General features: G+C 36.1%; 1 long non-coding RNA gene across 1 annotated transcript; it reads left to right on the forward strand.

Moving 5' to 3' along the window:
• The first annotated feature begins 3,069 nt into the window (after positions 1–3,069).
• On the forward strand, positions 3,070–59,054 carry LOC117723250 (uncharacterized). The gene is made up of 5 exons (XR_004608645.2): positions 3,070–3,189; positions 5,645–5,706; positions 57,561–57,709; positions 58,156–58,258; positions 58,893–59,054. It is a non-coding gene; the product is annotated as an uncharacterized LOC117723250 (long non-coding RNA).
• Positions 59,055–72,089: the final 13,035 nt, after the last annotated feature.

A 72,089-nucleotide genomic window follows, 5' to 3' on the forward strand; every position in this document is an offset into this window, starting at 1 on the left:
TTGGGGAATCAGGCCATTACAAATCTGGCAAATGGATGTTACTCACATCCCATCCTTTGGTAAATTACAATATTTGCATGTCTCTATTGATACCTGTTCTGGAGTTATATTCGCCTCTCCATTGAAAAGGCGGCCCATGTTATTCAACATTGCCTTGAGGTTTGGAGTGCCTGGGGAAAGCCTAAAATCCTTAAAACTGACAATGGGCCAGAGTACACTTCTCAAAAATTTCAACAATTTTGTCGCCATATGGAGGTGACACACCTGACGGGTCTTCCTTATAACCCTCAGGGACAGGGCATCATTGAGCGTGCTCATTGTACCCTTAAAACTTATTTGATAAAACAAAAAGGAGAAGTTGAGGAAGCTCTGCCCACGGTGCCACGAGCTACTGTTTCTCTAGCACTTTTTACCCTCAACTTTCTGAATTTGGACAGTCAGGGCAATACAGCGGCTGATCGCCATTGCCTGGAACCAACTAGGCCAAAAGAAATGATAAAATGGAAAGGTGTTTTGACTGGTCAATGGAAAGGCCCGGATCCTATTTTAATAAGATCCCAGGGAGCGGTTTGTGTGTTTCCACAGGAAGAAGACAATCCATTTTGGCTACCAGAGCGACTGACGTGGCGACTCGCGGTTCCTGAAAAAGACCCCCCCGAAGGATTCATCTGCAGACGCTCTCAGTTCCCATTTGGACTCTCCTAAATCGGGTTCCTAGTATATATAGTAAATTTAGATGGCCATCCTATCTGCTTCTCTAAATCCTATGCCCTTGCCTTCTTAAAAGGCGTTGCTTCTGCTAACTTGTACCAATGTAACTCGCTTTATGTCCCAGTGCTGGTCTGCTTTTTCTATAAACAGGCCTAATAGCCAGTTTACCACTCTGATCCCTATCCCCGTTCAGATGTCTGAGACCTTGATTTTATTCTGACAGAAAAGAGATTTTGATATAACTGCAGCCCTTATCGCTGCTATTACCATCCCTACAATTGCAGCTGTGACAGCTGACTCAGACATGGTTAATCAAGTTACAGCAGCTACTGTTGTTAATCAAATTTCAGAAAAAACCTCTGAGGCTTTGACCCTCCCACAGAAAGTGGATGCATTGCAGGCATCCTGTTGGTCAATCAGAGAGTTGATTCAAATGAGCTGTGTGTCAGCGACCCCACATCCAGGTATTTCACCTCTGAGATTTGTGAATGATGCATTTATTTAAAGCCATAATCTTTCTGCTTATTTAAAGGAAAGTGGAATGGGAAGTTGGACCAGGTGCAACACCAATTGCAGATCCGGATTTCGAGTCTTGTTGGAACACGAGTGGAACCTGTTTCCCATGGAGATTTTACTTCTTGAATTTCTTCTGCTTTTTCTTTCTTTCTTTCTAAAAGGGAAGGTAGGCCTGTTTTGATACAGCCCTATGATGTGGATTCATGTTCATAGAAGGTTGGTCTGTAAGCTCAGAGCCCAGAAAAAACGTGACAAGGCCGCTTAGCCCAAGCACTCGCAGCCTTGGAGCAAGCGTCTCTCCCTGAAATTTGACTATCTAGGCTGAAAAAGTAGCCAATGACTGAAACCCTCAGTCTATGCACCCCAAGGGTTCAGCCCATTGCACTGGGTAGATGAGAGGTCTAAGTCCAATCAGCCCTTGCCTGAATAACCGGTACCTGAACAGTTAGAGGTGTTTGCGAGTGGGTACTCGACAGGGAATATTCCATGAGTGTGGATAGATTTCTCGAAAGTATGCCTGATTGCATAAAGGTTTGATGCCAAAAACCTCCCCTGGTGGTGCCCCAGGGTAGAGGCTCCCTTTCCCCGGCAAAAGGCATTGAGATTGGGTATGGGAATTAAACCCATTACAATATCTCATTTTGCACAGGGGATCAGGCCTCTGCTTTCCCTCACTGAGTTGGTGCTGCGCTTAATGGGCGAAAGGCTGTTTCATATCAATAACTTAAACAGGGAGAGATGTAGGAAGCCGCTGTTAGCAGTGGCTATACGTTTGCATTTCCAAGATGGCACTGGCCTTGTGTTTTCCCAGCAGTAAACAATTATCTGCGCAGTTGCTAGGCAGAAAGACCGCCAAGTCACTGGCCTATCCCGAGGCGTAATATTGGGTGGTGAGCGAACAGCCAATCAGAAGTGAATATGTCACTCGAGGATGTATTTAAGCTAGGCCGCTTCCGGTTTCTTCCGTCTTTCTGCTTTACCGTGTCGAGAAGTAAAGTCCTCGTTTGCAGTATACCCGATTATTGCCTCCTGTCTTTATTCGCGGGCGAAAAGGGATTTGGGGGCACGCATTACAGTTTCTGAATTATATATGAATAAATGCTTATGCCATAAGCCCAGATCTGTTCCCTGACTTAGCTCTTAACAACCATTTGTTGAGATATAAAACCTTTTTGTTCTATTCCGAGTGTCATATGGCTTGTTACTTTTCAGAGTTCATGTGCCTGTCTTCCTCAGAGTTCCTAGGCAAATCTCCCATGCCTCCCACTTCTATCTTAGAAATATTCTCTCTAGGCAGAAATTCACCATACATTTTTTTGCCTAAACTCATAGGCCTTTTATTGACAGGCAAAGCTTCCACACATTGCACAAAAGATTCTTTCTATATGCTCACCAGACTTGCCAAATTGATGATAGAAGTTGAAGGCTCTGCTTACTGTGGCAGTTCCACCTTTGGGCAGGTGCTCCTGGATTATGTAGAAAACCAGGAGGGGAAGCATAGATAGCAATTTAACAAGTAGCATGCCTCTGCTGTTTATGCTTCAGTTTTCCAGGTTCCTAACTTAAACTCCTGCCCTGACTTCCCTCTGGTTTCTCTTGCCAAATGGAAGTTGTAAGATGAAAGGATCTGCTTCCTTGCTTCCCTGGTTGGTTTTGAACAGTAATTTTTCACAGCAACACTCAAGCAAACTAGTCTAGAGGGGTAATCAAACATGTGTGATATAAAAGTGGAAAGGAGATTGGGGTTAGTAAGGCAGGAAAGGTCAAAGCAGGATTGTTGGGGATTAGTTCTAATGCTTTGTCTTAATTCCATTCCTGGAATCACATTGGAACCTATGTGTCGAGATGCTGAGGGTCGGTGTCCCCAGTCGTCTTTTTATTGATGAATAACGAGCCAGTGGCTGATGGCTGGACAGAGAGAAAGAGGTGGGAATTTTAGGATTCCTGGGCAAGAAACACAAGGTAGGAGAAGAAGGATGCTGCCACGAGAGGGGTGTAGGAAGGACCACACATTGGGAAGAAGAAGGAAGATCAGATTTAAGAGCCTGCCTACATGTAAACACCAGGGAAAGTGGCGCCAGTGGCCACTCCCCTCATTAGGTCTGTGGTAGCAGAGATAAAATATAATTTAGCAAGTATTAATTCAAGAATACTGGAGGGGAGTGTGTGCTAGCCTTGGAGAGATTTGGAAATGCACTGCCATTGAGCTAGTCCAGGCATATCAAAATACAAAGTTTGTGTGTGAGTGTGTGTGTGTGTGTGTGTGTGGTGTGTGTGTATGTGTCTTTTCATTCATGAATACAGAGAACTCAGACAGGTGGTAAAAATAATCCTATTACATTTTCTAATTTGACTAGTGCAGTCCTCCCACACACACACACTTTTTTTTTTTTTTTTTTTTTTTTTTTTGCAGCGATTGACTTCATACTAAGGACTACAATGGCTGTGTGACTGAAGACTGAAAATACACTGTACTGTGTTTTCTACTCAAATAGATTTATGCTAAAGCATCTTACTCATTCCTCAAAGGCTCAGGATGAGTGCTTCACTTTGTCTTGATATCTTCCTATTATTTTCCTCTAATCTCTGATGCATGCTCAACTTTAAACAAACTACAGAATCTCTCATTTTCCCTGTCATGGACAGGTCTGGTTCCTGGTATAAGAAGCTCCTGTAAAAACAGATCACTCATGGAGGACCTTACTAGAGATTATACTATACCTCTGGGCTTTGTGTCTGTGTTCTGCTTTACTATACTTGTGTTATTTTGTGCTAGCCCTCCCACAGATGCCCTGCCTTAATGCCCAAACCTCTGAAAAGAAGGGAGTTTCTTTCATGATGCCTACAAAATTTTACTCATGGGATTTTGCCAAGCACTTGTCACACAACCCTGCAGCTGTCAGTGCTGTTCATCTTTCTGACTCATGGGACACTGGGTTCCTCATCAAAACTCAAGCATGCCTACCTTATCTTCAGCTTTCTGTTTCTCCCTGTGTAGAGCAGAGTGCATATGTCACCTCTCTTGTCTCCTTCTGCTTCCTCTCCTAGCCCATATTTTCCCCTTGAACGTCTTCCAGGGAAGAGTTTAATCTAATCCCTGATCATGGAAGACAATCCCCAACCTGCTATAGTTGGAGAAAGCCTGAAAAGAGCTGCATTGATTGGTAATTTCCAACTTTCTGGGTCTTATCCACAAGGCAGGTGCTTGATATTCTCCTTTGATTGTGCTGCTGAATGGACACTCTAACAAGTAGAAAGGTCTTGTTACAGGAAGGAGTAAAAAGAATACAAGAAGGCTCATTTATTATTATTTTTTTAAATCAGTTCTGTTAGGAAATCCCATCTTGTTCTAGACCTCTCATTGTAGCATCTCAATAGGAAAAAGGAAAGAGTTTAAATGGCCTTATAATACCCTTTCTTCCTAGATTTTTATGACATAGGACACACACGTTACTTATAAAATGCATACATTTTTCAAAGCTAGAGGTATAAATAGTATTAAACCTTTTCCTTTTTGTTAAATATACTTTTTTTCCCTTTAGAAACTTCCAATGGCAGCTACACATTCTATACAACATCACAAACTCACTTACCCTAGATACAGGAGATTTGATTCATGTATACTTGTATTCATTCATCAGCTACTCTTTGAATGCCTAGAACCTCCTCATTATAGTAAAAGATATAAAACTGTAAAAGCCACAGGAAAGTTAATCCTTCTTTGTAAATGCTCAAATAAAATAGTTTGACACACTTATAACTTATGAACCTCCAAGTGGCTTATTGGTTTTTCTTTAAGTAAGTCAACAAATTCAACTATGTGTACCTAGTGGTTTCATGTTCCTTCAATTTTTAGATCTTCTTTGGGAGTCAAGATTGAAAACCAATATAGATATTTTAAAAGATGGTACTTGGCCAGAAACATATATTCTTGTATTAAAATTGGGCCTGGAAATAGAATCCACTTGGGAAACTGCCTCTACTCCCCAGTTGCCAAAGGAGTCTCATAGCAGGAATGTAACCCCCCGTGAGAGATATATTGAGTACGTGTGAATGAACTCAATGGGGGTTAACATGAAACAGCTGTGTGATTTGGGAGCCAAACTTTGATGTAAAAAATAAAATTAATGGAACAGTAAACATAATGGTAAAAAATTGAAACTGAAACATGTTAGCAGGCTGGTTTTCTATCAGTGTTGAATATTGAGCATATTTCAATGTATGAACAAGAAAACGACTCTCTATGTCAGCAGCAACTTGGGGTCTGGCTTTGTCCCACTCCAGGAAGAAGAATGTGTCAAAACTTTTCTTGTTCTTTCATTCTCTCCTCTACTTATTTCACTTTAGCCTCTTTTTTCCCCTCTTATCACATTGTCATCTCATTTGTCATATATATATATATTCTTCTACCACACAGGTTATATTGTCATCTGGACTGAGCTTGTGTTGGCTTTGCAGATACTAACTATTAGGATCACGGTGAGTTTATTTTGAGAATTCCCTCTTGTGTCTAGGAAACACTTTTTCCTTGTAACCAACTCTCTTTTGATGAACTCTAACTGTTATGGGGAGGGCTGTGATATAGATACTCTACCTAGGATGGAGTGTTCCTTATTCTCTTACTGTGAATATTAACCATTTGTGGATCTCTGTGTTCGTTGCTATCTACAGCAAGATGAAGCATCTCCGATGAAGTTTGAGAAATGTACTACTGTATGAGAGTAGCAATAAGTCAGTAGTTTTCTTTATGTCCAATTAAAAGAATATTATGCAGTATGTTATCCCTAGGGCCTATGACCTATTTTGCTGTAGTTTCTTGGCCCCAATAATGATGCCTATAGGTTTCATTTTGTAGAGTAGGCCTTAAATGCAATCATAGTGGGCCCTACTTTTCAGGGTACCATTTCATTAGTGAGCAAGACAGTTGCCAAGACAGTTGTTATTGTAGTGCACACACTACAGTTGAGTGAGATAAATGTATCCTTCCAACACTATGAATTCTCTTCAGTAGGAGTGAAGCTTCCAGGTAATTTCCAGTGTGATTTCTGGTGTTTTCTTGCTGAGGTATGTGACACATTCAGCAATTGGGGCTTTACTGTCAATTTCTGAGGAATAACCAAAAGTCATGACAACAGCCTGAGCTGTGCAGGGATTTATGGGAACTCACTGGCCAATAACTGCAAAAGATTTGCTGATTTCTGCTAGTGGGGAATTGTATTGCTAACATTAGAGTTTACCAAGAGTATTGCTCCTCCATTGTAGGGTAACTCTATTACAACTCTTTTACATGTGTATATTTTTCTAGATGGGTATTGATAACATATCTGGGTCTAAAGTTTGGTATTTAAAGTAATTGAGCAATGTAAAATGAGAGGAAGACACTGATCTTGCCATTGCTGAGACCTGATGGGGCAGCCGTACATGTTTGCCTTGGTAGAAAGATGATCCTTCCTGATCCAGTCTTGCAACTATGCCTAGTTGACCAAGTATTTCCTTGTGACAAATCATTTTTCCAAAGAAGGGTTTCTATTTTCTTTTGTCTGAGAAAGTACAATGTACTGTTTTTGTTTGTTTGTTTGTTTTGTTTTATTAGGGTTTTTTTTTATCTTCTTGCATAGTTTCCCTTTATTTATCCCTCACCAGCTTCCGTTAGTCACTATTCCTACTGCACAGAGTGCAGGAGAGAATGCCATCTAGAATAGCTTATTATACATTTTATTAATAACTAGCAGAAAGGACCCTGAATGCTCCAATCACTATGCACTTAGACAATGGCAACATTAATCATTTGAATGGATTGCTTCTTTCTATGCATATACTGAGTTTCACAACTGAGCCTCAGAAATATATATAGCTGTCATGTTAACCAACTTTTAAAACAGAAGTTAAAAAGATGGAAATGCTTAAAACCTATAAATGGAAGACATAAAGTTTAGAAGGAGGTATAGAGATGTGGAGAGAGTTTTAGGAAGGGGAGGAGTTAATATGATCAAGGAATAGTGTATACATGCATATATACACATAATTTTTGAGGAATAATTAAGATTAAAAATTGAAATACTAGCAACTCTGATTTTCTATATACAGCACATATCTACTAAACTATTACATTACACCTCATGAATATAGACAGTTATACTGGTAACACTTTACAGCATTAATACAAATCTGAAAGGGAGAATAATATAAATTTATATCACATTTAATTTAGAATGTTTTAGTTGTGTTAAAATTTTATTAAGTCTTACTAAATGGTATTATAATTTTAATTTTAAAGCTATTAAAATTTAGAATAAGAAAAATAGAAATTAAAAAATAATTTAGAAGTGTATATTACAGTGATGGGTATGAGCAAGTATGAATTCCTGTACTTTAGGACCTGCGTATGTCTGTATCCATGTGTTATATCCCTAGATGTATCTCTTTGGCCTTCTGTGATGGAAAATAATTGAAAAGGAAAGAAAATTAAAGAAAACTGGGATACTTTGAGCAGAAGGAATGAAGCCTAATGCAAATTATGCGCTCAATTTAAAAGCAAATATCAAATAAACATCGGAATCACTACAGAGGTTTACCAATCCCTGTTATGTCAGGATTTTCCAAGCCATGGTCTCAATTTTTATTCATCTTTGGAGTTTTCATTAATCAGAAAACTATATGACAGATTTGCTTCTCTCTGTCCCTCCTGACAAATTAAGACAGCTCTCAACGAGACAGTAATGGCAGTTCCTCACAATTATTCTAAAAATAGGCAGGGAAGAATCCTCTCCAGAAACTGCCTTGTCATCCTAATGCAATTATGTAACTGTCTAATCAGTCTGTCAGTTCAGTGGCTGGTAGGCAGGAGAAAATTAATGTTGCCAACCTGAAAGACTAACATCTTGAGACAACTGATCAACCCCTGATTCTGCAATAAAACAGTTTATTCACCATTCACTTCTGGGCCAATAATAACTTAAAAGACAGGAGTTAGTCAACAATTTCATATTTACCAAGTTCATTTTAATGTCCACAAGTTTTTGCAGCCAAATCATGGCTGAATACTTGAATGGTCTGTCTAGGAAATGAGGGATGGATGAAATGTCCTGTTACCGAAAGTGAGATGATTTTCCTGGATTAATGTTGTTCCTCTTCATCACCCTTTGCACTGTTTATGAATATCTGCATATCTACACAGATACTTTCAATTTTTCATTAAGTGGAAGAAATAAAATATATCACTATAAATTTAAAACTGATAGGATTTGAATGCTGTAAGTGCCTGAAAAAGTGATACTATTTTCACTTAAATTTTATCAGCATGAATGAGTTATATACAGAAAATAATATTGGAAGGATATGCATCCAGAATACTCTACACTGTGCAGTAGAATTAATTTTAATTATAATTTTCAGCATATAGCCCTTCCTAATTAAAATCTGTTTATTATTTCAATGACACAGACTTGGCATCAGTCAGGTCTAAACATGAGTTATAGTCTGCCGTTAAGTTCTGAGTGACCTTAGGAGGCAATTTAACTTCTTTATTGCTTAATATTATATATGGTTTGTATATAAAATTGGCTGTATATTAGCCTCAGTTCTAAAAATGTGCTATGAGCAACTTTGGGAGAAAACAGTGGGATAGAATTGTGCATTTATGTAAGTTACCTGTTTTCTTACTACTCTCAACAAATGTTATGAGCTCTCATGTGCATGCGCGCGCGCACACACACACACACATACTTACACTATTCTTAATCCTAATAGTTTTCCTTTACGGGTATTATAAGTATCTAATTGTATTGAATGATAATATTTTACCAAGTTTGCCTTTTATTTTAGTCTACTTTCTGGTCTTTGGGATCTAGTTTCAAATTCCTGGATGGCACATTCAAGCAGGGGCTTGAATGTTGTCTTTAACACAATTCAAAGAGACATGGCTAATTAAGTCAAATTTAGGAATGGCAGCCTGCTGAAAGTGGTATGTTCCTTAGTAACATCATGCAAACTGACAAAGTTGTTTGAAAATATATTTCTGTGCATGTACTTATGCATGCATGTAGCAGGAATTAATGTCAAGATGGGTGTGGATTTTATAAAGAATATGAAAGAGTATATGGGAGGCTTGGAGGTAAGAAAGGGAAAGGAAAGAGATGTAATTATAAAATATTCAAATATAAAAAATAAAAAATAAAAGAAATAGAACTGCAGCTTTATGTTTAGCATGGGTAAAGCCTTGGGTAACATTTTGCATTTCCCCCCCACAAATGTAGGCCACAGAACTCAGTGCACAAGTCCTCTAAGTTTTTTTGTGAATTTAAAAACTAAAATATACTCCATGCAAATAATGCAAACAAAATTTCAAATGTGAAAAAAAAGATGTTCTTGCACAAATTTTAACACTAGGATGTTCATAATAAATATCAATGGTCATCTCTGGGTATGCCTGTTAATGTCAGAGAGAAGTGGTTGGAGGGTATACAGAGGAGGTATTGGAAGGGCTGGGGGGAAAGGAGGAAACAGTGATTGGATATAATAATAATAATAATAATAATAATAATAATAATAATAATAATAAAGCAGGTTACTCTAAAGACTGTATAAACCTTGTAGTACTTTGGGCATCAAGTTGGACATAAGGATACCTGCTCTCTAGTCCTACATCCTTCTCTGATGTTAAGTGTCGATTAATTGTGAGCCGATTTGTTATTGTTATAAAGTTCTATGGTCAGTTATAATCTTGTTTTGTGCCCTAAAAACATATTTCTCCTGCAACATAGAAAGGATAAAACCAGTAGTGAAGGACTATATTCTATTAGATCCTAAAACAGAAAAGAATTTGTTTTTAAACCACCTGTAATTCTAAACTGTTACTCACTTGCAGCACCAAGCTATTTTTTAATTAATCATTCCATTCATTTGCATGTCAAATGATATACCATTTTCCAATTAGCCCCTCCAGCAAACTCCCCCCCCCCACGTAGCCCATGATATCCCGCTTCCCGGTTACCCTTCTACCAACCCCCTATCCCACATCTGCCCTGGCCCCTCCTTTGCCTGTTTGAGGGTGCACCCCTACCAGCTCACACTCTCCCACCCCATCGATCCAGCATCCTCTTACTTTGGCGCATCAAACCACCAAACCTCCCCTGGACCACGGCCCTCCTCTTCCATAGTTGTTGGGTAAAGCCATCCTCTGCTACATATGTATCTGGAGCAATAAATCCCTCCAGGTACACTCCTTTGTTGGTGGTCTAGACTTTGGAAGAACTGGGTAGTCAGGCCAGCCTATGTTGTTCTTCCAATGGGGTTGCAATCCCCCTCAGCTCCTCCAGTCCTGCCAGTTCCCCCACCAGATTTCCTGAGTTCAGTCTGATGGTTAGCTCCAATCATCCACCTCTGCATTGGTCAGTTGCTGACCAGACCCTTCAAGGCCACACTTGGTTCCTGTCAGAAACAAACTTTTGACCAGGGCAACAGTGTTGGGGTTGGTGTCTGGAGACATGATTTATTCTCCGGTGGGATCACTCCTGGTTGGCCCTTCCTCCAGTCTCTGTTCCATTTTATTGTTCCTGTTCTTCCTTTGGACAGGACCATTTCTGAGTTAAAAAAATTAGAGATGAGTGGGTGGCCCCATCCCTTGACCAGGGGCCATGCCTATCCATTAGTCTCCAAAGGTTCTATCTCCCCCTTCTCTGTGCATTAAGGCTAAAAAGGCAATCCCATTGGGTCCTGAGAACATCAAGTTCCTCTGGTGTCTGGGGTCTCCAGTGGCTATCCCCAGTTCCTCATCACCCTACCTACCTATTTCTATTTGATTTCCTGACCCTCTGTACCTCTCTCACATCTCCTCTAGTTTCTGATACAGGCACTATTATTTCCTACCCCTCCTTTCCCCCTCGCTTGTCCCCCTCTTCTTTCACTTCCCAAATCGTCCTGTTCGTTCCTCAGTGCAGGACGGAAGCATGCCAAGCTATTCTTTATGCATCCTTTTCAATGCTATGTTATGAATTTAAATTTATAGCAGATACTTTTTTCTTGATGGGTAATTCAGGGATAACAAAGAAAGAAAAGTTTCAGCATAATATTTATATTTTACTATATTGTCTGGTACTCTATATCTGTGTATAACCTACGGGGCCATAAGTTAGAAGGGAAGTTTTACACTTTTGTTTCAATTATTTCTGATTCTGTGATCAAAACAGAAGGCATGGAAGAATGTGGCTTATTCTTTTGCTTCAATTTGTGCTTAATTTTTTAAAGCATTCCACGAGCACCTGACAATGGAATAGCTTTTGTTTGTCGGTTTGTTCATTTCTTTTGTGTTTGTTTGTTTTCTGCATTAGCTGAATTAGCCTCAATTCCACGGCCAGATTACTGAGACTGTAGTATATATGTATGTGTGTGTATGTATGTATACATGTGTGTGTGCATACGTACACATGTGTGTTATGCTAACCACAGGCTGGGCCCTCTTCCCTTATTTAACGCTTGAGATAATTCCCCACATGCATGCCCACAAGCTGTGGAATCGCTCAATTTAGGTTTCCTCTCAGATAACTCTAGGTTATCCGACATTGACAATAAACGTGTCAGTAAAGTTGAATACAAGGTGTAGGCATGCAAAGCTATTATTAAAATAGAAACAATATAAACATTAAACAGTGTGTTCTTAGCTCTCAGTCTACACATGTAGGTAAAAGAACTTGCTGATATTTAATTTCAATGTTAAGATTTAATTCACAGACCTTTGACAAAAAGTTTTGACAAAATTAAGAAATATGTAGAAGAGATTATTAATTTCATAACATGATTTAGGACATAGAAGGCGATTCCCAATGCATGCATTCTTTAATTCTTGTCAGAGTACTTGCATAAATGTGGTTATTCAATCTGTCTAGTTGGGGTAGCCCCTGATGAGAGAGGACGAAGAAGAGATAGTTGGGGCCCTGTGTACCCACTGAAGCCAACATCATTGAAGGCCCAAGTCTGATGAAAAACAAGTCCTTGTTTGACATTGAATATTAAAAGACAATGACTCTTCCTGTTCACATCCCAAGCATTCTTTCCATGCTCAGTTTTCTCCCTAACTTTCATTTTTGTTTTTTTGTTTTAAACTGGTATCTCATGAATATATTATTTAAAAGCCCTGGGATTTTTAGCAGCCTCCTGATAATCTATCACCTGGGGATAAAGCACCAAAAAAATGCATGAGTTTATGCTGGGGAAACTCCAAGGGCAGATAAAAGATTTACCTTTTATTTCCTTTTGTCCACAAATAAAATTGCTGCATCCTAAATGTATTTCCTGTTGAAAATCTTTTGGGAAAGTGTATGTGATGTGAAATTCTTATGAATAATAAAATATATATCAAAGCCTCCATTAATTATTCCATTTCCCCTATGAAGTATAAAATTAATGGATTAAGATTAATGCTGATATATATATATATATATATATATATATATATATATATATGTATGTATATTCAAGATCTAACCATTAGTGCGTTGATCTCCTGATTAAATTTGAGTTTACCTTCGGTAGAAATGTATCAAAACACTCCTTCATGTACTAAAGAATCTATTTGAATGCAATGTACAACTGACTTTTCCTCCAGTTCTATTTAAGCATATTTTTTTATCATTGAAAATTTATTGAACCCCATTTGTCAGTGAGAATTACTCTCTGAAGTGTCCTTTATTAAGATGCTTACCTGTACATGCACGGGTACCTGAGTTTGATCTCCAGTGTCTGTTTGAAAATGTCAAATGTTATGATGTGGGTTTATATTATGAACATTGGGACATTGGAGACAGGGACTAGTCTTGTCTAAATGTGGAGCTTAATGGGGAGATCTTGTCTCAAGGAAGTAGACAATGACTCTCATATGCGAGGCTGTCCTCCAGCCTCCACATGCATATACATATAAATGCACATTTAGTGGTGCATACATGTGAACATGCACACATATGCACAATATGCACACACTGAAATTTAAAATAAACACTTATTTTCTTAGTTCCAAAGACCCACTCATCCATATTAAATTGTATTAAGTTTATGCCTCGATCAACTTGTTCTGCTTTCTTTCTCTCTGATCTGCTTTTTCCAGAGATATTGAGACAATGCTCAATGTTCTCTGTCTCTCTCTCTCTCTCTCTCTCTCTCTCTCTCTCTCTCTCTCTCTCTCTCTCTCTCCAGCTGGAGACAGTTCTCCAAAGGGTTCTCTCTTGCTATTCTAAAACAATTCACTGGGTAGCTCATCTCTTGTAGATATTAAACGGAGTTTTTTTTTTTTAATTTTACATATCAATCTAGTCATCTACGTCATGTTTCCTTTTAATTATCCTATGAATCAGCATTCCCAGTTCCCAGCCCCTTAAGTCTTAGGAGACAGCAAGCATACATTTTCTTTTAACTTTGTGAAATAATTTAGAGATCTGCCTGCCTCTGTTAATCATAGATAAATTAGCTGGATGGGACCCAGTCTTGAAATTACCATTTATACCTGGGCCTAGACTCACTATGTCCCAGGGTAACCTTGAACTTAGGAATTTGCCTGCCATTGTATCTGCAGATCTTCATATCTTTCTGACAAGCTGCCTTATTGATGCAGCTGATTTTGTTTTTTTCGATCCATGGAGCACCTCATGTAATCATATTGTATCCTTATTTTTTGCATAGTTGAGAAATTATGAATTTTTTTGAACTCAGGTTTTTAGAGTTCTTTTTCACAGCTTTGAAGGACATCCTGAAGTCCCAATGTTTACCATTTTTCAAAAGTATTAGCCAAACCTTTGCCTCCTGGACATGTGCTGTCTCTGATTATCATAGAGTTGTTAATGTTAGCAGGGAGGAAGGACATTTTGTTAGCATTCCTTCTAGGGTCTGCCTGACAGTTACATGGCAACAACCAGGTATGCATGATTTACTATAAAAGGGGCTTGTTTGTCCTCTTCTTGCTTCATCTCTACCTCTTCTCTCCGTGACAACTTTCTTCCTCTCTCCCCTCTCCCCATCTCCTCCCCACCCCCAATGTTCCAGGCTGGTCTCTTTTGTTATCTCTCTGTTTCTCTCTCTCTCTCTCTCTCGCTCTCTCTCTCTCTATCTCTCTCTCTCTCACCACCCTCTCTCTCTCCTCCCTTCCCAACTCCCCTTCCATGCTCTAAATAAACTCTATTCTATATTAAACCTGTCTTATGGATGCTACCTCAAAGAGAAGGGGTACCTCAGCATGGGCTCGCAGAGGCACCCCTTCCACTATACCATACCTCACTTACCTCACTTTACCAAAACATACCCTGGCTTCTTTCTTTGTTGATAAAGCATAACACATTCCTCAAAGGATGAACATTAAATGTGTACATTATTTTACACACCTATGCTTGCAGCAGCCACTGACATGTGTGGAGGCCTATGTTGCTAGCCCTGTCCAGAAAGTTGGCAAGAACTTTTGGTTTTCTATTTGGAGAGTGAGGAGAGGCCTCACTGACCAAAAACAAGAAAAGAAGTATCCCACAGTAGGCATCAGCAATTTTGTTTAATAACCCATGATTATGTCCAAACTTGCAACATTCTCTCTACGACTCGAAGAACGTTGTTGAAGATGGAATATAAAGAATATAAGATCTAGAAAATAAGAAGGTTATGGGACACCACATTTTGACCCATATACATCCATTATAATTATGAATATAGTACAATGACACTTCCCTATATTCAGCTTGCACAGAAAAATGGGAGCTCTCAATAGGCAACTGCAGCCTTGTAAAAGACTCAAGAGGCCTTGCTTCTTTATATCTCCAACCAACTAGTGGTCATTGGCAGATTCTGGGTGTTACTGTTATTAATTGTCTAAGCACTCCAGTCTCCAATGTAGACTTCTAACCAATTGTTGTACAGAGAGTCCTAATTAAACTTATTGGTTCTCAAAGGAGAAACAGACAAACATGAATATGTAAAGGGGTCACATGGGCTGGAAAGGGGCCGATGAGGGGTAGAAGTCAGACAAGGGAGAGTAAGTGGTGACTGAAATCAAATGCATAGTAGACTTTCAGACAGGTATGAAAATGTCAAAGAACAAATTTAATAACAAATGTAAAGAAATGGCAAATATCTACTTGCTTCATTCTGAAGTAAGTGTTGAGGTTTAATAGAAAAGAAGTCTCTGTCTACTCAACAAACAGACACACAGACACAAAGACACACATGTACAGAGATTCAGTCATATACACAATACATTCATATTCAGACTTATATAGATATACACACACATAAACACACACAACCATACACAGACTTATACACACTCTCATACAAATAGATGCACATACATATGCATACACACACAAAGATACATACACGGACACAAATGTATACAAAAAGAGACATAAAATAGTAATAACACTTTCCTTTGAAATATAGAACATTCTTTCTCATGCTCTGTGATTCTCTCATTTTATTCAAAATGGATGTGTCTTGTGTCTTCTGTGACGTCTCCAGAGGAAGAAAGATGTACTTAGAATGAAAGCTAGAGATTGAATGTTCCTAACATGCAATGCATAACTGTTTGTACATTCTTTAGATATTATGCCTTCATCTTCCTTTCCCTGGGTTCCCTAACAACTCCTCTCCTCATCTCTTCCTTGTGTAGATGATGGTTCTAATGCCTACCTTATAAAAGATCTCATGATTTAGTATTATTTAATAACACATGCTATTTTATATATGCTATCTATCTAAATATTTACATTATATTTTATATTATAATAGTAATAGAGACAACTGGGAGAGAAAGTTTAGAGTAATTGAGTGTAATTCCATTAGAAGACAGAAATCCACTAAAAGATTGAAACCTCTCTGTTAATGTGGTTATTTTTAAATGTGGGAGATCAAATAACTCAAATTTGAGGCATTCTCCTTCATGTAGTTTTCAAGTCCCATGCAATAATGGCCAAAAGAAATCATATCCTTGTTTTCAAATAATACATTCCAGACAAATTAAAATATTCAAAGGTTACAAAAAGTCATAAATTCAAATGTAATGTCATAAGTATTCATATAAGTTGTTAGAATGAAACATGCCAAGGACAATCATTTTGAGGCATTTCTAAGAGTTATTCTTTAAGGAAAAAAATGGGTTCATTGTGTAAATCTAGTAATAAAATTTCTACACCTAGAAACAAGGTAGGCTAAAGGGTATAACAAACCAACAATTTTAAAACTTTGTTCCTGAGATACATTCTTTGCTATGTGTCTAAGTTATTTATCTATCTGCTCTAACTAAATTAAATTACTCTGTGGTCACATATCAGAAAACTAACACTAGTGGAGGTGGGTATACTTTTCTGGCATTGAGAAGATAATGCAGTTTGGTAATGACCTTTTCCCCTCTGTTTAAAAAAAAAAAAAACTGTCAACCATTATCAAAATGATTTCCTTAAGAGCCATTTAACAAGATTCATTAATTTAAAGAGATTAAAAATGGTCTTATTAAAAAGGACATTTTGACAGGAAAAAGGAGTTATAATAGAAGCTGCAGAGCAGCAGTCTCCCCTCTTATCAAAGATGCAGCAGAGTTCTGAGCAAAGTCTTCATTCAAAGTGAAGTTCATGATCTGATTCCATTAATAGAAGTCTTCAAATGTAACAGAAAATAAAGTTTGTGGTAGTTCAGAATGCTAACAGCGCTACTCACTGGAGCACAAAGCATTCTGTGTTCTCCTAGTGAATGTTTCTAAAAGAAATGTCAAGGACAAAGATGGAAAGACAAGCTCACACATAGGAGACAACATAAGAGACATAAATACTCCAAACAAGGACAACTATTTTTCTTGACATTGAAATTGAACTCAGGCCCCTGCTTATGCCTGACAAGGCCTCTACAACAGAGCTTCAACTCCAGACTTAGAACTAACTTTTAATTAACTGCATAATATGTTTTTATTGCTGGCTACTTTGGGCACAGCAGCTGCTCAGATAGAGGATTTTATTTCTAAGTTATATATAACAAGGGTGCTGTACTGAAATGCATTTATTTTTAAAACAATACTTATTCTATTATATAGGACTCATGATAAGGATATGTGGTATATTGAAACAACTGTGTAAGAAATGCAGAGCACGGTTTTGATATAGATACAAATGTAAATAAATATATGAAACAATAAAACATTCACACATTTATATTTACCTAAAATGCAGAAATTAAGATGTGCAGAATTGTGCACATTCGTGCACACCTCTAGTTGGAGAGTTTAAGATGTATGGACTTGCAATACTTTCCCTAAATAGCTCACCACTGGTTAGAATACAATAGAAGCTCTGTGTTTAATGGATCTTCTGGAAAACAGATGTTGATATTAGTGGAGAAAAATATAAATTGGCAGGGGTTGTTTTTGTACATAATGTTTTCAGCAGATTACAAATATGCCACATCTATGTTTTAACTTGAGTAAAGAAAGAAAAATGGATAAGAGACTAGATAGAGAGATTTTCAGCCTACAGTACAGGCTTGGAAATTTCTTGGGTAGCCAAGGCATCAGGGACACAGCAGTGACTGCCCGTGAAATGAGTTCCAGGCCAGAATCCACTGTTTACCTTGGACTCTTGTGTTTTGGTGGAACAAGTTCTTGACAAGAAAAGGATCTAAAGACACTGTCAGTGGTAGACAGTGGTAGACTGCTGATCAGCAAACATGCCATGTGCCTCTTCTTAAAGGGAGAGATTTATAACCTGAACACAAATTTTTAATAGAGCAGATACTTATAGCAAACCTTTTCCCCCCCTAAAAACCAGAAATGAGCATAATATGGCAGCACACACCTTTAGTCCCAGCACTTGGGAAGCAGAAGCAGAAATAATGAGAGTTCATACCTACCCTGGATCAAAGTGAGTTCCAGAACAGGCAGGGCTACAAAGAGAAACCTTACTTTGAAAAACACAATAAAGCAAACAAACAAACAAAGCTAAAATGTCATGACCAGGCCTTTATGGACAATATTGTCCTATTGAGAGCTAGAGATGCTAGGTGTCTTTACTGCAAAAGGTCTTTGCATCTTCCCTGGCAAAAATCAGGGATTCCAGAAGGAAGTTCCAGTTTCTCTGATCTAGCCTCGAGTAAATGAGCATCCCTGCTTGGAAAGCATACCTGTGGGTGTACCTTCTTGAAGAATACCTGAATATGTCATGGTTGGGCCAAGAGAGATGAATACTTCATACCCCTCCCAGTGTGTCATTATAGTTTCTGACATAAGTTTCATAGGAATCTCCTAGAGAGGTATGTACACAGCTCCACCCCTAACCAAGAAGCTGTTTGTAATTGATTTCTTATGAGAAAAGAAAAGAAATAGCTTTCTCCAATGGAATAGCACTGGCTATACAATCCACACTCCAAGACAGGCCCTAAGTCTATGGGTAGGTGGCCAATGCAAAATGGGCTTCATGATTTTTGCCTGTATCTACTTTTTCTTTTGTTTAGTTTTATTTTGATATTTTAAATTCTATTTTGTTGTTGTCATCGTCACTTTGTTTTTATTAAACATTTGTTTTTTTTTTTTTTAAGAAAGAGAAAAAGAACATAAAGTTCAGGGGGTATGGATGTGGAGAAGATCTGGGAGGATTTGAGGGAGAAAAAAGGAATATTATAAAAATACATTATATGAAAATAATTTTAAATTAAGTAATTAAATGAAAAAGGTCTTAGAAGGTAAGTACCATGCTTTCACATTTTTGTGCCCATCTTCTGCTGTGAGGGAGTTCTGCCTTCTTTCTCGTAAATTCCAATCTGTGAATTATAATAAAGCTCTTCTGAAATCATCTTCCCATTTGATAGATGGTCAGGGTTTGAGTTCCTGATTGTGGACATATTAGCTAATAGCCTAGGATCTACCTATTCAACTTTTCCTTGTTATTTAAGTACCAAATCCTGTTCTCAGACTTCCTAAAGCCCATTTTGCTTACCTTATATTTGTTACTATTCTGGTGTCATCTATGTACTATAGACTGACATTGCTTTTACAATTCCTGTGAGGTAGGACTATGTATTGCTTCTTTACAATTAGGTTCCGATGTTGTACATACAACTGCAAACACTGCATACTGAGATACTTGTGATAAAATGAATGGGATTTTTGTTCTCTACTACTTCCTGTGGTGAATGCTTCTTTAAGGTCTCTAACTTGCATGACATAACAGTCTTTAATTTTTTTGAAATGATATTATAATTATATTTCTTCCTTCCATTTCTTCCCTTCAAATAATCTTCCCACTCTTCTTCAAACTAATGACCTCATTTTTATTACTTGTTATTTTACACACACACACACACACACACACACACACACACTCCTGAATACAACCTCAGTCTATAAAATGTTACTTTTATGTATATTTTCAAGATAGACCATTTGGCAGGAAAAAAATCAGTTAATATATTCTTTCCTGAGAATGATCATTTTTTCTGTTCCCAGATTTCCTCTGTGGCCTATAGGTCTTTGTTTAGGGTTGAAGCCTCGGGGATTTTTTTTTCTGTTCAATTTGGTATACCCATCTGGTGTCATACTGTCTTTGCTCAGGTTTGGACAGTCATGTTGATGGGATTTAATGGATGTAGCTTCCGACAATACAAGGAGATTCCTTGAGCATCTGACTTTTACAATCATTCTGCCCCCCTTTTCTGCAGTGTTCACTGAACCTTAGGTATGCAGGTATTTTATAAATATATCTATTAGAACTAGGCTCCATAACTTTACAATTTGATTGGTTGTGGTATCCATTATTTGTTTCAAATATCACTGCAAATTTATTTGTGTATAACTTCTTAATACAGGAAAAATGTATATGTAGTGACTGTGTATCATGTCTCATTCATATCAAAACATGTAGTATCCCTGTTCAAGTAAAAAGCCTGAGACTCAGTGGGAATAAGTAACTCATTGAAGGTCATGCAACTTGTAAATAATGGCAATATTGGATCCAATAACCTTCCACTAAAATGCATATTTCTTTGCTTTAGCTTATGCTGTGCTTCTCAGTACTTCTTAGAAATTTACTTCTAGGAAAACCACCTCTGTAAAATTATCTTTGCTTTTTATTTAGTACAGTCTCCAGCAAATTATAGTTTGATAAAGAAGGCTCAGGTTGCTGATAGCTTGCCTGGATTGCATTTACTAAAGTCATTAAGCAGAGGCTGGGTTGCTACCCTGCTACTTTACAATATTAAAGGGTCAGGAGCATTTGGGCACACATAAAGATGTATAAATTGTTACTTAATATTTCTAGGTAGAAATAATTCAAAGAGGAAAAAGATAGCTGACCCATGAAGGTAACTTAGCTTGCATCAGAGTTAGATCACAATTTTGAAGTGTCAGCTCCTGTTCTTTTATCCGGCATCTCTCCCTTTCCTCTTTCTCTCTTCTTTTAATCCCTTTCCTCGTCTTTCAAATATATGACAAAATATCCTTCATATTTACCTTGAAATCAAATCTGGGAGAAATAATATATTTTACAATGCCAAATCTAAAATTGTTCCATTTCTCCTGAAATTGTAAATTGGAATTTGAGGATATCCCATCAACATCAACAATACAGCCAGCTCGAAGCCAGCTTTGGCTATACAATATCCTATTTAAATCAAACAGAAAAAAGTATTGTTTTTCAACATTTTGAAAGTCCTGGGAGTAGCTACATTAGCTGAGAAAAATATATTTAATGATAATTAAAATATATCAGCAATTTGTGATGTGATCTTTGTCATTAGGGGAAAACTGAAATGGAATTATTCAAAATATTCAATAGAGAATTCAATATTCAATACTCACCATGAGATAAATTTGCCTCTAAGTCTTGAATGTAAATTAACATATTGAATACTAACATTTTGCCATAGTGCTAATCACACCCAGTAATTATAACACATGACATACCAAGCAAACATAAAGACAATAATAACAATGTGTAAGATACAGTTTTATTTAGAGTCGTCTTCAGCAAATTATAAGACTATACATACATATTCAAAATTGAAAAATCATTAATAATGTAACCAATAAAATTTTACAATGCCCACTTATTAATGCTGTTGGACATTAGCATTAGAATTTTGGTTAGATATCAGAAGTTTTACTATTTAAAGAATCTGGTTTGCATTCAGACTCTATCAGTTTTGGGCAATACAACGATGCATAAAACTGAATCAGTGTGGTTATAATCTAGGCAAGAGATATGAACTGTTAGTCAAGTGTGATGAAGCAATCTCCGGATCCTAGCACTTGTGAGCATGAATCAAGAAGAATGCCATGAGTATAAGGGCAACTTGGTCTGTACAGTTATCTATAGAAAATACATTGTTACAAAATGAGATCCTATCTCAGAATGAGAAGAGGAAGAAGAAAGGCAACTCACAATATCCAAGGTCCAAGTTTTATATCCTATATATATATATCTAAATACATATGTACCTACAGAAATAAATGGAGTGTGTTAGGGTGTTTGCGTACAAAGGCCTGGGTAGATTAGCAATAGCCAACTGTGCAGGAGAGAGAGAGGAAGTTCAATGACTCAATAATCTCAATCCAGCTCTAAAATCCTGGGAACTCTTTGGAGAGTCTTGGTGTTGAATTTACATTGGAAGGCTGAAAAACGTGGGCATCTGATGTCATCAGAAGATTCCAACCCAGTGACTGCTACATTTTGACTCATGCAGGAAAGAGGGTAAGCTTCATGGATGTACTTCTGCTTTTTTCTTCCTTTCACTTGATTGTCCTTTAGAAGGTGCCACTCCTAATAATGACAAGTCATTCCTATATATCAGTCCTCCAGGGAGGCATAGACACAGGCACACAGTCACACACACACACACACACACACACACACACACACACACACACACACATTTTGTGTTTCATCAATCCTACATGTCTCTTAATTCCATTAAGTAGACAACAAAGCCAACTAGAACAGGTATGGGATACTAAAACCACTATAATGACACTGCAATTTTGAACAAAAATTAAATAACAGATATTGTTGGAAACCCAAGAGTGAACTCTGATTATCTTTAAGTTGTGCCCTGATCCTTAACTGTTATGGGTTCTTAGAGACACAAAGGATAGAATTTGAGAAACCAAAAACACAGATCTGCAGTGTGAGCGTTAGAGAACTCTAGATTCCACTTAGAGTACCTGATTGAATCTGGAGTGGAGTACAAATCTTTTTTACAACAGTCTTATGAAGTCGTAATGACAGACTTTATCAAGAAGCCACACTGTAAGAAAATACAATAAATGTCATGGCCTAAGTGCAGGCAAATGATTCTCAGGAATATTTTATTATACATGTACTCACCTCTAGCCAGCCACACTAAATGAAGAAGATCAATACTTTAACTACAGTATTACTATATTACTTACCCTGGATGTTTACAGACATGAAATATTATGACACTTTACTGCATGTACATATTCTTTAGCACAAAATGGAATGCATTTTGTTTATCTATGCTTTTAAAAACACCCTTAAGGCTTAACACACATCATCAGTTACCTATAAATATTTGATGACAGAAAGTAATATTTTACATCTCTTTGATGAATTTTCAAAAAACCTGAGGTATTAGATAACTCTAGGACCCTGAATCAATCAGCATGACTCAGAAGAAGTCCATTGTCTGTTGGCTGTGCTAGAGAATAGTGACATATACTCAGATGATATGGTAAGACATAAAATAAGTCTAAAATGAGGTTATATAGAGCTATGAAACTGAGTAGCAAAAGACATCTTAATTTTTGCATTTGCTTTGTCGTGGCTGAAAGTTATTCTTCATCAGATTGTAACTATGCAATGCCCCTATAAACAATAGGCCTAAGTGTGACCTAAGGGAAGGAAGATATCAAAATTGCAAATTTGCAATAATTGAATGAATGTTGAGGAGGAAAGTCAATCATTATAAACAGGAAAGTGAAAACACTTTAATGATTGAAAGAATGTTGTGTTATTTGGTTTTCTAGTCCTTTTTCAAGAGATTTTAAATAATTATCATAAAGCAAAATAATTTTACAGAATTCAATACATGACAAAGACAAATTTTTTCAAATTAAGTTTCATGTTAATTAAGAGATCTCAGCTTATCTTATAGATAGGAAATGCAACTCCATTGAGAATGCAAAGGGACACATACTCTCTGTTGAGGACATGCACATCGTGACTTAAATACCACCTATGAAGACCTACCTACCAACAGAAATCTCATAAATTCATTCACAATGCTCTCAATGGGACTGAATCTGGAAAAACAGACATCTGAGGCTATGTCTAAATTTCAAATTATAGCTGAGAAGATACAAGTAGAAAACACCTTTCTGTGGATTCAGTTTGGGTTGATAGTCATTGAAGCCATAAAATGTGCTATACTACAGTTTGAAGTAAAAGGCTATAAAGATTTATTTTGTGTATTCTTTAGAAGTAAACAAAATCTGTGCCCAAGCTGAAATAGTTTTGAGGTGTTTTGAGAAAATGCTAGTTTTAAGGTGAGTTGACTCAAAACCCAGTACTGTATCTCAACACACCTCATTCCCAATTTGCTTCAATGACCCTCAGACTTTAAGCCCCTTTTATCCTTCAGTTTGATATTGTGTATTAAATGCATCTCTTTCAGATCTGAAATATTTTCCTCTCAAAAGTATGTATAAGTAGAAGGGATGAATCACAGTATCTGGTTTAAGTAAAATAATAGGATATTTTTAAAACCTGCCAATGTAGTAGGTTGTAAGCACTCATGATCTCTAATAATTTTTCAAATTGACTGTGTAGACTCACACACACAGAGACACTCACACATATTCATATACAAATGAATATCCCAGAGGGCATGTACATATGCATATATGTATATGTACATATATATTTGAATGGGGTATGCTTTGGTTTTATTTCATTTTGCAGGTTATAATAATGATAACATCATTTCTCTCGCCTCTTTCCCTACTCCAAGATCTCTTACGTACAAAATAAATCTACGTAGCCTTTTACTCCTGCTCTCTTGCAAATTCATGTCCTTTTTTTGTTATTTATTGTTATTGCATATATCTATATATTTTTTATAAGCACACATATTCCTAATATTATACAGACTGAACAAGTTTGTGTATACACACATTCATAAACAGACACACACACACACACAGACACACACACAAAACTTGTTCAGTCTGTATAATGTTACATCTATGTATTTTTTCAGAGCTGACCATTTGGTATTGGAAATCCAATGTTTTTTCCCACAAAACTAACTTTTGGAAAGAGTTGTTAAATAACTGAAACATTTATTTTTATGGTTTATATTTAAAATTAACCAGAAGGTAGAAAATACTGGAAAATACATGGTTGCCATGTCTGCTTCATATTCAGGCATGCAGACAAAGGAGAAAACCATTGTTGAAGAGTCACCATGGCTACTTTTGATGCTCCTGGACATATAATTAGCTAATTTAGCCCCTCTGACTACAGTTTTGAATAAAAAGACCAAGATTATCTGTTCTTAAATGCTGCCCACTCAGGAGTTTTTCTGAGAGTCACATACATGACAGATGTGCCACACTATTCACGCTGTGAGGACTTCTTAGAGCTGTGCATTTATAAGCCACTTGGTGCAATCATCGTTGTTGCAGAACATTGTTATAGGACAGGTGCTTGCTTTTGTAGACACTAGGAGGCTGTCATCAGACAGAGCTGAAAAAAAAAAAAGAATCTAGAAAGAAAAGTAGAAGCTTGTTGTTGCTATTAGTGGTGGTTGTGTGTGTGTGTGTGTGTGTGTGTGTGTGTGTGTGTGTGTGTGTGTATGGGTGTTCCCACATGGAAAAGAGTTGCCTGATTTTATTTGTTATCCTGAACTGTTCAGCCACATAAGATCCCAGGGGCTTAGCTTCATCATGTTTAAGTCAGTAAAGAGTAATGAGCATTCATGTGAGATTCTGAGGTGGTTTTATTATTTAAATCTTAGATTCCCCATTTAAGTATTGTTCAGTTGAGCAAAGTCTTAACATTTGTGTGCTAATGAAGTAGCTTATGCTTGCATGCAGATACCTGGGCCATGCTTTAGGGTTGCACCATCTCTAACAGAGTGGCTTAGAGGTTGTAATGATAGTGCCACACTGGCTTCCTCTAGGGCTAGGTTGGCTTATCCATGAATACTTTCTTGCTTTTTTTTTTTTCTTCTCAGAAATGGGCAAATTTTGCAAACTCTGTTTCACCACTCTCTTCTCTAAAGTGATAATGCTGGTATTATATCAGTCTCAAAACATGTCAATTATCTCAAAATAGTGATGGACAGTATTTGGACTTAGTATTTTTTCCTATAGAAACAATATTCACCTACATTCTTACTAAAGTACAGCAAACAAACAAACAAACAAATAACAGAATAAAACAAACAAAAACACAAAACCACCAACATTGGCAACAGCAAATCAAAATCATGGTATCAAATTCTGAAGAAGTAAGATCAGACCCTAAGGCCAATATATATGGCCAGTATTTCTTTTTCTACCTTCATAAATGTGTGCTTTATGGATTTTGTTTTTTCCTTTATTTTATTTCAATGAAGGGACATTAACCTTTCTCAAGAGCCTGGCAGGGAATCTGATTATTTTTCCTCCGGGGTAATTTCTAGTGTTATCATGATCCATTCAGCAAACAGCGTTTGGCCACTTCAGAAGCATTTTCCCACTTCCATGTAAATGGTATGATTAGAAGTGAAAGGTAATCTTGAGTGCTGCCATGTTATGACATTAAAATAAAATAGTAATTCAATCGTTAGCAACCCCTCACAAATAACTATTCAAACCACTTGTGTCTAATACCTCAGCGTCCTTGCATGCCTTTCCCTTTCGAAACACAAAGCAGTATTGATTTCTCTTGATAACCAACTAAAAGTATACAGAGCACTTTTATCATTTCATTATCCAGCAGCAAATAAAGAAAGTAACATGCAAAAAAAAAAAAAAAAAAAACCTAAAATAAGTCAGGGGTTATTTTTATCCTTTTTCATGTGAAGTTCAGATATAAAGCAGAAGGACTTTTTCATAGATTTGAATGCCTTTATATCTGAAGATGTCTGGATCATCATCATGAAAGGCAGTGTGTCATTGGGAAAAGCTATATGTCTAAGTAGAGAGTCCCCCACACCTTTGTCTGGTAGGGCTGCTGTATTAATACACTTCAGACTGGACAGCTTAAGCAGAATAAATTCATGTACTGACATTTCTGGAGGCTAAGAATCAAAACCAAATGTATCTTCAAAACGGGATCCAGGTTGGAAATTGATGCCTGCTCTCCATGACCTCAAACATGCTTCCAACTAGATGTGTGGTTTCTTGTATCTCTTCTTCAAATGAGGATGCCAATTTGTTGGAATAGATTTCCTACCTTTAAGCATGCTATACCTTTATTAATTCGCAAAAATCCAATCAGCCCAGAAAACCCCTGGAGTCCAGGGTTAAACACATGGATTTTAAGATACCAGATATGAAGAAGATATGATTCAATGTCTAATATCCACTTTTAAAGCCATTTTTGAGTGGCCATGGAAGCTTCAAAAAACATGGGCATTGTTCTCTGGGAAACTACTTTCTCAAACATAAAGGGAAAAGACAGACTACAACTATGGCTTTATACATTTTCTGGAAGGAAAACACAAGAACTTATGAATGCATTTATTTGTCAGATAAAGCAGAGGCACATATCCCACTGAATGATTCTGAAACTTGTCTCGTGATTTCATCTTCTCCCCCAAACAGAGAAGGAAACCCTCTAAGAAGGAGGAATGAAAGAGTCAGCTAATTACTTGCATGTAATTAAAATAGTATAAAAGCAAAAAGGAGGAGGGAGTTGGGATAAGGGGTTTCTAGGGAGGGGAAATGGGGAAAGGGGATGACATATGAAATGTAAATAAATAAAATATCCAATAAAAAAAAAGGAAAAAAAAAGCCAGCCAAATGTAGTGGATTCCAGTTGTTTGTTTTTCTGCAGATAAAAATGGATACTACTCTAACCAATACACCATCACAGAATGCTCTTGTAGGCATCTGTGATAGTTTGTATATGCTTGGCCCAGGGAGTGGCATGATTTGGAGTAGGTGTGTCACTGTGCATTTGGGCTGTAAGACTCTCAATCTAGCTGCCTGGAAGTCAGTATTCCACGAGCAGCCTTCAGATGAAGGTGTAGAACTCTCAGCTCCTCCTGCACCATGCCTGCCTAGATGCTCCCATGCTCCTGCCTTGATCATAATTGACCGAACGTCTGAATCTGTAAGCCAGACCCAATAAAATGTTCTTTTTAAGAGTTGCTCTGGTCATGGTGCCTGTTCACAACAGTAAAACCCCAACTAAGAAAGCATCCATAAAACTGATTACAAAGTCTTTGGGACTGTTCTACAAATTATCTGTCTCTGTTCTCGAGGAAGTGGTGAGGACTTTATTTGTCCATTATAACATGCATGAAAAAGAAAATTATATTTTGGCTGCTTTGCAGCAACTGGAGTTCATCTCAAGCTGTGTCATCAGACCAAAATGCTGATGTGTGCTTGAATGTCAAAGACTCTTATTTTCTGATGCTCATGAGTGTTTGCGACAGTACACTTTCCAGGTACTTCTACTAAGAATCCTTCTGACCCTCTTGGTGTCACTGATATAACACTTTCCCTTCCCAGCTTTGATATAAAGAATCTGAAAATATATTCTTATCCACAGTGTCTGAAGCTAGTGGGACAGTGAAGTGATTCATATGATGCCAATGACTGGAGGTTAGAGTCACATGGTGATATGTCTATATTAGAAGATCTGCCTATCTAGAAATCTTTTCCCTCTTCTAGTAAAACAATTGTGTAGGGATAAATTTTTGAGTGTTCTCAATAAAAATCTGCCAATAAGACAACATCCTGGATTGTTACTTTAAAAGCACAGAAATTTATTTTTTTTTAAAATATTTTCTTGGTTCTTCAGAGTTTTATACAATGTTTAATGGTACTTCTCCTTCCTAAATCTATTTTGTCATGTTGCCTCTGTGAATTACAGACCTCACAAACAACTAGTGAACTTGGCAGTTTCATGTGGACTGGTAGAAGATACAGAGAACTGAATCAGAAATGAACACCAGGATTACTCACAACATAACCTGATAACCTGAACTGTACATTTACCCCAGTCTACCTCATTATTCAAGCCCCGTGAAGCTAGGTAGATAGTGCAAAATATCCAAGCTAAACAAACCTCTATTCTTGTATAAATTTCAGCACTTGCTTTGTTAGGAATTTAAGAAGAAGGCATTATTTCAATCGTTCTACTAAGAAAAAAGGAATTTGGGTTCTCACTTGTATTCCTCCTAGGCTTGGGTGTATAAATTTCCCAGAAACATTTATCCCACATAAAAAATATTATAAGACGTGGTAATATATGATCTCATGGAAACATCACATAAAATTATAATCTGATGGAAGTACCAAATCAAATCATCCATCATCATCCTCCAGTATCCTCTCAAGGAATTCTCCAAGATGTGTTTCTTGCTTATTCCTTCAGACACAGATTACAGAACCATTCCTGTAGCACCAGTGTCTGTTTGTAGCCAAAGAACAACCAACTGGAATGCATTACATGATCCCATTCCATTTCTTCTTGTTCTAGGAAACTATTCTCAGGTGGGTTCCTCACACCACTCTGATCTGAGTTCCTGACACATTGCCCCTGAGTTGTCCAAAGAACTAATTTTTCTAATATAAAGATGTATAAAGATGTAACTGAAACTATTGTGAAGGCAAATTTAAGAAATAACTGAGATTGAGCAAACTGGATTAGATACTAATTTACAGTCATGTATATTCACTGCAGTCAAGGGAGGGGCATCCAGTAGTAAAGTAGCAGGCAGAAGAAATGGAAAAATTAAAGAAACACATTTTACTTTTTGTATATAAAAGCTCTGGAAGATTCATTATCCATGCAACTTCTGCATGATACAATTTAGTTGCTGATTTATATTTTTTCTTATCTTTTTTTTAATATTGGGGATTTGACTCAGGGCATCAGGCATATCAGGCAATGAATCTACCACTGTGCAATATTGTCATACCCAGTGCCATACTATTGTGGATATGAAAATGAACATACTTAACCCCAAAACTCTCCTTAAATGTAAATTTCTGAAAAACAACATACTTGTTTGTTCTAGCATAAATACTAAATTATATCATTATCCAATATCTGCATCTATATATTAGGATATTTGCATTCTTTATTCCTCTAAATTACTTTAAAATATAAAAAGAAGTTCATTTGGTAATTTCAAATATCCAAATTTGATTGCCAGTAGTGATCAGGCAGAAAATCTAAACACATGTGTGCCAGGAACAACGGGGAATACTAGAAGCTTGACAGTCTGTCACCTTGAGAGAGGCAAAAATCTATTCATCTGAAACTGAACTTTGCTGTGTAAGAATGTTGACCCAGTGCCTACAGATATTCTGGCCAAATAAATGGATACTAGATTTTTTAATGAAATGCAAATTTGAATTTGTTTGCTAATTCAATTTCTAAACACACTGGATGCATCAAAGAACATGTCTATCCTGGTAACTATGCATAACAAAGCAATCGCAAATTGACTACTTTCCAACACTACACTTTCATTTTGTTTGTTCATTAGTTTGTTTGCTTATGAGATAGTAACTGAGATAGTCTCAAGTGAAGTCAGTTTCTTTCCGTTATACTCAAGTCTCAAATAAAATGACCAAGACCATGGGAGATAAAACTGCTTGAGAATATGACTACTCTTTGCTACTGAGAAAGCTATAGATAATCATACCATGGAATGCTTGAAGCATCTGTTGATTTATGGATTTTAGATAATTTAAGAGTCAAGGTCGGGATTAAATAGTCGAATCAGTCATTAAAGTACTTGCCATACAACTGACGCCATTTATGAAGTCATAGAGACAGGCAAATCCTTGGAGTTCACTGCCTAAAACCCTCTTGTCAAATCAGTAAGCCCAGCTTCAGCAGGACACTTTGTCTTATGGTAGAGCATCACATAGTAGGTAAAGGGAGCTAGCTATGCAAGCCTAAGTACATCAGTTCGATTCTGTGCCCTACATAAAAGCAGGCATAAGAGAACAGACCTTGCAAAATACGCCTCTGATCTCACAGATGGCTTTATGCACATGTCCACTTAGATATATATTTGCATGCATGTACACACTCATACATGCGCATGCACACACACACACACACACACACACACACTCATAACAGATGAAATTCTCAAGGAATTTTGTATCAAAAAATAATGTAGTGAAGAGAGTAAACAAAATTGATCTATGGCCTCTCTTCTCTGAGTCTCTGTCCCTCTGTCTCTTTCTCTGTCTGTGTCTCTGTTTCTCTCTCTCTCTCTCTCTCTCTCTCTCTCTCTCTCTCTCTCTCTCCCTCTCTCTAATTAAAACTAAAACAAATAAATACCAATAAGACAAAAATCACAAAATGGAACAAAACAAAATGTTCACAAAAAAAAGACATGGAATCTTATTTGTGTTTGCCAGCTATTTCTGGGCATCAACATGTCCTGCAGTATGGTTGATATACGCAGTGACACTTCACTGGAAAAAAACTGATTGTCACTCTCCTTGAAAGTACCACTTGCAAATAACTTCCTGCAAATAGGGTAGGACTTCGTGTGTACTTCTACTTTTTGCTGCTCAGATTTTGTCTGGTTTGAACTTGTGCATGTCTGGACATCTGTGCATGCTCTCACAGTCACTGTGAGTTCAGATATATATTTTGGTCCTGTTGTGTCTGGAAGACACTGTTGAACTTGGCATCGTGTAGACTCAAATGGTTGGCAGAGTGAGGGACGTAGTTGAATATTTTTACTGGGGTTAGCAGTGAGGTGTCCAACTCTGTATCTTATTGTAACCAGTTGCATGCTGTGAACAAATGGAATTACAGCTATTCATACTCAGGAAAGCATACAGGATTCAGATGAATTTTTGTGTGTGTGTCCTTTTTCAGGCTCCTGTAATACAAAAGCTGCAAATCAGAATCAAATGTTAATGGAATTCACATACCAAGCTTATAAAAGAACTGCAAGGGGTTCCTGATAGTATGATTCCACAGAAATGTCATTCCTACTCTTGATATCTGTACTTATCATAGGAAACACACAGGATTTTTTCATCATAACTATTAGTTATTGAAGGTAATGTAAATAATTACTCTATTTTTTTTTAAATAAAAGAATCAGAGAAGGAAAGAAATGATATCACATAAGAATCTTTGGAAGAAAATTTTTGTTGAATGCTCATGAACATTGACTTATTTTGTAGAATAATTACATGACATTATGCCATGACTTGGAAGAGAATCTCATAATATATTATTTTATGAGGAGAAAATTTGAAAGATCATCAAAGAAACATAGAGGGAGACATACAGAGAGGGAAAGATAGAAAGAGAGAATGATACAGAAATAAATGGATACCAAAAATAATTCATTTTAAAGTTTTTCATATGAAAATAAAAACAAGCATTCATTTTCATTGTCTTGTATACAGGAATTGTCTTTTAGTACAGACGTATCACATTTTTCTTTACCTCATTTTAGCATCATGAGGAAGATGGGGTGATGGATGATTCATCCCACACTCAAAAATATTTAGTTCTGTGTTGTTAATATAAAAGAAGTACTGCATTATAGTATTTTGATGTTAGTATCTTAAATCAAGATATAAAATGAGACACAAGAACAAAAATCTAAATTGTCTCTAAATTACCTAGTTATAGTTAATGTTGATTAGCAACCTAATAAGATATAGAATCACCTAAGAGATAAATATTTTGGCATGCCAGTGGGAAAGATTCTATATTGTATTGATTTATAAAGACCCAGCTAAAATGTTAGCAATAGTTTGGGTTAGAGTTCTGCATTAGGTAAAAACAAAGAAATTGTTCTAAGTGTTAGTAACTATCCATTTCAAGTTCCTGGTTACAGATCCAGTGTGATCACTTGACTTCCTACCATGATGGACTATACCTTTGAATTGTGAGCTAAAACCAAATTATTTCTTATTTATGTTCCTTTTGAGAGGTAATATTTTTTAAGTGGCACTTAACTGGCCAAGCACAGGAGTGGCCATAGCCCTTCCCTTGATGACCTTCAACCACCATGTTTCACCTACAGAAAACACTAGCTGCTCTAATACTGAAACCAGATCCTAACCTATAGAATAAAAAGCCTAAACCCTGGACTTGAAATCCTACCAATCTCCACCTGGAAATCTCCAGCCTGGAAAAAGCACGCCCACTGCCCCCAAGAAATTTTCTGTAAACTATGTGTCTGCCCAGTTCTCTGCTGCTTCTCATTGGCCAGAGGTAACCATTCTTCTGGGATTTTTGTCTCCCAGTAAATCTCTTGTGTGAGTTTTACTGTGTGCTATGAATCTATTGTAAGCATTGGTTCCCAAGTGCCAGGAAACCTTTCCATCTGAGCTGTAACAGTTACAATAAGCACATAAAAATAACTAAAATAGAAAAATTATACTAAAAAGTGGGACCATTGCTGTGAAAAGTAATGCTCTTCTTAAGCATTTAGACCTGGTATGTGGTAAGAAGGTGAAAGAGTTTAAAACTTTGGGCTAGAGCATTCACAGAATGTTGCAAATAGATTTTAATAGGTTATTCTTGTGGGAATTTGGAAGACCAGAATGCCAAGGTACACATTGAGAGTAGAGATTTGGCTCATGCGGTTTCAGAGGGCAAAACAGACTCCCCAAGGAAGCTGGCAAGATGTCATTTGTGCTTTATTTTGAAAAAGAACCTGGATGCATTTAGCCTATGTCCTGAATACAAGGAGGGCTGGATTCAGAAGCGATGGATGAAATCATTGAATGAAATTTTAGGGCCGAACAGCATCCAGCCTGTTATGGTTACTGCTCATTCTTTCACCCAGGTCTATATGAGAAAGCACCCCAGGAGGAACAAAAACAGAACAGTGGTTCATTTGGAGGGAAAGAAAAGAATTTCAAGCTCCAGACAAGGCTGATGCTGAGAAATCAATTGTACTTGTTAAAGACATTTGCACCATTACAGACAAATCTCTTGTTCTTCACTTTGAAAATAGATAAGGCACTCTTACCTAGTGAAAATCCAAATCCATATGAATCGAGAGAGCCTAAATTGAAAACAGCACTATCCTAGAAAATGGCCACCTAAGAAAATGGTTTCCAAGGGTCAGCTGGGAAGGGATACAGAAGCCAGTGCAACCAAAGTCTAAGAGAACAGGCCACATCTCAAGTTACAGGCTGAACTTGGAACCATTGTTCACATGGTATGGGCTTCATAGGTGTGATAGACCAGATCTGGCATGGCAAGTTCAAATGCATCTGCTAAAGTTGTAGGCAGCCACTGAGTCCAGGCAATCTTTATATTAAGCTCAGTTCTCTGAAAATATTCCCAGAGTGACCACAACATGAATATGTGAAAGCGAAGCCTCTGCTTTAAGGGAGATAGATCCGAGTACTGGGTAGGCCAAAACAATGAGATACACACTACACCAAGGAAAGCTGTATGCATGAGTCCATGACCTAAGAGAGAGGCTGTGTTTGCTGCAGAGTGAAAATTTGAGTTGTGAGACTAAATAAGCCCTTTGTAGACCAGATGATTTTGTCACAAGTGGCAGATGCCTGCATGAACCATCACAACTTTTGTCTTTTGTCTTTTTTTTTTTTCCTGGGTTGTCGTTCCATTCTTTAATCTGTTCCTGGCTATGCTTCATTCCTTTCTATTTGAATGATAATCATTGCTTTATAACATTTTGTGCTGGAAGAGTGTGACTTGTGTTTTGTGATATAGGGGCTCACAGCTAAGAGATTTCCTGTTTCAGAAGACTTTACCTGCACTTATACATTTGAACAGTGTTAGAACTAGTAAATTCTACAGGAACATTCAAAGTGGGACTGTGTTCCTAAGTCTTTAGAGACAAGAAACAGGAGACTACAACGTAAAATGGTAAGCTTTGAAGTAAGTTGACAAATGGAAAATTTGTGATGAATTATGAATTATTTAAATTAAAATTTGTATGAATTATCAATGTTAAGAATGAATATGTTTCTTGATTTGAATTAAGCAAAATAAACATTAACTTCCTTAAGCTGTTATGTTTAATTTGATTAGAGGAAAGAAAATAATCCCATTGTTTCTAGTAAGTTATATAATACTATGTCATTAAATTGAGAACAGGATAATTGTGTGTGTGTGTGTGTGTGTGTGTGTAATTAACATTACTAAAGTAGCATACACACATATTATTCTATATTACTCAGTGAGTATGTTCTCCAACTTATTGATTCATAAAAATGAGGCTTTCTCCAAAGTCTCAGTTATACATTCAAATTAAATTTTTAAGAAAGGTCAAGAGAGAAAATTAAACATTGAATGTAATATAATAAACAAAGACCTATGAGGATACCAAATGGTGCTGAATTGCACCAATACATTCATTGTCAAAAAGAATCCCCATCCTTCTGTCTTTTCTATTTATGTGGGATGTTTTCACAGAGTCACAATATGCGATAATCTTTTTATCTGTGTTCCTTCCTGTCCTAAGTTCATATATTGAAATTCTGACACCAGTGCAATTACTATGCCAGTGCACTATTAACATAAATTTGGGGGGACATTTATATTACAAATCAAGGGTTCTTTTGAATAGGAAGAGGAAATTTACAAAAGAAATGTCAGCATGTTTGTAGGATCCTTCTACCTCGTTAGGGCACAGAGAAAACACCTTCTAGAACTATCCTCGTTCTAGGAATGGGTCGCAGTACATGTCACGTTTCTTACCTCCTCATTGATAAATTACCTACATTCTAGTAGCAGCATTAGCAAATTTCCACTATTTACAAGTGACCCATTCTAAGAAGTTTTATCATAGAAGTCAGCATCGACACAGAATACCTGTTTCTATGTGCTCGCTCCATAATATTATCCCTCCACAGATCTATACTGTCATAGTTTGTGCTTCAGGCCCTTACAATACATGATAAATCTGTTTCCCACAGTGGAATTCAAGAATCAATGAAGACCTTCTGTGTCACAGGCTGCTCCACTGGGGTGACGATTCTTTTCATTCTACTTATACTGCCTGCAAAATAACAGTGAATGACTACTCTGTGTGCATACACACTTAAAATACTGTGCCTGCACCTTCTAAAATTTAGCTTCTTTAAAGATTAAATCAACCAGAGTTTCCAGAGTTCAGACCGCAGTTGTTGAGACAGAAAAAAAGCTAATTATTTTCTTTTTTTTTTAAATTAATTTATTTATTTTTATTTACTCACTTTACATCCAGATCACAGCCTACCCTCCTGGTCACTGCTCCCTCATCCCCTCCCTTTTATCTCTGAGAGTGTCAAGGGCTCCCTTTGGTCTCCCTACACCCTGGCACATCAAGACTATTGAAGCTGTGTTCATCCTCTCCCACTGAAGCCAGAAAAGGCAGCCCAGCTAGAAGGCAGCCCACAGACAGGCAACAGTTTTTGGGAGAGCCCCCATTCCAGTTGTTCTGGATCCATTTGAAGATTAAGCATATACCACATATGTTCTATGTTCGGGGAAGCCTATGTCCAGCTTATGTATGCTTTTTAACTCATGGTTCAGTCTCTGAGAGCACCAAAGGCCCAGGTTAGATGACTCTGGTGGTTTTCCTGTGCAGTTCCTATCCCCTTTGGGGTCTGTAATTCTTCCCTCTACACGTCCACAAGACTTCCCAAACTTCATCCACTGTTTGGCTATAGAACTCTACATCAGTCTGAATAAGCTGCTGTATGGATCTTCTCAGATTCCTGGCTGCAAGCATAAGGTATATAGTTAATAGTGTCAGAAATTGGTGCTTGTACATGGAGTGGGTCTCTGGTTGGGCCAGTTATTGCTTAGCCATTCCTTCAGGCTCTACTCCATCTACTGTCCCCATATTTCTTGTAGACAGGATAAAGTTTTTGTTTAAAGTTTTGTGGTGGGTTGGTGTCCCTATTTCTCCTTTAGGATTACTGCCTGGCTATAAAAGGTGGCTTCTTCAGGTTCCATATTGACAATGCTGTGAGCCATAGCTAAGGTCATGCCTAATGATTCTTGGATGCCTCTATCCTGGGTCTCTGACACATCCTTCATATGCCTCTTACCTCCCCATCCCTGACAGGTGAAGATTTTCATGACCATCTGGCCACCTCTCCTCTCCCTCCCCACACCTGATCATGAACACCTTCCATTTCCCTCTACATCTCCTGACCCACCCTGTTCCCACCACCCATGGGCTTCCTACAATTATTTGATTCACCCTTATAAGTGAGATTCAAGCAACCTGCCTTGGCCATTCATTCTTTGTTTACCTTCTTTGGGTTTGTGGAGTGTAGAATGGGTATCCTATACTTTATAGCTAATATCCATTTATAAGTGAGTATGTAGCATGTATGTCATTTTAGGTTTAGCTTACTTCACTCCAGATGTTATTCACAAGTTCTATCCATTTGACTGCAAAATTCATGATGTTTTTATTTTTAATAGCTGAATAGTATTCCATTGTGTAGATGTACCACATTTTCTTTATTTATTCTTCAGTTGAGGGATATATAGGTTATTTCCTGTTTCTGGCTATTATGAAGAAGCCTGCTATGAAAACAGTAGAGAAAGTGTCCTTGTAGATGTTGCAATATTTGAGGGCTATATGCTTAGGTGTGGAATAGCTAGGTCTTGAGATAGCATTAACCCCAGTTTTCTGAGAACCTGCCAAATTGATTTCCAAAGGGGTTGTACAAGTTTGCAACCCACCAGCAGTGGAGGAGTGTTCCCCTTGCTCCACAGCCTCACCAGCATGTTGTTATTTCTTGAGTTTTTATATTAGCCATTTTGACCAGGGTTAGATGTTTTCTCACAATTGTTTTCATTTGAATTTCCCTAATGACCAAGGGCTTTGAACATTTCAGTATGTGCTTCTCATGTATTCATGATTCTTCTGTTGAGAATTCTCAGTTTAGCTCTTTAACCAATTTCTCAGTTGAGTTATTTGGGTTGCTGGTGTCTAACTTCTTGAGTATTTTATTAATTTTAGATAATAGCCCTCTGTCAAAATTAGGGCTGGTGAACATCCTTGCCCAGATTGTAGGCTGCCATTTTTTCCTATTGACATTGTGCTTTGCCTTACAGAGACTTTTCAGTTTCACAAGGTCCCATTTACCAGCTGTTGATATTTGAGCTGAGCCATTGCTGTTTTGTTCAGGAAGTTGTCTCATGTGCCAATGAGTTCATGGCTATTCCCTACATCTTGCTCTATGACATTTAGTGTATCTTTATGCTAAGGTCTTCTGTTATACTGTGATTCCTACGGGGAGCATTGCCAAGTGGCTAAGCTTCCTTTAGGATTGTAACACACACACACACACACACACACACACACACAATGTTGTGTATAATTTAGGCATATATACATATGATGTGTCATACATAATTTAGGTTACTGTAATATGATTTCTTGAGGGTTTGTCAAACATCTTTTGTGTTATTAGTCTCTTCTGTATTGGTCTCTCTTTCTTCTAACCATTAGAGACTCTTCTCTGTTATTCCCTTTGCTGCTTCATGTCACCAGTATCTTGCCTTCATTGTCCCTGTCAATCCTCCCCTGCTATCTTTGGTCACATTACACTTTTCTGGTTTCTATGGATACTTCATTTTAAATACTCACTTTAAAGGATTTGGATCTGAGACTCATGATTAAAAGGAACATTCAGGGTTTGTGTTTGGGGTCTAAGTTATTTCATGAAATATCATCTTGTTCAGGCCCATTCATTTATCTATAAATTCCGTTGTGTACATATACTACCTTTCTAGTATCTATTTATCTGTTGAAGGAGAGTTAGGCTGCTTCATGTGCTGGCTAATTTTATGTCACCTTGATACAGCCAGAGTTACTTGAAAGGAGGAAACTAAAATGAAAAAAAAATGACCTCTAAAGATCGGGCTGTTGCAAATATAGAGGGTATTTTCTTAATTAGTCATTGAAGTGGGAAGTTCCAGCCATTGTGGGTAGTGACATTTTTAGGCTTGGTGTTCTGGGTTTTATAAGAAAACAGAGAGAGGAAGACATGAGGAGCACTCCAGTTGGCAGCATTTCTCTATGGCCTCTATCAGTTCCTGTCTCCAAGTTCTCTCTGGGTATTACTTTGTGATTTGACTTCAGTGGACTGTGATTCAGGATACATGAAATAAATGAACCCTTTCCTCTTCAAATGGCTGTTGGATCTGATGTTTCATCAAAGCAATAGTGACTCTAAATAAACTAATACATTTGTATTTTATGTGTGTTGTGAATAGTGCAACTATAAACATGGCTGAGCAAGTGTGAGTGGATTACGATGTCTAGTTCTTTGAATATATGCTAAGGAGTAGTATAGCTGTGTCATTTGGTAGGTGTATTTTTCATTTTTGAGACGTCTCCACACTGAATTTCCAGGGTGGTATTCCAGCATGCATTTTTAACCAGCAGTAAATGAGGGTGTATGTTTTTCTGCAACTTTACCAGAATTTACTGTCAGTTTTCCCCAATTTCTAAAGACAATGAATGATTTCAGAACTATTTCTTAGCCACTTTTATTTCTTCCATAAAGAACTCTCTGTTTATATCTCTAGCCAAGTTTTCAACTGGGTCATTTGTTCAATTTATTATTAGTTTGTTTAATTCTTTGTATAGATACCATTTTCCTTTTGTCATGTCTTTTGCTTTTTTATCCACTGAGTTTAACCAGGGTCATTGAAACTAAGGTTATGGAGCTATTTTATGGGGTGTGGTGAGCTCCTCAGTGGCTACTAATGCTTGTTTGTTTTTAAAATATTCATTGATTTAATGTGTTGTGTGCTTGTATGCCTGTGCATGGCATGTGCACCTGGTGTTTCTGGAAGCCAATAGATGACATCAGATTCCCTGAGACTGGAGTTAAAATAATTATGAGCTATCATGTTGGTGTTGGTAATAAAACCCATGTCATCTGGAAAAGGAAGTAGTGCTTTTGAATACTGAAACATCTCCCCAGGCCCAAGTACAAATGTGAATTTCAGCTCCTCTAAATCCAGCAATAGACGAAAGTTCATCAGGGAACAATAGTGTCTCATGAGTTCCTCCTAAATCCAAGTCAAATCTTGTAGAAGCCAGTGTAGGCAAATGAGGCTCTTATAAATTCATGATTACAATGTCTATGTCATACCTGGAAGTTAGCACTTTGAAAACACTTCTACACATCTTTAAGCTTTTATATTTTCTGTTCCTTTTAGTATGATATTCCATGGGTTCTGGAGGGAAGAGTAAAAATGTCCTACTTAAGATTTATCACACAACAACCCCTTATTCTCAGCACACTGAGGAACCAAGAATCTCTGCAGTCACCTCTATTTCTAGTATAGAGAGCATTCTCTTATTAAGACTGGAATAGTATTTGTCTGTGAGGATAAACATAGAATAGACATTTAGAAGGAAGTTTTGTACCATATTAATTTAAATAAACAGAAGTCACAAGTTTGACTAAGTTTATTTTATTGAATATGGATTCCTTCTTGTGAAATGAACATCAAATCTATTCACAGAGTTGTTGGTGACCCCTGTAGCCCTGGTACCACTATGGCAGAAGTACAGATATCCTGCCTGGTGGATACATGTTTATTTGTTCATTCAATTCTTTTATAGATACCATTTTCTTTTTGTTATGTCTTTTGCTTTTTTATCCACTGAGTTTAACCAGGTTTGTATTGTACTTGATAAGGTTTACCACTAGATAACTCTAAAGGTTTTCCATCCCTAGCAGCTTATATGGCATCATGAGACCTAGGCATCAGGGAGGAAGCTCTCACATCAGTTGTTACTTGATATCTCTGTATCTTGCAACTGAAGTGAGTATTGCTATGAGCATTAGGATTTATTATTTAGTTACTGGGAGCAACCAAGAGGAATGACAAGAGGCTGTATTTATTTGGAGACCTCTGTGGTTTTACTTATCTACAGCTTGTGAAGTTATAGGCCATATATAGTACTGGAATTTTTTGTGTAATAACTGGTAATTTTAATAAGCACCATTGTCCAACCAAGCAATTCTATCTCCTTTATACAACTTTATATAATTCTCCTTTTCATAGGTATTGTTGTTGTTTAATGAATTGTTTAAATTGTTCTGTTTTCAAACCATTTCTTTTGCTCTTTGAGACTGTAATGTAATTACATCATTTCCAATTTCCCTTCGAGCCCTCCCATATACACCTCGTGTTCTTTGTAGATGTAAGCATACAACTTGGAGTGAATTTCAGAAAGCAGAGAGAGACCACTGCTTGGTTGGGATGACTGAGGGGTCAATAGACAAACCAATGACAGGATTCAAGTGATTTGGCGCAGTGAATGAAAAAAGTAGGAGCCCTAAAAGGGGAGGAGAGAGGGAGAACAATAAGCTGTTTTTAAATTAGCTTTCCAAAGTATAGATTTCAATATGTTTGTTTTCCAAACATCTTTTTCTTTTGGTCAATCACCTACCCCAGCCTCTTTGACTCACCCAACTCTTCAGCTCCGTTTCTACTGACATCTCTCACCCCAGTGTTCCTGCGGCCTGATTTCATGTCATGAGTGCCCTCTTTTCCTAAATCATCTCTTCTAAACGATCTCTGTAGCTTAATGGTTTCTATAAAGATTTTATGTTAAACATATAGACTTAAGACACATGATTGGTTTTCTGAGTCTGGTTACCTTTCTGGTTGTTTTTAAGGGTCAGCATAAATGTTGTAGTTTTCTTAATTCACCTACAAATTGCATAACTTAACATTAAATTATATCTGATGAATTTCTTTCTGTATATGTACCACATGTTCATTATCCACTCATCAGTTGATAGTCTGTTTCTATTTCCTAGTTATTGTGAACAGGGTAACCATATACATGAATGAGTGGGCATCTTTGTAGCATAATATGGCATCCTTTGAATTTATGCCAAAATGATGTGGTAAAGACAGATATGCCTTACCAATTTGTAGTTTTCACCTACATTAGTCATTTGTGCTATAATTTGATTTCTTGGTTATACTTATTCCAAGTAGGAAAGATAGAATACCAGAGAAATTTTAATTTGCCATTTCCTGGTAGATAATTCTGTTGGCCAATCTTTAGTGTGTTTATTAGTCATTTGTACTTCTTCTTTGGAACGTAATCCTAAGCCCAATCATACATATAGATAACTTTCTAAAATGTTATTATATGAATAATATTTCTTTATTCATATTAATTTATTCATGTGTTCACCCATGATCAAGATTTACTCCAGAATTTTTATTTCCTATATATGACAATTATTTTTTAATCCTTGTCTTTGTCTGATCATAATTTAAAGAAATTCATAGCAGTCAAATTAGATATTTTGGGACATGATTCTGTACCAGACATGAATTTTAATAAAATCTATGTAACATGGTTTTGTTTCTTTAGGAAATGACCATGTTTCACTGGAACAGGAAAGACTAGTTATACATCTGTGGTCTTCACATACTTTAGAAAGCTGTCAGTGAAATGCCAATACATTATTTTTTTTTTTTTATTTAGCAATTGAGCAGTGATCAATGGTTTAGGATTTTAGAAAAGATTGTTGGCATAGGAGCTTAACACACTCAACAGTGGGAAAAAAAGGTAAGAGAGGAAAAGGAGTGTATCTTTAACAGTTAAGAAACTGTACTTATAAAAGGAAAGATAAAAGAAACTTTGCTATAGACACAGATATCAAAGCAACAGGTAGAAGCTGAAATCTTGGATACTTATTAAAGGTGTTTGAGGCACAAGCAAAATGCCCTTACAGAAGAACCTTTCATTCCAATCAGACTCTTCCATTGTGTGACTACAACCTTGAAACTGGGAAAATTTTCCAAAGAAACATTACTTCATGACATATGATAGGAAACAAAAACACAAGGAGAAATTTGTATAGCAAATATGTCAAGGATAGGCTGTGTTCCCTAGAGCTATGTACTTTATTTTTGAAAGATTAGAAAAAAGAAAAGTAGGTTTGTGAAGCTGTGTAGAATATCATGTCACATGGAGGGGATAGCATGTTTGAGTACCTGATGAGAGATAAAGGTTAAGTGCAGGTGAATGATGAGAAGGTAACCAGTGTAGCTAGAACGCAGCATGAGGGACGTGCTAGGGGGCCTTAAATGGGAGGCTGCGAAAGGGAAAGGCTGAAAACTTGAACTGTGGACACAATGACCTACACAGGATTTGTTCTCAGAGCAACAGGTGCTCACTGAAAATAAATTTCTAGGGTAATTGTAAACTCAGATTATTATTTTGAAAATATTGCTCCAGCTGTCCAGAAGAAAAGAAAGTGGCTAAAGAAACAAAATAGGAATAATTGTAGGTCACATGTAATTTCCCATTACTGTTCATTAACATACTTCATTCTGTAGTATTTATTCAAAAATATAATCAAGATAACAATGTAGGTATTTTTTTAAAATTAAAACATGAACAAAAATAGATTTTTTTTCTTAGCTTTGGAAGAATTTTACAGCATTTATGCATCAGTAATAGAGCCATGCTTCCTTTCCTTTTAAATTAGTAACCAAGGATAACATACAATTCTTCTAGTAATTTACTTAGAAATCAGATTTCATTTACAGAATGTTATAGTATCAGGTAGACTGAATCCATAGTTTTCTTAGATTGATAGAATATATTTTATTTCAATATCCAGTAAAATGTTATACTACTTTAGCAATATTTAAACATATTTTTACTGTAGTGTAAAATTCAAATGTTTATTTATTTTAGTACAATTTGATTGATTGTAATGTATTATTCAAATTTATACTAGTTTTCTTTTTCATTTCATTTTTTCTAACTCAAAAGTTTGCTTTTCTGGAAAAAAAAACCTCATTTGAACCATATTGAAAATATGTACAGAATTCGACATACAAAAATAAAAGAAATTTTGATTTTATTTTTAAATTAAAGAGTAGAATATCAGCGAAATTTGCTTCTAAAGCTGGCTGCTTTAATATTGATCAGCATATTTTCACCAAAGAAATCAGTTAACAAAGTTTTCTTATCTTCGTTTTTTAGCCATGACCCTGTGTTTGTTGGGGGTCCAGATAATTCTTATGAGTTATTCTAATGCAAGTTCATAAGGGCAGGTCTTGTTTGCAGTATTACAGCTGTGGTAAGAACTTATCTCCCCACTTCCTTTTTGGTACTATTGAGAAGACACGGGCAGCTATTAAAAGAAACTTGCCTGTTAACTCTTGAGCTCAATCAGCTGTGTGCTTAGAGGAAGCCACTGTATTCAACTCTCAGTTGCCCCTGTACAGACAGATGGAGAATCTTGAAATATTGTTTATAAATTATACTAAAAACTGGGAAATATCTTACTTTATACATTACACATAGAATGTGATATCTTGCTGCCTCTGGGGATGGGATGATTTCTAATCCTCAGCTAAATATCATGTTTTCTGTCCCTGTTCCAAAATCATGGAGATTGTTTATTGTGAACCATACTTGATTCTCATTTTCTTTTCCTTTATTTCTGGGTTTACAACCAGGTACAGGTGTACAGCACATTTGTCCTTCACATGGTTTATATTGAGTTACACAATAGAATGTTTTGTATTTGTATTATATTATAGGTTTTATGCTGGTTACATATGATACCCATATGAAACCTGAATACCCAGCTCATGTAAGTGTTGTTTTTCAGGTGAGTAGCCTGTAACAGCATATCATAAAAGTCTTCCTGGCAAGACTATGATGCCATTGGTAGGTGATGGAACCTTTAAGACATGTAAGGTAGTGGAGGGAAATTTAGATACTAGATTAGTTAAAAAGATGGTATTTATACTTCTGGCATTGTTTTTTTTTAATTTTGCCTTTTTTTTTTACCATGGAGAAAAATTATTTTTCCTTCTTTGTTTCCATTGCTATATTCTCTTATCATATCCTCAAATACAACAGAACCACCTGAGCTTGGAGAAACTTCCAAAACAAACCTTGCCCCTATTAACTGGCTTATCTCAGACATTTTTATAGCAAAAAGAGAAAAAGCAATGTTAGTTAATTCTTCTCTCTATGTGACTATGATATCCAATAGAATATTAAAGGGAGGAAAGTTTTGCTTTGTCTTTGAATTTCAGAGCAAGGCTGGTCCAACATGACAGGGAAGGCAGGACAAAGCAGCTCTGTCCAGATCAACAAGAGCTGAAAGTGGCAACTGTTTATATCAAAACAGTACATGAAGAAGTAGAAGAAGAAAGAGTAGGCAGTATCAAGTGAAAGATGTAATGTTCAATGGCCTCTCCTGGGAGACCTACATCTCCCATCCAGGATTTTCTTTCCTGAAGCACTGTACATCAAATAGCTCCTCTAGTGGAAGTAAACACACAAAACCTAAGTGTATTGACATTTCAGATTCAAACTATAGTGATGACTGTAGGTTAGTAACTGCCAATGTTGTTGTCTGTAAGTAGTAGACTATACGGTATGTGCACCCAAATAAGACTGAAGATCAGAACCCATCCACAGCAGAGTGCTACCATTCAGAATATCTGACTTATCTCTGCCACACAGGTTGTGGTGGCAGCATTGTTCTTATACCCTGACGTATGATGAAATGCAGGCACCATGTTTTCCACACTAACATTTAATAATGGGAAAAAACGAAGCAACAAAGCTGTGCTTATTAGATGTTGTCTTTAGGACCTGTTCTGTTGCATGTTATCTACGGATCTTTGGAGTCTGATTCAGAACCTTTGTCCACATTGTTTCTTTTGCTTAAAATAGTATTTATGTTATCTTCAACACTTTCAATTTTCTGGAGCTCTGAGGAACACACAATCAGTAGTCACTAAAAGACCCAATCCATTCTTTAATATGCTATAAATTCAGTCTAATATGAAATTGAAACCTAGTGCATTGGAAACTTCCTATAATCTGTGAGTGTGACCATAGTGAGAACTCCAACTAATGCAGGATAAGGAGTCTGAATTAGCCATCTTTTCTAGCCAAGTAAAGCTCCCAGTGCTGGGACTGCACTGCATTCAGGGAAGATGTTGGATGAGGAGGACTTGTGGAGATCCTGAAGCAATCCTAGGATCCTAAAAATTTATAGTTGGGCCCATTGCCAAAACCAATATCAATACAGCTTAGAAAGGTCAGGCTGATGCTTGCATGGAGTCTTCACCCACGTCTTCAAGTTTCTGGTGTGAGAAGGTGCACTCTAGGGTATGGAAATAAAAACTTCAGCATAATCCCAACCACAAGACACTCTACCTACACTCTGCATTGTCTGGGTGATGTCCTGGGGAAAAGAGGTAGAGGCACAGACATTGGGGGAATGTCTAATTAATTTCGCTTAATTTGAGGCCTATAGTATACAAGGGAGCCCATGCCTTATACTACCTCAGTGTTCAGCAACCAGAGACTGGATAGCCCAGGGACCTAGGGTAGAACCACACATGACTTAAAAAAACTTAATCAATGACATGACTTCTAATGATACTCTGCTATCCTCATAGACCTGTGCCTGGTTAACTTGTCATTAGAGAGGCTTCCTATAGAAGAACATGGAAACAGTTCCAGAGACCTACAACCAGACATTATGTAGAGAAAAAGTCTAATTTGAAAGTCTCCATCTACTTCCTTCCATTGGGAACTTGGGAAACCTTGGGGAAGAGAGGGAGAAATGACCATAGGAGTCAGAGGCTATGGAGCACAGTAGGACTGTGGTCCACCAAATCAACTAAGCAGGACTTACATAGGCTCACAGAGATAGAAGTGACAAGCAAACGGCCTGTGTGGGTCTGCACATGGTCCTCTGTGTATGAGTTATGTCTATTAGTTTCATGGGTTTGTAGAAATTCTAACATTGGTAGCAGGTGTATCTCTGACCCTTTTGCCATATCATGGGACTCTTTTCCTCAATTGAATTGCCTTGTCGAGACTCAATATGAGGGCTTTTGCCTTGTCGTATTGTATTTTGTTTTGGCCTGTTTGGCTTTTCTCATTTAGATGTCTGCTCCTTTCTGGAGAGCAAATGAAGGGCGTGTGGATCTGTGGGAGAGGAATATGTGTAGGGAAACTGGGAGAAAGGGAAGGAGAGGAAACTGTGGTCAGTCTAGTTCTATTGTATGAGAAGAATTTCTTTTTCAATAATAGTTTGAAAAAGAAAAAAGATTACAAATTTAAAACATATGGTGTTGTTATTTTTTTGTTTGTAACTCAATTGTGTAATGGTTGAGGGTGATTTTTTAGTTGACAATGTTTTCTCACAATCTCAAACAGCTGTGTAGACCTATGCCTGTGGGAATTTCCTCACTTTTTAGATAACAGGGCGGCTTTCATTTTCCAACTAGCTATTTTTATAGATCAAATATTTACTTATATTATCTTTATAGGTCGTGTTCACTTGTTATTAATTGGCAGTGTGTATCTAGTTCCATGGGCTTTTCCTGACAGTTTCAGTTTTGAACATTAAGACATCTTAGAAGGTATCTTGCACTAGATGGAATTTTACACAGCGACTCCAATTGGTTTATGTTCAGAGAGCAAAATACCATGCAGTTTTTAGCTCTAAAGTGGACCTCCAAGTGGATATTGCAACACTATCCTTGAGGCTGAGGGATCTTTATGAAAATAGGTAGGGTAGGATGAGAATAAAAGCAAAAGATGTTGGGTAACTTTAAGGAAATAAGTATTTCCCAAATACTTCATGACAGATACACATATGAACTCACAGCAATTTTGACAGCATGCTAAATCCCTGTGCAAGCTCCAGTTAGACAAAATCTCAACTTCAAAGTGATAAGAGGAACATAATCCCATCACAAACTGAGGCTCAATTAGTGCATGATTGATGATCGAGAAAGAGAAATTGGTTGTTCTCTGAACCTTGTTTTGGTTTATAAACAGTGTGATTGCTGGTAGGCTGACCACACTGCACAGCTGGCTCCAATCCCATAACTAGCTGAGCAACTGGACTCAACGGGGAAATAAGTAATCTCAATGTTGGGTGGTAAAAAGTGGTGGGGTTGAGGGATATGAATGAGAGAGTAAAGTGGTATAAATATGTTCAAAGACATGGTATGAAATTCTTAAAAAATAATATGTTAAAAATTGAAACTTAAAACTACAATAAAAATTTGGACCTTAGTATTCAGACTCCTCATGTCATGTGTTTCTACATTTCTTGGATGTTTTAGGATTACTGCTTCTCCATACAAATAAAACATTATTTTTTATTAAATTTATATATATACATTTATATACATATGTACATACACACACACATATATATACTTGTTTTTTAATCTCAAATTTCACCACTGAGGAGCCTGATTACTTTTCTGTACTACAATGAGTTGATTGCAAAGCTTAGAACATTTCCCTCCTGGGAAGACAATCCACTGTGAAAAAAGTCACCATTTGTATAACATTAGCTCAATTGAAACAAAACCTTCATTACTTGTATATCAAAGTCCCAACTCTTCTTTATCAGGTTATAGATTTGTTCAATATAATTTGTGACAGATGGGCTATAGACAGAAAAGAAAGATATCAAATTTTATTGAAAAACTAAAGGATATTTTGGTATAGGGATAGTTTTGTTATTGTCTAAGAGTCTTGATTTTTCTTATTTTCTCTCCCTGTTTAAAATAATAATTACAAGTCAGGAAAATTCTCTGCTACATCTGGTAGCAACAAGGAATTTCTAAAACAGAACAGACTAGTGAAGAATTTTTTTTTTTTATCAGAGGTGGGAATAGGGGCACACACAGCAATCACATATGGAGAAAGACCCTCTGAAAAGCAGAATTGGGACACTGGTGCCAAAAAATTCAGTTTCCTACAGGGCTGCTTTGTTATTCTTCTTCCTGTTTGTGTGTATGTGTGTGTGTGTGGGGGGGGGGGTTGTTTCTTAGTATTTGAAGGGTCTTCCTTTCCTAATTTACTGATTTAGGGTTGGTGGCTCATTGGCCCACAGTTGTTGGGTAAACGTATCCTGATCTCCCTTGTGCTGTTTTGAACTCCTAGGGTTAGTCCATAGGCAGGATTCTAGGATGAATTGGTGTCCTACTGGTGGAACAAAACCTCACAAGACCTTTGTTTTAAGCTGAAAGACTTTTGTCTTAAGTGGGGAGGGTCAGAAAGAAACCAGTCATCTTGGAATTCATCTTTCATACCTAGCCATGGCCTCTCTCCCTATCTGTCTATCAGGGAATCTGTAACTTCCAGTCCCTCAATTGGACCTATAGTTCTTAAGCATTTGCATGGTCCTAGTAAAAAAATCTGTATTACATAAAAGCTAGGCACAGGGAGACATCAGAAGTTTGGCTATCTTTCCTAGCAACTCAGTTATAGCCTAAGATACAAACTAAATGCATTTTTGTATTGATTAAAGTTAAATTTTTTTGATGAGAAGTACAAAATTTTGCCAGGTTATGTTGTATGTCTATAAAATGTAATGTGCTAAATACTTACAGAGGGAAATACATAATCATAGAATTCCGAGTTTGAAAATATTTTGTGCTATATTAGTGCAAGTGAAATACACTAAATCAGTGAATTAGACAAACATGACTCACCCAGAAAGCTATGCATAACTCAGCAAGCCAGAAATTTGGAAGTATAATGAGAGCTAAGAACAGAGGGAAAGTCTGTGGTTTCTATTTTTTTGACATTATGTGGAAGAGAATTTGAATCTACCAAAGGAGAAAGGTAAACACCAACCTAACTATATACCCTTCGAAGTAAAATGGTAACTTGCCTGAAAGATAGGGTGGTACAGTAGAGACCCAATGCTTTTGGGACTAAGAACCAACATCTAATTTGATTTATGAGCAACTCTATGAAATAGAATGCTCCCACCATGTTTTTGAGACAGACTCTTATATGTCCAGAATTCAGAAATCATCCAGGCTGTCTGGTCAGCAAGTCCCAAGAACTCACCTTTCCTGTGCTTGCGTTAGAAGCACATTGCCATACCTGGCTTTGTCACATGGGTACCAGAGATTGAGTTCAGGTCCTCAAATCTGAAAGGCAAGAACATTACTGAGTCTCCCCAACCGTTATAAGAACCATTAATTAAACTAGTAACTAAGTTAGGGATCAGAAACAAATCCCAGACAGAAACATGTAAAAGAATAGGCACATCAAGAATATGTGAGTTTTTGGCTCTTCCTGGGCTCCAATCACTCATCAATTCTGTCTGTCTCCTTAGTGTATAGAAAGGCTCAGTGGAGAAGATTCTGGCACACAGACAGGTAGATGTCTGTTATTTGCAGGGCATAGGTAGAGTGAAGTCCAAGATTATAGGCAAGACCTAGAAGATGTACATAAGTTTATAGGGAATGTTTTCCTCTTAGTATGTTGTTTTCTCACCCCAAAGTAAGATTTGAGCAGGAACTGGAGGACCATAGCCTAAAAGTCTTCTGTTTCTTCCAAAATTATTTATTTTCATTATTCTGCCCAGGTTGTTCAAACTTGGAATTTTAAAATAAAGCACACTAAATCTGCCTCTCCTAGATAGCAGGTTAGATCTATCCCAGCTATGTGTCATAAGTTTAAGTCCTTAAGAGCATGAGTAACAGAGTACAAATCATGATTAATTTTTTTCCTGTATTTGGTCTCAAAACAACAATAAAACCCCCATGGCATCTCATTCGGAATAGTATTCCATGTAGATTATACTTGAGATTCATTTGCTTACAAATCTTGACCTTTCAGCAATATTTCTGGCTTTCCTTTAAATGTCTTCCTTTACAAGGTCTGAAGGTCTTTGTGTGTTTATTAGTGAGGACACAGCATGCCTTATTTGAGTCGAACTTGTCAGTAATAAGATACACCACTAAGTCAAGAGGTCAAGAAGCTCTCTGATGAGCCTTTAGTATCTGTCTCTTCTTGTTCTCTTCATTCTGACATTAAAAATTAAAAAGTACTTTAATGATTGTTTTATTTGGCTTTTGAATTAATTAAATATATGTCTTGAATTTACTTTTGATGGAGAAATTTTATATATTTAAAGCATAATTTTAAATTTTGTCTTCATTTATTTTTTGAAATTATGATATTAATTACGCTCTTTGCTCTTGTCATTCTTCCCTTGGATGCATCCACATACCTGTCCTTGGTCTCTTCCAAATTCAGGATCCTTTTCATTAATTGTTATTACATGTATATATCTGTGTGCACATACATATGTATTCTCAAATGCTACTTGCTCAATACGTGTATTGTTATGAAGAAATTTACCAGCCTTCTGTGAGTTGTCATATGCATAGAAATATTCTTAAATACAGAAATACAATATTCTTAGTCTGTAAAATATTGCAAACACAAGTGTTTTCAAGGCTAACCACTTGATATTGGATACTTTGTTTAAAATTTACCACTCATAATTTTGGAAAATGTGTTTTACCTCTCTCTAGTAGAAATAAATTCTGAAACTCCATGGAGGATGTAGTTTTCAGCCCTCTTTCCGAGATATGTTCCTATTTATTTATTTGCTGAGACTCATATATGCTTTACTTTTTATGGTTCTTTCTTTAGATTAGCTCTTCTGATGGAGCCTAGGCTGGCTTCAAATCCAATGGGATCTTATGCCTTAGCCTACCAATTGTGGGGATTAGAGAAATAACCACAACCCATAATTCAGTTTCATAATTGAAGTTTTCAGTTGAGAATTAAAGTGATTTCCCACCTCAGATAAATTTTATTTATGTTTCTAATGAAAAAATGTTTTTGTGAGTTTATCTGGATAGCTTTTAATACTATACCTTCTATCCAAAATATAAAGACAACTATGACAGCATGTCACAGCAAAGCCAAAATGACCATCAGTGACATTTAAGTAGGGAACCATAGGTGCATTCAGAATGAAATAATTTCAATAATTATCATGCATGATTTTTATACTTTGTAAGTGAGTGGATGGAGCATTGTATTTCCTCATGGGGATTAAATAAATGATAAAATTGGTTCTTTAAATGATTTTATGCCTATATCTCACAGCTCTATTTCTATAATAAAAGTTTACAGGAGCACAGTATATTTTATTGAAAATTGTGATTTACAAATGGAGTACTAAGTAAACAGAAAAACCCTAAAATGTAAATGCTTCTGTTAAAATGAAATGAAATTAGTATTGCACTAAAAAGCGGCAATTGATTACTGCCCTTCTTTAAAATGTTGTCAAATAGATATGTAAAATAAATTTCTTTCTTGATTAGCACCATTATTCTAGTTGAGAAAGTCAACTTTGAAATCAGACTTGGAATGAAGATATGTTGATTCCAACAAAGAACAGCCTACATTACATTCTCTGAAAGCAGAGACAGCCACTATCCCTCAAGTTCTTAAATATGAATCCCATTATTGTAAACTAGATAGGATCATGTGCATGGATATCAACATTGGAATAATTTACCAAGACAGCTGCATTTTTTTTTATTAAGATTCGACTTTTGCATTCTTAGAGAGCTTTATCTGAGAAATCATCATGGGCAAAAGCTCCAGAAAATAAGAATTACAATAATCCAGGCTTGAAAAATCAGAACATTTACCTGCATAGTGAAACGTTTTTGTGCTGATTCTTATGCTTTGCCTTGCAGGACTTATTCCTGGAAAGAACACATACAGTAATAATAGTTTCAACCAGAACAAACAATCCCTAAGAAGATTAAAAATCAGAAATTCATTAAATAGGTGTTCATACACATTTTGTTTGTTTCAGTGAAAACAAACTATTATAAAACCAATGGTCTAAATCACTTGGTTCTACCCTCTAAGTGATAACTTATTTATTTAGTAGGGAGCCATCCAATGACTGGCATATTCCAATGCATTTTGAAAATATAAAGAGTTTATAATTATTTTGATGTCAACTTATTTTTATACTAAAGTGTTCAGGAGAGAAAGAGAAAGAGAGAGAGAGAGAGAGAGAGAGAGAGAGAGAGAGAGAGAGAGAGAGAGAGATAAGAGAGATCACTTAGTCATATACCACAACCTATGTTGGCATGTCATGGACATTTTAGGACCACTTGAATATATTAATATTCACAATCATGTAAATATTAACTCTTCTCTTTACTTAACTTTAAAATAATATGCGTTTTTTAAAAATATTAACTTTTTTGTGCTTAAGAGTTGCTTTGTCTGAAAATATTTTTTCCTCACAGAGTGCTAGTCTTAAACTAAATAAAACTTAAATTCCCTTTAAATTATACCATTATATAGTCTCTTTATAATCTTTAAAAGCCAATATCATTAGTGATAGATTCTACCAGAAGAATCTAAAATAAGTCTTGGCTTCTAGGAGCATGACCTTGCATATGCCTCTCTCATATTTACTCTTTTTTTTTTTTTTTTTTTTGGTTTTTCGAGACAGGGTTTCTCTGTGTAGCCCTGGCTGTCCTGGAACTCACTCGGTAGACCAGGCTGTCCTCAAACTCAGAAATCTGCCTGCCTCTGCCTCCCAAGTGCTGGGATTAAAGGCGTGTGCCACCACCGCCCGGCCTCATATTTACTCTTATTTTCACTGATAAACCACGTGGGCCATTAGGACATCGATATATATAAGCACAGACATGAAAAATTCTCCAGGAAACATTGATGTGGAACTACAATGTAGGAAATATTGTTAAGTATAATAAAGACTTACACAGAAGAGAACCAAGGCCAAGAAGCTGATACCTTGGAGTATCTGATACCTAGCTATTAATGCAAGATGTGACTCCTAGGCTGGAACCATTACTGACTAAGATTATCTTGAGAAATAATCAGCTATTGTTATGACAGAATGTTTTAGGTTAGTTTGTCACAATCCAATAGATACCTGACACACCACTTGAAAAGAGGTTCCCATAAAATTTTGTAAAATAAAATGATTGAAATACAGTATCCCACATAGGCTCAGATGTTTGACTTTTAGTATACATGTGGCTTAGAAAATGTGACCATGCTGGAGAAAGTTTATCAAGGGTTTCACAGCCACAAGTAATTTCCACTCTATGTGTTATTCTTGTATTTGTGGTACCAGAAGCGTGTTTTCTGTTACCTACTCCAGCCTATATGCTACTCTCTTTCACTCAGTCCTGTTACCCCTCTGGAATTATGAACTCAACTAATCTCTTTCTTCTTTATTCATGATAGTTCATCATAATGATAGAGAGATCCTAAAATGTAAATGCTTCTGTTAAAATGAAATGAAATTAGTATTGCACTAAAAAGTAGCAATTGATTACTAGCTATTATAATCATTCTTATTAGGCAGCTACTATATGAGAATAGATAGGAATCCTTTAAGTCTTGCTCATCTTTATGCTGTTAATACTTAGTGAATTATCAGCTGTGTATTGTATAGCACTCTACAACAAAGGACTCTCAAATATGGTAGATGATATATGCATTAACTCAGAGCTGTTTCTTTTTTAGAAACTGTAGTATATGTCATCTGAATTCTTTGTTCCAGAGTCTGTCCAGTAGCATGCAGCCATCAATGCTAGAAAATATTGTGGTTCTGATTGAACATAAAAGTGCAAAAAAAAAAAAAAAAAAAAAAAAACCCATGAATTAGAATTCCTTCTAAGTATTGTTAGTAAGGTTCAGGTTTTGAGGGCTGGAGAAAACATGACAGGGGTTCCTCACCGTGTGAGATTCTCCAACATGCAAACTGGCTGATCATAGCAAAGGTAGATAAGAACACAGTGTACCCTATGTATAAGATAGATTCCTCATTACTTTAAAACCTAATAATGGAAAAATGCCACATTATTTTTATTGTAACTCTTCAGAGGTAGCCTAGCAGGATGTAAATACCAATAAATACCCTAAGACCATAGTTAAAATTGTCATTTAAAACCCTAGGGTCAATGCTATATATTTCACAGAGATAAAAAAGATATGAATAAGAAATTATGCACAGAGCCTCACCAACCTAAGACAAAAATAGTCAAAGAACAAGCAAGGCATTAAACACAATTCCATGAACACTCGCATGATCACTGTTTCTAAGGGCTTATCAGGATAACCAAAATATCTGAGCCAACTTCCCTCTCCTAGCCCATGTCATTTTTATGTTTGAAGCCTATTTCTTAGTTCTAGCCTAAAACTTAGATTCCTGTATGAAATTACCTCATTGTAATTGCTTTAGATTGCATATTCCATGGTGGGTAAAAAAGGCATTCTTGTTAGAATGACCTAAGACAGGCTCAGTCTTGTTAATGAAATAAAAAAGGGGGAGAGGTAGGGAGTCTTTGGGGCTGCTTGACAAGAATCTGGCATGGGCCAAGGACAAGGAAATGGACTGCTTGGCAGGAAAATGACATTGGCCAATGACAAGGAAATGGGCTTCAGGCATGAATCTTAGGTTAGGCTAGAACAAAGTAATTTCAGGTAGGAATCTAAATCGTAGGCTAGAACAAAGAATTTCAGACAAGAATCTAAATATTAGACTAGAACAAAGAAGTAATTTCAGACAAGAATCTAAATTTTATGCTAGAACAGGTAAGTAGGCTTCAGACATGAATGACTGGGCAAGGACACAGAAGTTGGCTCAGATATTTTGGTCATCCTGATAAACAGTGGTTACCCTTAGAAACAGTGATCATGAGAGTGTTCACAGAATGTGTTTAATGCCTTGCTTGTTTGTTGACTATTTCTGTTTATTGTCTTGTTTTTCCTTGACTATTTATATCTATTGTATTGCTAGACACTCAACATAGAACTGACATTAATACATGCATGTATTTAAATTGTATAAAAACAAAAAAAAAGGAGAAAGATGGGAAAGATGGGGTAGGGGATTCTAGAGAGGGAAATAGGGAAAGGGGATGACATCTAAAATGTAAATAAATAAAATATCCAATAAAAAAAGAAAAATATATGTATCTACCTCAGAAAGAATGTCAGATATTACTGCATTATAGAGATGTTTAGCTTGCAATAATATTTGTCCTTATCTCTGAAGCATGAAAAACACAAGTAGTAGATCAGTTTGAAAAGAAAACTATAGAAGGCACTTAAGCATATTCATCCCACAGTTATCATGGTGTACATAAGATTCAGAGAGAATTAACAGAGAAACTGATTAATTTTACTGAGCATATAATCTCTGATTTGCTCATGACTATGGTAATTCAGCTGGAGACACAAGAATCACTCATAATTTTCCATGTCTGGATTTTAAAAAAATAAAGAATGAATGCAAATATTAAATTGTATGTGCATTCTTGGTTGCCATGCATATGTATGTGCATATCCATATGTGAACCAGTGAAGGACAAATGAATATATGTATTGGTAAAAATATTGACCTTGACTTACCTCAAATAAAATGTTCTCTCTTATAAAGTATTTGATGAGCCATATGCCCCAGAGCTTTGAGGTGACACTGACAGCCTAGTAGGTAAGGGTACTACATATAGATGCAAAGATAAACAGACATGTAATTGATTTCACTGTGGGCCCTATCTCCACAATTGTTCAGGTTAATTGCTCATTGGAGAAAATTGACTAGCTAACTACTTTGGAGCAAAACTACCGTAAATCCAATCTTTTCAAATGAAAAAGAAGAGCTCCTTTGACACAAGGGTATTTCTGAGAGTCAACTGAAGAGGAAAATCTAATGATCTGTAAACCTTCACATCTGTTGACAGTTGTTCTTGGCTATTATTAGAGAGAGCAAATGAGAGAAAAGTGTGAAATTTAAAATGAGTTTACTGAAGGACTTGCCAACATTATTAATCGAGGATAGATAGTCATGGAAGTGGCACTTTGGCAAGACTCTCTGTTTTCATTGGATAATAGATAGGCAAAGATTCAGATTCATAACCATATTAAAATCATGACTATAATCCCTAAAAGCTATGGGAACTGGATCGAATCTCTTAGCATCCATGAACATCAGAGTTTCCATCTATCACATTTGGATATTACTTCTCATTGATTTGTGTTTGGCATTCAATGAGCATTTTTGCATATATATATATATATATATATATATATATATATATTCAATACAGGAGAAATTAATTTCATTTCTTTATTTTTTTCTTAAAGAGATTCTTAAAATCATATGCAAATGCCTCTTTTTTTTTTAGCTGTCACTACTTCAGGATCATATAGTTCCTAAAAAGGTAACATAGCCACCTGACCAAAAAAAATCATCTCCCAAAGTTAGGGTGCTATATGTTAAGACAGCATTAATTATTTTCTCTCTATTTTAAAATTTAGTTTTATTTTTCCTTATTCACCTTAAATCCTGCTCACTGCCCCCTCCTGGTCACCCCAGCTACAATCCTTCCTCCTTTCCACTTCTCCTCTGAGTGGTTGGGAACCCCTCTGAGTAGTCCCCTACCCTGGCACCTCTGGAGAGGCTAGGTGCTTCCTCTCTCACTGAGGATAGACAATGCCACCCACCCAGAAGAACACATTCCATATACAGGCAACAGTGTTTGGGAAACTCACCCCACCACGGCCTCCAATTCCAGTTATTTGGAAGCCACATAATCTCTTCAATGTTAGCTAATTTCCTAGTGGGGGAAACTGAAAGTATGTCTGCTGAAAGAGCAGCAACTTCTCTGACAATTGAGTCAATTCTCTAGCTCAGCAAAATCAATAGTTTTGGAGTATAGGATACATTTATATCTACCTGATATACAGTATAAATATATCATATACTTTAAAAGATTCCTCTCTCTCTGTCTCTCTGTCTCTCTCTTTCTCTCTCTCTTTGTGTGTGCATGCATAGTCATGTGTGTTTGTTATCTTACTGGCAATATTTTTTCACAGAAATCACCTTTGTGGTTCTTTACCATTGTCTCTCATCAATTTTGTATATATATATATATATATATATATATATATATATATATAGAGAGAGAGAGAGAGAGAGAGAGAGAGACATTAATTGGCAATTGTATTTATTTGTATTCTTTGAAAGTTGAATGCATATAAACAATGTGTTTTGATCTAATCTACCCTCCAAAACATATTTAGATCTCTCCAGAAATCCCTAAATTTCCTTTTTCCTAATTTAGTCTTCTCTAGTACTATCATTATTATTATTGGCTTGTTAATCATCATTAATATTTTTCATATATACATCAGTATCAGACCATCCAGTGGGTCATGAGAAATCAATCACATCTACAAACAAAGACCTCCTTCTTTCAGCAACCAACCATTAACTATAAATAGCTCCTCCAGGAAGTCATCCCCATGTATTCTAAAATTTTGACTGTCTTGATTCTGTGTAGGTCTTAATGCAGGCAATCAAACTGCTATGATTTGATGTGTTCAAGAGTCATGGCATTTGCAGATGACAGCATTTCACTGCTCTCTACCATTCAACTCTGAAATTCTTTACATGCCACCATCTATGATGTTCTCTGAACCTTGGGAAGAGGTAGGTTGATACATCTACAGTTGAGCAATCATAGTTACTTACTTATACCACTCTGTCAATTCTGTGCCTCTGCATTGACCACTACCCTGTGCCTAAAAGGATGCCTATGGATAAGATCAGAACCAACATAAATGCATGGATATAAGTATAAATATGTAAAATGTAGTTGGACAACATGAAGACCAAGTGAAATAGCATTAATAGGACTCCAGGCCACACAGCTTATTATCTCCTAATCATGTATTGTTTTTTAACAAAGTTTCCTGTACCAGATATGAAATTTCTCTTTGAGAAGAGTGCTGAAATTCAATCAGAAAGCAGCTAGTACCCTCATAAGCATTGTGACACCATTGTAGCAATGGTTATGAGTTTCCTTGAATGTCAGTATTTTAAAATTCATGATCCAGAGCTAGATAAGACCACTGATACATTTTTTTTTCTTCCAGCAGCCTGAACAGATTCTTAAAGCACTATGTAAATTTATCTGGAAGGATCACTGAAGTTCTCTGCATTCCCCATCAACAACTGAACTGTCATCTTTAGACTGACGTAAGCCAAAAAGAGAAGTTGTTGGTCTCAAACACTTTCACACAAAGCAAATTAAGAGTCATGAATATATAGTCCTAAGTATTTACTACAAGGACTCAATATTAACACATCACAGAGAGAGCAGCACATTAATGTTTATTGCTATTCATTATGGCCAAGTCATTGAACCACCCCTAGGGTTCATCCAAAGAGGACTGGATGAAGAAAATGGGTTATATATACACAATTGAATTTTATTCAGTCATATCTAGAAGATAAACTGTGTCATATATTTTATGAGAATATCCTTTAAAAACTTATACTATGAACAATAAACATACAGTAATGACAATGAAGTCAGGTCTTCTTAGAAAAAAATGCTTGCTCATCTCTTTTCTGTACTTGATTTCATTACAAAACATACACATGGCAATGGTTTCATCTACTCTGTTGTCTTTTGTTTCAGACAGATTGAAAGGCATGGGAATAGAAAGAGGCAAGGGAAGGAGGGAAAGAGGAGATGGGGGGCTTTTAGCAGGAGTAAAACCCTGGTTATAAAATGTCTAGAAATGAATATATCCTGACCAACTGCTATAGCTAATATTGTTACTACCCTATCATTGCCAATTCTATTCTTTTGTGTGCTTGTTTCTAGACTACAAGCTTATCATTGGAGCTCTGGTTTCTTACCTTCCCTCATTGATCTATATTGAGTTTAAAACATGTAAGTCAATCAAAACTGTTGGCAACCTGAAAGAGAGAAAGAAAGTGGAAAGAGGTTTACAACCTGAAACGAAAAGATGTCACAAGACTAAAATTCAGGTGGGAACTCTGTTAGCCTTCCTCCAATAAAATCTTGCCATAGTGATTAAAAATAATTCTAATTATTACCACAAACATCTTTGCTTAATGTGAATCCTAATACATTACCCTGCAGTTTGCAATCTGAATTTATAGCCAGAGAAAATGATCTCACATTAGGACTCTCAGTTCTTATGGAGAAGTTCTTTGAGGATCCTCACCTGACTGTTCACCCACTTTTTAAATGTGCTATGCTAGGGAGATTATTATATCCCAATTGGATAATATAGCCACATTTTGCACATACAATAGCCAATGGAGAAATTATTATAGCTAAAAAAGACTTAATGTGTCACAGGAAAACAAAAATCTCTGGGGCTTGTTTTGGCAGAGGCAGAGAGAAGCTGCACATAAGCAACTCTCCAAGCCAACAATGTGGTCGTTCCTTTTTTTATTGATAATTATCTTTTACATATATGAATAAGCGTACGCTCTTGAAGGTGTAAAAAAATGCCCTGGAGGTATAGCTAGCAAAAATTAACACTCCACCGCACATCCTAATTAGGATTTAATTAGGGAATTAAAAAAAAATGCCGAGCACATGTTTTTGCAAGTGCATAATCACTGACTTATTGCTTGTAGGTTTTCTACATATTTTTCATTGTAAATATCCAATTATAATTGTCGTTTAGGTCAGACTGTAAAATTCAAAGTCTTACTCAGAATAATGAGAATTTGTTTCCTTAAGCATAATGTCCTCTAGGATAGTTTTTATATCTTTTAATTTACAGTGTGGTCTGTGCAGTCTATTCCCCTAACACTGAATGTGGGTGACATTTCTCTCATGAAGTGATGTATTACATTTCAACAAAACCTCATGCCTTGTATTTATAACCAGTGCATAAGGTTGGGGGGGGGGTTGACAGGGGTGGCAACCACCTCCCTGTTCTTGTTCCAGAGAGATCTGTAACAAACGATGTCTGTAAAGACATTGCTTCCTTTTCAGAGTAGATGCTGTTTGTGTGCCTCCAACTCTCATGAAACTTTTCAAGTGATTTATAGCAGATCTGTTTTGACCTGTCCCTGATAATATTCAAATTAAAGTCACAGCTGGAAAAGAAAATAGTGTGTGTCATGGAAGTCCCATTGAAGGTACAGAAACTGTTCCAAGTTTGATTTGTGGCCACTGCCACAAGCTTTTAAAAACCGCACAGCTGATGGGCGATGATGCCTAATGCTGCTTTCTTAATCACACCACCATTATGGAAATAATAGGTTTTTCCAGTAATAAGTAATACTCCCTCTCGGACAGCATTTCAGTGCCTTTTACAGCCACTTGTAATGACCACTGAACTGTTTGGTCTAATGAGTGAGAAGACTCCAACATCTTTATTCAAAAGTCACTAATGATAATTGCCACCTATCACCTCATTCTCCAGAGCCCACACATACCGCCACAGAATCCCATTAGCAACACTGCAGGTCCACAGCCCCATCTTCTTAGTGTCTCATAATTAGGTCTAATTTATATCTGATCTGAGGATGGCTGTTGTAATTCGTGTGAAATTCATGTTTTCCATTGTGCCTGAGTATCACTCGTCTGTATATATTTTTTTCTAAAACTTTTTTTTGGAAAAGTAATAAATGTGATCAGTAACAGAGTTAATGCCAGTGAAAATCAGTATGGATAACATATTTATACAGTATGGGGTTATGAGTAAAGAGTGGGGCAGAGAGTTGACCTGATTGAAGTCTTTTTGCATATCTCAGCAATTACTAATCTCCCATGAGTGAGCCCTCAGTGAGCCTCAATGGCTAGGCTCGAACTTGGAGGAAGAATAGGAGTAAGAGGTACATTGATAGAGTGTATCCTCGCATGTGTAAGGCTTATCTAAGTTTAGCATTACAGTGCAATACACACACACACACACACCTTCCATGACATTGTTATTTATTAATTAACTTAAAATGATTGATACATATACTACCACTACTACCACCATCGCCACCACCAACACCAGTATCACCACTACCACCAACAGACATTATTATACCCATAGTGCATATTATTTCCCTATTGCATACAAAAATACATATACATGTATTGCATATAGCTACATTTTATGCAGAATAATGGATCCAAAAATTTCTCAGGATAAGAACACATCTAGGATTTTTTTTATTATGATAATTCAACAATTCATTTACATATGCTTAATGGAGTGTTGGGGTCATTGATCAGAGTTTACCCATGAACTGCAAAAGATGGTTTAACCTCCACAACGTTCTTTAGTTACAAGAGAGAAAATGGTTTATCCAGAGCTCACAAGTCAAAGGTGAGAATAGATCATGAATGGATTCACTGTTTATGTGAGACACTAAGATTTTGCACTCTTATTTATCTTCACAAAAAATGCTGAATAAAGATTATATTTCTATTTAATGGTTAAATAAACTAAAGCATATATAGGAGAATAAATCTTAGAATTAATAACTCATAAGTATTTTAAGACAAAGTCCACAATATACATATCCTGAGTCTTATGTACAGAATTCGTGAAATACAATCAGGTTAAGATAAATATTTAAGGATGACTCAACATGAATATAGGGAAGCCGTACAACACGTGCAAGCTAAAATAATCATGTGTCAAAAGATACCAGAATCCAGAATGCATCACTTAAGATAAAAATAGAGAAACTGAAATGGCATACAGGCGAAGGAAATTAATCTCTTGAGTACATTTGATATTGATCAGACCAAAATTAAAAACACTTATCTATTTTTTCTATTAGTAATATAACAAAAGAAAAGGTGAATCAAAGCACTTAATGATGTAGCAGGAGCCAGATCATCTTATGAGTTATCGTAGGGGAAAAACTATCTCAAGAAGAAACAGCCTGAGTTTTATAACAGAAGGCTTCAAAGGTGTACAGATCATATATGTAATATTCTAAATTTAGAAGCTCAGACTTACTTTGAAATCAGCCTCATTATTAAGGTGACCATTATTATAATTATCAATTCTCTATTACTGAAACATTTGAGACACAACCAGGAAACACTTATCTGGTTTACAACTCCAACCTTGGAGGAATTCAACATTAATATTCTTAATCTTCACTTTGCTCTCATAGGAAATGTTTAAGTAGCCATAATATTTTTACCTCTTTCTCTCAAGAGATATAGCATCATTCCTCACACTTTAAATATAGGCTGGCAGTATGGGGTCTAATCATGTAGGAATTATTTTTAATAAAAATATTTTATTTGTTACTGTTTTGTGTGTGTGTGTATGCATGTGAATGTATATATGTGAGTGTGTGAACATGAGTGTGTTGTGTGAGTTTACATGTATCTCTGTGTGAGTGTCATGATACACATGGGACAGTCAGAGGAGAAAGTAGTGGAGTCAGATCTCTCCTACTTTTACATAAGTTTCTGGGGTTGAATTAGATGACTTAGAATTTGCCTGTTGAGCAATATCTTCTGTCCCTCATGTGAGAACTGTAAGCTTCCATCTGAAGAAAGCCTATAAGATTCTCACAGTTTGATTCTGAAAAAAAACAAAAAAACAAAAAACAAAAAAACAAGAGCCTACCTGATCAGAACTGGTCTGCAGAAGTGGCAAGAAGCCTCAGAATATCAGGGGAAGTTTTGGTTGAGTTACTCTCTACAAAGTCTTAACAAGCAAAGACCAGAAACAATGTGCTGTACAAGAAGAACAAATTCATTAATATCGTCAGAGAAGACTAATGAAAAGGAGGAAGGGGAACCAATGCAAGAGCCTTGTCACTTTGTCTGTAGAATTATGTTTATATTCTTTCTAAGCTTCGCATGCCCTCTCACATGTCTGCTTCATCAAAACATCCTCACACCTGTGTCTGCTTCAGCAAAATAGCCTCTCACCTGTGTTTGCTTTAGCAAAACATCCATTCATCTCTGTCCATTTCAGCAAAACATCACATGGCCTAACTGAGTCTCTAAAGAAATTAGAAATTTCCAACTCAGAAGTATCAAACATATAAGCTCTTCCATCCTAGATCCATCACACATATCTTGCTCCCAGGAATCATTCCTGCCTACCAATGTGACAACATAGCATCCACCAATGCTGATCCAGGATGAAGAAATGTCCAGTTGGTTTCAAACAAAACTACGAAGCTACAGGATTCTGAGCAGTATTAATAGACTACTTTTCAGTCTCCAATTTTGAGATTTCTATATTTTTAAGTTTTATGCAGCAGATGCTAACCCATAAAATTACTCTATACCAAATATTCAAGTTTTATGAACGATCTCACCCAAGTACAATATCATTGTAATACTTAATGATGATTTTTAAACAGATCTTTAGGGGCTTCTCAGTGGAATATTTGTCTATTTTGAACAAGTGATGTACTCAAAAGAAATCTAAAATCTCAAAGGGATGAAAGGGTATAGAATCGAATTCCATTTCACCTATTTATTCTCCAGAATTTGAGTTTCCTTAGCTAGTTGAAAATTCTGTTATCAGATTTAGAAGTGTACCTTCTGAGATATTTAAACCTTAGAAAAGACATTTCTGTATGATGTATGTACTCTGCTTTTCAGTTTGCTCCTGGAGATCTGAATGTCTAACACCCTTTACCATTTTCCAGTCTTGGATTAAGTGATACTCATTAAGTCAGGTTTACTCGGATCTCACTACTTAGTTTCTATCAGTTTTCCAAAGCACTTCTAATCCTCTTATGTGGCTTTACATTTTTTTTTAATACCACAATATCACTTTCCTTCATTTAGTCTTGTTCATTTATTTTTGTTTTGTCTGTTGGGTGTTTTATATGCTTGAACAGGTATTATATAGGCAAGATTAGTATGGAAGTCATGAAGTAGCTCATGCTGCCCTCAAACTCTGATTTCTCTTGCTTTAACATCCAGTATGCTAGGATTAAAGTTATGCAAAACCTCAGGAAAAAATATCACTTTCTGACCCACTGTGAGTATTATTAATTGAGGGTAATATTTGATATGTGGTCATTAGCTTCTCTTTAAAAAGTGAATTTGTGCAATTAAAATACATATATTTCAAACATCTAGCATGTTGTATATACATTGTTGACAATCAATTATTGATAAAAACAACATTCCGAGGAGTACTTTAGAGAGAAAAAATAAATTAATTCATTAATATCAAGTTTAGGGAAAGTGCATTGATAATGGTCCAATTATTTACTAAATATTTACTGAATGCTAGGTAATGTTTTCGGTTATTTAAAGTATAAAATAATTGAGCATACACTGTCATCCTTTTATTTATTGAAAAGCAGTCAACAGAGTTGAAAGAAAACATGTCACAAGTATCAAAAGTAAGGTAGATGTGTAATTAAACCAATGCTGCTAAAGAGATTGTGTACTAATAACTCAGAGAACTAGAAAAAAAATGAAATACTATGAAAACACAGCAACAAAGTGTTGATAGTACAGGAAGATGAATGGCAAATTCTACTAAAGTAATCAGGAATGGTCATACAGAAAAGGGTAGTTTTGAGGTACTGAATAATCCCAGCTCAGTAAAAGATGGGCAAAGATAAACAGATGTAATGACACAGAGATGAAGTTGCTATGGACAGATCATAAAAGGTCCTAAAATCTAACATTTAATCTGGCATTTAGTAATCACCTGAGTTTTGTAAAGTATTGTGCTCTGAATGACATGTGAAGTGTGGCCAATTAAAAGTATTTCATGATATTGGGTATGATCATCAGGGATTTGGAAGCTTACTTTCCCCACAAGATGGAATGTACATTTGTACATATTCAATAGTTTGTATAGATCATATATTTTGTCATATTTTGCCAAGTTTGGGAAGTATAAATTGTTTGAAGGAAATAACATTATTTTAGAGAATATTTGCGAAGGCATGGTAAAGCTGAAAGCTGATTTTGACCAGAGGGACTTCCTTTGTGATACAAAGGAAGCTTCAGTGTGTGTGTGTGTGTGTGTGTGTGTGTGTGTGTGTGTGTGTGTGTGTGTGTGCATGCGTGTCTGTGTGTGCATGTGTCTGTGTGTGTTTGTGATATTACATACACGTTTGTGAAGGTGCCATAGTTCATACATCAATGCCTTATGTGGTTCTCAGTTGCCTTTTTACCCTACTTTCTTTGACAGGGTGTTTATCTGGACTTAAAGCTCACCAACTCTCTGCACTAGCTGGCTTAGGTACACAGGAATCTTTCTCTTCATTCTGCTCCATGCCCCACGTATGTTATTTTACATGAAGGCTAAGCACCCAAAGGTTCTCAAGCATGTGTGGTAAATGTTTCCATGATTGAGCTTTGTGTTCAGCCCCAGTGTGAAGATTTAATTCTGAGTGAAAAAGGCTGATTGTGACTCATGCTGAAATCTCTTTTCCCTTTCTTTGTTCCTGATGGTGATCACTTTTAATGTTTCCTGAAAGAAGTAATGTGCTTTTTGGGTGTATTCAGAGGCAGTGCTGATGCATCTGAAGTGCAAGCTCACTTGCTGCATAAGAAAACACCAACACTAGATCTGCCCTGACTGCAAATGAAAGAAAGGAACATGAAGTAAAAGAAATCTCTCTCTCCAGAGAAAGTTCCTTTAAACTTTGAATGGTATTGCTGTTAAAAGTATTTCCCCAGATTGATTCAGATTGATTCTTCTAACACTCTAGTCTTTATTTTAAAAGGAACCAGGAAGGATTGTTGGAAATTAACTGGGTGAGCATTTTTAAATGTACAAAAGAAAAGTCTGATCAAATTAATTTACTTGCCCCCAATTCATACAATATGTTGGTTGTAGATTTCAGAGTAGGAATGAAATATATCTTTGAGGGACAGGACAAATTTATAGGATTTGAAAAGAAGGGTCTTATTCTACTACATGACAAGCAAAAGAGGCCTGAGAAACTTTAGAAGCAAAGCTTTCAGGATTGGGCTGTTAAGAATGTTTGATATTAAATATAATATATGAAATGTTTTCAGAGCAAAACAGTTATAATTTTTATTGCTTCACAATACTGTGTTTATACATATACAAACTCAATTATCATAAGAGCAGTTGAAAAGTTAGGATCAGTATGTGAACTGTACAAAACCATTAGATATCAAGGTTTGAGTATCATTTTCATGAGCCTCTGCAGCTGATGCTGATTTTAATCAAACCCCATTTTTCTTTTCTATGTTTGTGTGTCTTTAATATTACCTGATTATATTATATATTATTAACTTATTATATTACATAACATACAATAATATATGTTAATATAGTTTTATATATTAAATAGTAAACTATTTTGATAATCACATTATTTTACTTATGAAAATAATAAGTTATCTATACATTATTATGATTAAAGAGTAATATTGCAGTTTACTTACATATTTCGTGCATCCATTAGTTTTCTAATTGACTGTCATTGGTTTGTTTATAGTTTTGGTCCACTGTGAATAAGACCTTTAAAAACCTTTGCCTGCCAGCCATGTAAAAAGATACTTATATTTTCCATCAGCCAAGAGGTAGGACTGTAACTTCTGAATTTCATCATCAGACAGTATTAGACTACAGCAAAATGACTATAGGCATTGCTAGACTCCTCACTAGTATTAGTTAAATGTAACATTGTATTGGTTGTTTTAGTATCATACATAGACACAATGAAATCTGCTCAAATTTAGTTTTTACCTCTTCCCCTAATTCCTCTAAGATACACCTCCTATACATCCTACTCCCTGCCAACTTGCTCCCCCTTTACTAACAACATAAAACATCCAATGAGTACTGCCTATAATTTCATGGTATCTATGGTTGAACTACAAGGTGCATACATTTAAAAAAAAAAAAAACCCAAACCAAAGCAACAATGACAAAAAATTGACTTTTCCTCTTCCAGATGCAGTCAAATATTAATAGCTTCTCAGTCATGGAGGGTGACAATGAGTTTTCTCTTACATTCCAAAATGTTGACTGGCTTGATCTCATGAATGTTAGTCACAGATGCTGTGAGTTTATAAGTGCATTGCTCCAGGCAAGTCAAACTTCGTTTGACTTATACCAGAGTGATAGCTCTTATAATTATTCTGTCTCCTTCCAGAATGACCTCTGAGTCCCTCCACCCACAGGAAAGGAATGATGTAAATTACATGTCACATTGGTGGTTGAGAACACTGTCTATAGATATTTATTCTCTTCATTTTGATTAGCTATTCCACTCATATTGTGGTGGTGTCATATTTATTTTTAATTTCATTTCTCCCATGGCCCATCATTTTGATTCTATTTAGTAACATCTGCAGAATTAAACGGAAAGGCCAGAAATTTGCAGATACAGCAAGGAGGGCCATGGTAAGACTATACAGAAGTTTGAGTGCTAAAATTACAGGAAAACAAATACAGATATGTGGCAGTAACCATCAGAAACTGCAAGAGGTAAATAAAAATTCTTTCTTTCTTGCAGTATACATGGATGCATGGACATGTCTTCACCCTGATTTTGAACTAAGATACCACAGAATTTTAAGAAAATACAGTTCTGTTATGTCAACAAATATTGTTTGTGTTAATTATGGAGATTCTCATAACCTGATACAATAGTAAATCATTGAGTTTATACAGAAAGAAAATAATAGGCAACATACAATACTCTGGTAAAATTTCAAAATTTGACATTATTTTGCCATGTAATATACCTATTATTACAAAGTTTTAATTCATTTTTTCTTTTTCAAATATTACGTAAAGAAAGAAAACTAAAGTCACCAACCATAAATTTAAGAGTAAAAATACAGTTGCTCAACTATGTACCATGAGCTAAAGAATGCTGATAAGAGTTATTTGTTTTGCTGAGTGCCCTGACAATGGTGACTGGAAAACTGTATTGGACATAGGTTTCTGACCCACCTCTGTTTTCCTATTTCCTAGATTAGACAAGCTGCCTTGCCTCAAGATTTTTGACCTTGTGGGACAGAGAAACAAAAAGAGAAGCTATAAAGACTCTTGTATTTTTTCTTAAATGTGACCAGTTATTCGGACTCAATCATGGACTGGTCTGGAAATTAATCCACTATTGAAAATAACAGTCTTCATTTGGAAGGCTGGTCCTGGATATTTTCAGAGACATATTTGGAAGTTAGCGGCAGTTCTTTATGATGTTATGCTAGCAAGAGATAAAGATGGGACAGGATCTGGGTTTCAGAGAAGTGTTAGTGCATCTGTTAAGGCTCTTTAAATTTTCAAGTTAAATTTGCTTTTGTTTCTTCTATAATATTTATTGTAAGTTGCATTGATTGTTCACTTTCTAATTATGTTAGTGTGTTGAAACCTGCTATGTCTGTTACAGGGGTCTATAAACCAGCTTTTGTTTTATTGCCCTGAGTATTACAGAACGTTGATTTTCTGGAAAAAAGCTTGCAAGTACTGGAAGAAGTGAGTTAGGCTTTAAGCAGAAGCATAAGAGTAATGGCCTTGATTACTGCTGGTATAACAGCTTTAATTACATTAATTGCTAGTACCACTGCTTCTGCAATTGCTTTGACACAATAAGTTAAGACAACTACTTTTGTTAATCATTTAGAAAAAAAATGTTACTAATGTATTGAGTATACAAGAGGATTTAGATAGGCATTTGGAACATTTGATTGATGTTCTTTATCCTATTCAAATTATTGGAAGGAGATTCAGAGTTTAAGATTAAGGAGACATCTTGAGTGTCATGGAAAATACCAATGGAGTTGTGTTACTTCTAAAATTTACAATGATAGTCATTATAATCAGGAAAAAGTTTAAAGACACTTGCAGGGTATTTGCCATAATTCTAAGAACTCTCCAGAAATTTAAGTCTTTATTGGAATGTTGATTTTTTTTTTTTTTTTTTTTTTGTAATCAGTGATTTTCTTCCTGTGCTCACATTCCAGAAATCAGGAAATCCAATTGCATGCTTAGTTACAGCCATGAGTTTTTTTCTGATTAGTATTTTTCCTACTACTTTCCTCTGATTTCATTGTTTGCTTTAACTATTACAAGTATATTATAGGAATTGCTATCAGCTGTCTCATTATGTGTCAAAAGACCTTTATTGGGAAATCAAATTCTAATGTGACATAAATTTTGGAACATTTCAAGTTAGTGTATATGAATTTTAATCCAAAACGGGTGATAAATCATAGAAATATGTTTTCCCTAAAATAAAATAAAACACTCAATGAGAAAAACGTTATGATTATATACAGTGTTGTGCTTTTATCTGTAACCAGCTGAGAAAAACAACCCATTCTCTGTAGTCACTAGCTCAGAAATTTAGACTGCTATCTTTAGCAACCATACAGGAAGGCAAATAATAGCACTTGAAACAGTTCTCCCAGGACTTGATTAATAACTAACAGTTTTCCTAAATTTTGTCACCACCCACACCTTTAGAACAACTGAAAAAAGCCATATTTAAATTCATAGTTGATATACTGGGAACCCTGATGTTTCTTAGTTCATCTAGGATATTCTCATGCCTACAGATTTCAAACAGGAGATATCTGAATCACCCTTCTCTGTGTATCCCCATTATAATGCTTTCTAATGACATTGTTTTTCTTGTATTTTCTGTGAAATACAAGTGATATTTGCTTATGCTTTTGCTATTGTATAAATAGTATAAATATGTATAAATTGTCTTTACATTTTTCATTTCTGCAGTCTTGTCTACAATGAGGAACTCACAGAAAAGGTAAATATGTTTTGAGCTAGTAACTATTTATTAATAAAAACTTTAAAGAGGGGAGTAGTCGATTTTGTTTTCTTCTTCTTCTTCTCCTTCTCCTTCTTCCTCTTCCTCTTTCTCCTCCTGCTTTTCCTCCTCCTCCTTCTCCTGCTTTTCCTTCTCCTACTCCTTCTTCAATTATAATATAATTAAAAAATTCCTCAAAATTTAGTAATAAGATATTTTATATAATACACAAATCCTGACCAGGAAAAAAACTACATATGAGAATACACAGTGGCAAGTTAGTATTATAGATAAAACAAAAAATAAGTATTGAAAGAACATATATTTCTGTAGTACTTGATATTTTAATTTCAAATGTAGAAGTATGATTTGATGAGGGTAAGAAGCCTCAACTTAAAACCTTCTCTAGGTGACTATGAGTCATAAACAAACACTTGATTGTTTTTTTTCTAAGTTAAGAAAATGGTTTATTAAATTCACCTCAGGTAGAATTCTGTTCAACAGAGGGAGAGGGTTTTACAATGTAGAAATAAAAAAATATGACAAGATACTTAGTATTCCACATAATTCTAAGAAAACAATCAGATAATTATACACAAATAATTGAAAAAGTGGCATAGCGAAATGAATAAAGTGTAAATTTAGTAGAATGTAGTATTAATAAAAGATATGCAAGTAGGCAAGAGACATTAAATGTGGCACAGACTATCCCAATTGGAAGACTGTAAATTTCTAACTAGGGTGAACTAAACAACAAAAAAATAAAAAAGGCAGAAGAAAAAGTTGTGGGGATGCACAAGGAACCAGAAGCTTTCTGTAGAAGCTAAATTATATTTTAAAATGTAGAGCTGCAATATCAAACCATGACATGAAAGAAATAAAGAAGAAGGAAGAACTTATGAAACTGTTAAAGGGGTGAGTAGAAGATGTTTAATGCATTTAGTCTTAGTCTTGTCAAACTTGAGTTACAATTGGTAGATATCCACTGAACAGTTGGAAAGAAGTTCCTAAGGTTTCAGACAAATTGGATTTTCAATTTCCAGGTCATCATTCTGAACACAACAGTTAATAATACAGTCAGAGATATAGATTGAACAAACATCAAGATAGGAAACTCATTGAATATTGCCAAAAGTTAGGCTTGGGGAAATTTAATTTAAAACATAAATTATCTAGTCTAATTATTATGGGTAGAAAGGTGACACACTTGGGAAATAAATTAATAATAATAATAATAATAATAATAATAATAATAATAATAATTATTATTATTATTATTATTATTATTATTATTGGTAGAAAGGTGACACACTTGGGAAATAAATTAATAATAATAATAATAATAATAATAATAATAATAATAATAATAATAATACAAAACCCACGCCCCCCCCAAAAAAAAAAACGTGTTAAGGGAATAAAGAAGCATAAAGTTTAAATGAAAGCAAGAAGAGGTTACATGAGAGAGTTTGAATGGAGGAAAGGGAAGGTATAAGTGTTGCAAAAAACATCTGAAACATTTAAAGTGTGTTGCGGCCCGAGCAAAATGTTGAGGCCCGGGCTGCCTCGCATTTGGCGGCCACTGTATCCTGGTCCAACCTGCCACTCTGGTCTGCGGGTCGGGATTTAGAAAGAGAGAGAGTGAGGATGGACTCGAAGAATGGAGACCAGACAGAGTGCATTTCAGTCCCGTTTATTCTTCAGTCTCTTTTCTTCTCTCCAAGTCCCAAGTCCTAAGTTCCTAGTCCCTAGTGCCTAGTCCCTAGTGCCTCCAAGTTCCAAGTTACTTCTTCCAAGTTCTCTTCCAAGTGCCTGCTTCTCTGTCTCCTCTGTCTGATTCTCCCTCTATAGTCTGATTCTCCGATTTCTCTTCTGTCTACCTCTTGCCTTTGTATGTCTCACTTCCAAGCCATGCCTTTTGGTCACGCCTTTAATTTTGCCCTTAGGTCTTGTCTCTAAATCTGATCTCTACACTTCTAAGTCACTCTTAAATTACACACCTTTAATCTCACTCACCTTTAATCTCACTCACCTTTAATCTCACACACCCAAGGTATCTAAACCAAGATTATCGGAGTGTGCTCAGCTGTTGTAGGCTATTGTAATCCAAGTCTCATGTCAGGGTATATGGCTCAAGATGGCTGCAAAGCTGATAGCCGCTTTCTGCTAAAAGTCGGCCCCCAACAAAAGTGGACACATGATCAAGTCTAGTCAAGGTGGTAAACTGATCTTAGACCTCTTTCTGTGTGTTCAAACCTGCAGTCACACTAGGTAATATTTTTTTTTAATTACATAATGCAAGCTGAAAGTGAAGAAAATGGGTTTCCATAACAAT

This window comes from Arvicanthis niloticus, chromosome 18 (genome assembly GCF_011762505.2).
Source record: "Arvicanthis niloticus isolate mArvNil1 chromosome 18, mArvNil1.pat.X, whole genome shotgun sequence".
Lineage (NCBI taxonomy): Eukaryota > Metazoa > Chordata > Mammalia > Rodentia > Muridae > Arvicanthis > Arvicanthis niloticus.